At 33.6% G+C, this 72,089-nt stretch overlaps 1 long non-coding RNA gene across 1 annotated transcript; it reads left to right on the top strand.

Moving 5' to 3' along the window:
* The first annotated feature begins 38,295 nt into the window (after window positions 1-38,295).
* Window positions 38,296-39,916, top strand: LOC131060126 (uncharacterized). The gene is made up of 2 exons (XR_009110288.2): window positions 38,296-38,582; window positions 39,196-39,916. It is a non-coding gene; the product is annotated as an uncharacterized LOC131060126 (long non-coding RNA).
* The last annotated feature ends 32,173 nt before the right edge of the window (window positions 39,917-72,089 follow it).

Below are 72,089 nucleotides of genomic sequence, written 5' to 3'. Positions count from 1 at the left end.
AGTTATTGATTCATCCACATCATGAGAATTATGAATAGAATGAGGATAAATTGGGACATTTGTAGGATTGGTAGAACCACCAACATCCTCATGGAATAAGTTATTCAAATTAGGCTCCATTTCTTCGGTAATTAAACCTTGGGAAGCCTTAATTTTGGACAACTTCTTCTCACAAGGATATTATAGGTTGGACTAATTGTAGTAAAACTCATGCACTAAGGGAGGGAAATTTGAAATTTGAAATTCGAAGAGTAATTGAATAATGCAAAATTTTAGAAAAATGATTACTCAATTAAATAAGCAAATTGATGGAAAAGATAGAGAATAATTGTGAAAATTATGCAATCCCCTGGGAAATTGAAATTTATAATAAGGGCTTTGTTAAAATAACCTCTTAATTTAAAATTTAAATTACCCACTAGGAGATAGAAATTTAAATTTAAAATTAGGGCTAAAAATAACCTCTTAATTTTAAAAATTTAAATTGAAAATGATCTAAAGGAAATTTAAATTTAAAATTAGGGCCTTGTAAAAAGATCTTCTTAACTTTGAAATTTAAATTTAAAATGTGATGTTGGAATTCGGAAATTAAAATAATCAATTTAAATCTAAAAATTAGGGCTCTTTTAATTAACCACTTAATTTTAAAATTTAAATTTGAAATTATCCACAAGAAATCTAAAATTAGGGCCTTGTAAAAAGAAAATCTTAATTTAAATCTAAAAATAGATCCAAGGTTGAAATGATGAATCCAAAATTGGGAAATGCACAAAGATTAATTTAATTTAAAAATTAGGGCTTTTTTGGTTAACCACTTAATTTTAAAATTTAAATTTAAATTTGAAATTTGATCCAAGATTGCAAATTTGAATTCAGAGCCACTCTTAAGTGATAAATTCAAAAAATGAACAACCTACAAGCTCAATTTAATTTTTTTTTTAAACTAGGGGTTTTGCAATTAATCACTTAATTTCAAAATTTAAATGTGAAATTTGATTTGCAAGTGAAAATTTGAATTTTGAAATTGAATAACGCTCAGATCTGAAACAAATAACAGAAATTATGCAATTCACAAGCTCAATTTTGAAAATAAAAATTAGGGTTTTAATGAAATTAACCTTTAAATTATTCAAATTTGCAAGGAAATCAAACTAGTAAATGAAAATTTGAATTTAAAATTGCATACACACTCAAATCTGAAAACAAAAATAAGAAGTAAGCATAGGACATGTCAGGTTCACCAAAATGTAGAGGGGAAATTTTGATTTGGAAATTTGCAACATAGAAGGGAGAAATCACTAAATTAATTTTTCTTAAAAACTCTAGATTGAGTCACAAAATAGATTAAGACTAAATACTAAATGGATTGATTGATTATTGTGGGGTTTTTCCTCTCTTTTGTAAGTTGAAATGCTGAATTAGGGTAAAGTGCTGAAAAATGAAGGTAACACTAAGAAAACAGTAAGCTATAGATGCGGGATCGAGCTAGGCATGTGGAATTGAGCAGTATAAGCTAAGTCGGATCTGACCCTCAAAAAATCTCCTAAAAAAATGGGACCAAGACATGGCACCACGGTCCTCCGAACTTTCCACGTGTTGAAAAGGGTTGATTCATCTCTGTGAATGAAGCTTATTCTGAAGAGTACAACTTTGTACCTGTTTCCTCCTTGTGAAGTTTTTCTTCCCTCCACATGGAATTAGGGTTTCATGAAATAGGATGTAGATCTCCACTTCAATTCTTGAATCTTGACTTTATTGCCGCTCCAAGGCTTGAAGGAAGATTGAAAATGCTCAAATGCTCTTAAATGCTTGATTGCTTGATCTCATGAATGCTTGATAGATGTCTTGGATGATCATGGATTGATGTGATAGATGTTCAAATGAGAGGGGAAATCTTCTTTATATACTTTCCCGTTGAGAAAAATAATTAATTTTTTGACATGAGTCGACATAGAGAGGGAATTCCTGCTCAAATTTGACATGTGAAAATGGGTTTAAAGGGGCCCAAAAATTAGGGGGACCATGGCTTGGAGGCATGGTCCTATTGAGGATGCCACACCTGGTCCTGCCCTATTTTGGGGCAGGGATCAAATGCCAAATGCATAGGAAATGTAAAAATATGATGCAATATGGAAGGGGCATGAGCATAATTAGGTCTTAAGAAGGCCAAGGGGTGCAAAAGCTAAGGTAAGGACCCAATGTGATCGAAATTGCAAAGGGGTGCAATTTTAGGACACTACAATTTTCATTGAGAATTCATCTACATTTTACAATATATGAGTATAATAATAAATGATAATAGATATTATTAAGAGAAACCCACCAAGGTTTTGTAGGACCTATAGAGTAGAAGATAACAATCTTGTGATTGTTTCTTATTCATTGGCCACTGATTAAAGAACTTAAAAATTGAACTTGGATAATTCATAGATATTTTGTGGCCATAAATTGGAACATTTAATAAGTCTTATGTCATGAATCACCTAATCTAGACAATAAATGATGACTATTCATCCTTCGTAGCCAAGGATTTGCTCCTAAAAACTACTCATCTATTATTTTCCACCACCTATTTTCCGACAACTCTCCTTTGTGTCTACATGCATCCAATTTTTTTCTATTAAACCATCCTTGTAAGATTTTCACTAATCAAACATGACCATCCAAATTAGTTTTCATCTCACTACTCATATTTCTTATATCATCATTGTAAAATTATGGTACCTCTTTTCTACCTTCATATGGCTACTCGAACTCTTCCTCATCACCTTTTGTACACCTCTTCATTGATGGAGCCAACTATGTACCTTTCTAAAATCCTAAACCACACAACTAATAATATTCTATAGGAACCTAAGATTCTATTTGTAGTAGTAACAAAAGTTTAACTCTTACCACTTTTATATTTGTGGTATTCTTTGTTTGACCACTACTTTTAGGAAAATCATCCCATGATCCTTATCATATAGTAACAACCTTCCCTATCAATATTACAAGTTTTTATCTACCACAATTGAGCACTCATATTGTGCTCCTTTATTACATATTAGAATACAAAATTATTTCTTCAAGTCATGATTTTGACCACCTTCTAACCCCTCTTTGCCACAAGTGTGCCTACTCTATTAGTACCTCACCCCCTTTACTACAAAATTACCCATCACTCATAGTAAACCTGTGATTTCTATGAGTAATTCTCCTTCACTATAACTCTATATTGCTACAAGTCTAGTGGTTTCACATAGCCATCATTTCTACATGTGTATTTGATACCTATTATGTTTTATGTTATCTAGGAATAAAAGGATGGGAACTAGTTCAATTAAAAATGTCTTTAGCCTAGATTGCGCAATTGGTTCCAATATTGAATCAACAATCTAATTTTTTCTTCAATAAACTAATCAAATATTAATTGCACCAAACTCCTTAATTAAATCACACGATCTATTTTTGTATGTAGTTAATAATTTGTCTTGGTAGAAATGTTGGCTTCTAATATATTCAATATGAATCTCTTTTCACATAGAAATACTTTATTTTGATGTGTAGGGAGTATCCTCTACAAAAGGAAAATATATAATTTAATTATTTGATAGAGCTTAGTATTATTAAATAATACATGTTCACTATTATTTCCACAACAAGAAGAAAATTTATTTGATCATTGTAAATACTAATTATATTGATTTCCTAATTATAGGAAAGCTACCTCAAACCATGTATTTAAAATAAATGAACATTACCACTATTATCTCATGGATGGAGTAATCATAAATAAGCTCCCTTCTATGACTCTTTAATGAAAAGGGATAAATTCAAAAATAGCTTCGACCAAATGGATGTGTCTTAGAAGATTCAAGGAGGATTTTTGTTTCCTTTCCTAGTAATTTGAACCTCCATATCAAACTCTATAATCTTATTAATCTAGATCTGTACATTTTTTAGGTTCCTCTTATTGATTGAGGATTCCCTTCACCATTGTATGTGGGACATAAGGAAAATTCTTGTCATTGATAAGTTAAGCAAGGCAAGGTATGAAACTTTTGACTATCTTGACTAATATATAAGCATGATTCTCCATAAATGAATACTTCACCTCAACACAATGGAGAGATTTCTTAAAACATAATCAACTTCTTATATCCCTATGTCTTGTTTTGTATAATATAGCAATAATTTTATACAAGAGTTCAAAGTAAAATGACTAAAATGGTCTTTTGTAGTTAATAATTACAATCATAAGTTATTTTTTGAGAATTTTAAAAATTATTAAAAATATTTGGCTATTTTATTATCCTAATTGATTGTTGTGGGAGATATAACAATAGGCATGTTTTTATCAACTAAAATTTATTTTTTATATAATTTAGAATATATTACTCTTCAATTGCAGTTTCTTATCCATTTCAAAAGAGAGAAGAGTAAGTGCAAGAATTTAAGTCCACAACAAGGAGAAGTTTCAAACTTAAAAAAATATCAACAAAAATGAGTACCCATGTAGGTTTAGGATTCTAAACCAAAATTTGTACCCATGTGAAACAGATACCTATTTCTTTTTTTTTTGAAAATGGATACTGGCTTTAAAATAGATATTTATTTTACACTAAAATAGATACCCATTTCTTTTTTTGATTGATAATAATAAATTTTTATTAATAGAAAAAGATCAAACACATTCTATACAAAACTACATATACCAAAAAGACAAACCCTTGCGTCCAAAAAAAAACTGCCACTAATTCGATCTCCATACTATATAGCATAACATTTCTACATACCCACTGCAAAGCCCTACTACTATAGCCTTTAAAGCCTCAAAATATAGTATGCAATTATTGAAAATTTGTACAAAACTACAACTAAGCCCTACCCATCCACTAGAATATCATATATTTAACATACTCAGTACAGACAAAACTTTACACAAAGATGTACAAATTACTCATTCTTTGCACCAGGCAACAAGGGTCAATTGACCTAGTAGTCCGACAGGTTGAAAGGCATTTTTTCCTTGCCTTTTCTCCACTTCACTCTGCCTCCTCTCGTACAAGAATGCCTTCAACTCATTCCACCTGATAAAAATATCGTGAGACACTCCTCACGGTCAACCGAATCACTCTAATGTATAAAAGGTTGAAGTGACCATGGGGAATTCCCGCGCCGGATTGTGCCCTCGCCATTAAAGATGGCATACCATACAACCACTCTACATCAGACATTGCTGCATAACCCATGGCACCTCCTCCTTCTTGCCGAATTCTAGACCCCACACCATCACTATCAACACAATGTCGATGTTTGTTCGATATTGGTGCTTTGATCGTAGAAATTCTTCCCCAAGTAAAATTTTAATGACTTGCAAAAAGATGGGATCATCATACTTAAACAAGCCCTTCAAACACTTCTCTTACTATACCCAATGAGGCAAGTTGTTGTTTCCTTGGTGTGATGCGAGTAAAAGTCGCCTCCATCTAGCACTACAAATCCACTTGGCACAACACAAATCACTATCTTCACCCCGATACCATCCACCACCTAAATAACAACTCACCTCTTCAAGCCATAAATACCAACCTACAATCAAACATAAATGTCATTCTAAAAAATAATTATAAATGGATTTGGCAACATACGATGCTACTCATGTATTGAGATCCAACTCATGATAGTCCTCCCACGGACGCGTCTATTCTGGCTCTAAAATGGACCTATCGTACCAATGACATGCATCGACATACATGTCTGAGACATGCATACTATGCCAACTTGTTGCGGCACCCCAACCCACGATATGTGACGTGGAGTTGCCTGTGGAGTTTGTTGAGTTGTCGGTTTCACTCCTCAGGGCCCACGTGAAATTACGTGGACATGTCGGAGGACGTTCGCGGCTGGCTTCATGGTTACCAGCGGTTTATTGTACATAACATGCACATTAAAAGCAATTGAATGAAGAAACCACATTCAGATGGCATCCCGATGGGAAAAAGATGGCGTGGGCTCCAAAAATTGGTACGTTTGCTAGAGAAAAAACTAACATCATGGCGCGATTTGATGTACCTAACACGGGAAAAGTCAGACTAACACGCGAATGAAATGATGATAACAAGGTTGTGGCTTAATGGTCACAGGATTTCCGCGCTTCCCATAGGTGGTAAATCCATTCTGAATCACGTTGGATTGCTCGACATAGCTTTCGAAGTTTTGTATCAATTCATTGCTCTCACTGTCATAGTTTTTGAAATGATGGTCAGGAATGTTGGTCTACAAGCCGTAATTTGAGAAATCGTTGGTGCCACTGCCAAATCCACTTTCGTAAGTGGCAAAGCTCTCATTTTCTAGATTGGTATCGGGGGCATAATTTATGAAGATCTGTGACCCACTATTGGAGTTACAACCGTAGCCTCTAAAGCCATCTGCAACAACGTTTCCATTGTTAGAGTAATTTTATAACACGTGATGTATGTTGAAATCTGGCAACATAACTCGAATGTTTTTTATTTCCTATTTCGCATTGAGGTTAGTTTATCATTTGTGTGATATGGTTTGGATTTTGTGTTTAAAATCACTACAGTTTGCATTTTTAGTTTGAATCTATTACGGTTAGTTTATATTGCTTGATATAATACGACTTTGAGCTATACACACACAAGTCAGTTGATATAATATGACTATACACACAAAGGTCACGTTAGGGTTAGACACGTCGACTAGGAGCTATACACACACAGGTCAGTTGATATAATATGACTATACACACAAAGGTCACATTAGGGTTAGACACGTCAATTAGGAGCTATACACACACAAGTCTCTTGATATATTACAGCTATACACACACAAGTCACAGGATGTGTCTATTCTAGCTCCAAAAAAACTTATGGCATGACTAATACGCGATGTTAGTCCCACATTTTGAACCATAGATTTTCAATTGGATGGCTGAGATTGCACTAGGGTTAGAAGCTGCATTAGTATTAGAAGTCGCATTAGATTTTTGATTGGTCGTGTTAGGGTTAGAAGATACAAAAACAAGTCGTGTTTGATGGACTTGTAAAGCACTGAGAGGGGGGGTGAATCAGTGACACCAAAAACAATACTACTTTAAACACTGACTGGTAGATATACTTAACAAGTTTGTTAAACAATATGCATGTAATCCAAAATGATATAACAACATCCACAATTAGTAAAACATCCACCATAACACAAGTGTTTATACGTGGAAAACCCAAATAGGTAAAAACCATGGTGAGATGGGACTCACAAGTTAACTATCTATAGTAATAGATAACTGACCGGTTTTAAGGTCTACAAAGTGCTCTACTATGAGCGAATCCTGTTAAAGATCCCAAAGCTTACTTAAAAGCTATACCCTGTAAGGGTTAACCTCGGTAGAGGATTTCTAAATCCAAACTAATGGATCACCTAGTTAGAGGATTTGTACAATGAAGCTTGTTAGAGCTTACCCAGTTAGGGGATTTGACTGTTGCAGTGATTAGAAAAAAATAGGTGGTGTGATCTAGTAGTAGCACAACTTGCTTGTATAGATCCTCTTATGCACACTCAACACTTCTTTACCAATATACTCTGCAACTTAATACTTCTTCCTTCGCATCAAATCATCACATAAAATATCTCCTTCGCTCATACAAAATAATTTATTATGATGTCAATATATAGACATTTAGATTTCATGTCGGCCTCTAGAAATCATATCACAATTACCTAGGTGTAGTGTATCTGGTCAAACAATCATAACGCATCACAAAAATACCGCCAAAAATTTTCAGTAAGGATAACTCATCATGACTAGTGATAACTCATCACATAATCAATGACTATTGGTTGGAACAACAATACCGGTTGGAGTTAAACATATAAACCGTTTATCTTTAGATTCTCCTTTGATAATCTTCGTTGGATCTTCATGTTGATGTCGAGTTATGTATAACCACTGGTTGTCTCCATGTATATACCAGTTGTCACCATGTACCAGTTAGATATAAACCTCTAGTATACTGGTTGTAATATAAACAACTTTGATGTCACATCGGTAGACAATATGAACATATGTGTGTGTATGTGTTTCATCAATGATAACATATGATGAAGTTATTCATTACAATCATCATCAAGCCAGACGTGTCTATTATGGCTCCAAAACAGTAGTACGGATTGACTAACATGCATGTTAGTCTTGCATTTTACACCGTCGATTTTGCAATAAACGGTTGCGATTGACTAACATGTCGCTATCATGTTGTACGAAAGGTCCGTTTTGGAGCCATAATAGTTGCAGCCCATCAAGCCAACAACATTAGTTATAATCATCATTTCGCGGGTTAACATTTTGGGCTTAATCCACGAAGTAGCGAAATGGCGAAAGTCATAACTGACTGTGTCTATTCACGCGAAACTACGAAAGCGCTTAAAAATGCGTGTTAGTCCCATCTTTTTAACTGTAGATTTTCGATTGGACGATTGAGATTGGGTTAGAAGCCACATTAGATTTTTGATTGGTTGCGTTAGGGTTAGAAGCCGTGAAATATAGGTCACGCTAGTTATAATCGCCATTTCACAGGTTAATAGTTTGGGCTTAATCCGCGAAGTAGGGAAACAATAAAATTCGCAACTGGTTGTGTCTATTCACGCGAAACTGCGAAAGCGCTTAAAACTGCGTGTTAGTCGCAATCATCGTCTAGCGGGTGAATAGATGGTTTGACCCGTGAAGTCGCAAAATTGCAAAAGTGCATAACAACCCGTGTTACTCGCAATCATTGTTTCATGGTGGTAGAGAATGTGTTTAACATGTCAGGCACAAAACTCCAAAAGCACCTAACATGTCGTGTTAGTTGGTATCGTCGTCTCACGGGTCAACATATGGTATTGACCCTTGAAGTCACGAAATTGCGAAAGCACCTGACAGATCGTGTTAGTCACAATCATTGTTTGTCTGGTGGTAGAGAATGTGTTTAAAAGGTCATGCATGAAAATCTGACAGAACCTAACATGTTGTGTTAGTCAATAACATCGTCTCGTGGGTCAATAGATGGTATTGACTTGTGAAGTCACGAAATTGCGAAAGCGCCTGACACACTATGTTAGTTGCAATCATCATTTCGATGTAGTAGAGAGTGTGTTTAAAAGGCCATGCACGAAACTGCGAATGAGGACAACGCAGCGTGTTAGTTGCCATCATCGTCTTGTGGGTCAAAAGATGTTATTGACCCATGAAGTATAAAATTTTTGAAAGCGCACACACACCGTCTTAGTTGCAATCATTGCTTCACGGTAATAGAGAATGCATTTAACAAGTCATGCGCAAAAGTGTGAAATCACCTAACATGGTGTGTTAGTCGCAATCGTTGTCCCGTGGGTCAACAGATGGCATTGACCCGTGAAGTCACAAAATTGCGAAAGCGTATTACACGTTGTGTTAGTCTTCATCGCTGCTTCGCGGTAGTACAAAATGCATTGAAGAGGTCATGTGCGGAATTTTGAAAGCACATAACACATCGTGTTAGTCAATATCATAATCGGCTTAATGGAATTAAGTTTCCTATTAGCTGTGTGCATAGGATGAATCCAAGGTCTTTGTAGGAGAATATTATATGTGAGGGTATAGGGGACGTGGATAGGTGTAAGTAAAATATTGAGACCTACCTTAATAGGCAAGGTTATTGTACCTAGAGATTATCTACCAACATTATCAAAGCCACAAATAGATAGAGAATAAGGTTGAATAATATAAGTATCCACAATGACTTTACACTTACAGCTCGCCATATGAACAAATTCATTCATATTTTATTTTAAACTATTAGATGCAAAAACTTATTCATGTGTTTGAGAAAAAAGTCCTTTCAGAGATAATACAATATTTGAATAGGCCACTGATATTGTTACTATTTATGAAAAAAAAAAATCAAGGCACCAATAAAATTATGCTCTTTCATACATGGAAAACATTCCTCGTGCTTTTTCCCTTGTGTGACTAACATGATGTGTTATATGGTGTTTGTAACAATACTTCTACCAACCTGGGACAACACCATCTTTGCAAGTCTCTCCACTAGATCTTCTCAATTGTTGACAATCCAATGCCAACAATCTCTCCCTTTGGCATTGATGTCAACACATAGACCAAGCAGTGCTTCTCTCCCTCGTTGACAACAATGGCAAAAGGCTTGATTTCACTCTTCTCATGTGATCCAAAGAAGCAAATAGACTACTATTCTACAAAAAACATGCAAACTCCACCTATGATATTGTAGAGCTCAACAAGATGAACCATTATTACAATATAAAAAAGCAGTGCCAACACTACTTAGAAAAATTTCAGAACTCCCCCTGAGACAAACATGAGGTTCAACGAAGAAAAACAATAAAATAGTATGCTCCTTCTAAGCCATAGACATCAAAATATTGAGAGTCAATCATAAATAATAGAGGCATAACTCGCACACATTTGAATTAAGGCCCCTTTTGGAGGGATTAGGGTCTTGGGCACCCCAGTCCACTCAGACTAGGTTTTTGGGCGCCATAGTCCTCTCAAACATTGACAAGAGAAAGGGGTGGTATAGTATCAAGATCCATAACATATGATCTAGTCTCAAAATTAGTACATGACAATACTAGGATATGATAGGGCCCAAATAGTCTTAAAATGATCCAAGAGAAGGCATACTAAAGTAGGGGCCCAAGTAGAGTGTGAATCTTGTAACGGATTACAATTTACAACACTATAGAATGATAGTAACATAACATAAGAAAAGTCTAATTAAACACTCAAATCAATAATTCTAATGATAGTAACTTAGGAATTAGCTAAGAAAGAAGACACAAACAAGAGGAGGATAATGAGGACCCAAGTGAAACTTTGTTACCACAAAACTAATGCCTTATATCAAAATAATTATAAAATTTAGATATCACAATCTAATTGACTCATCAAGAACCAAGGAAAACTAGAACATTTAAATATAAGATAACATTTGACAATATATTTGAGTAGAAATAACTTGGGATTCATTGTTCTTTTTGGAAATATGGGGTGTGTATGCAAGGAACGTCATGTTTCTGTTGGCAATTGACACTCATCTGGTGGTTATCGATGCTTGATTAATGGTTTACTCTCCTTTTCTTCTCTCTCCCCTCTCTAGGTCTCTCCTATACTCTCTCTCTCACCTTCCCTCCTTATCTCCATATCTATCCTTCATTCCCCCTCCATCTCTCTTCTCCTCCTATTGTTTCTCTCCACTCTCTCTTTTTTCTCTTGATCACTACATATCCCTCCCAACATCTCTCTCCATACCTATTTTTCTCTCTTATTTTCTTCTCTCTCTCCCTCACCTATCTACCTCTTCCCTCTCTAGGTCTCTCAGTCACTCCCTACCCACCTCTCCCTCTCTTCTTAGATCTCTCTTTCTATTTATTCTTCCCTCTCTCCTCTTTTCTCTCCCTCCCCTCTCTAGGTCATCACCTCTCCCTCCCCAATATAGTATTTAGATAATAGGTTTTAGGATATAGGATTTATAATATAAGGTACAAGATTGATGGTACATAGTTTAGGGAATATAGGGTTCAGGGTAATGGTCATATTTATTCCTCCCTCTATCTATCCATGTTCCTCTCTCTCTCTCTTCTCTCTCACATCTCTCTCTCCATGAACCATGATCTCTCCCTCCCTCTCTATCTCCCCCTTCCTTACCCTTATATATATCTTCCTCCTCTACTCTCTCATACTCTCTCTCTCTCTCCCCTCTCTCCATTGTCTAGGTTGTCACTTCTTCCTCCTAGCCTCTCTCTCCCTCTCTTGCCTTTCTAGGTTTCTCCCTCCTCTCTCCACCTATATAACACTCCATCTATGTCTCATTAGGAACCTCTCTCTATGATCTTGTATGTACGTCTCCCCTCTCTCTCCCATCTAGGTATACAAGATTGATGGAACATTATTTAGGGTACATAGGGTTGAGGGTAGCACATTGGTATTGATACTTCTCTCTATCTCTTTGTCTTCCTCTCTCTTTCTTCTCTATCACCTCTCTCTCTCTCTCTCTCTCTCTCTCTCTCTCTCTCTCTCTCTCTCTCTCTCTCTCTCTCTCTCTCTCTCTCTCTCTCTCTCTCTCTCTCTCTCTTCTCTATTACCTCCCTCTCCCCTCCCTATGTCTCTCCCTCTATCTCTATCTCCTCGTTCCTTACCCTCATACATGTCTTCCTCCCCTACTCTCTCATACTCTCTCTATTTCATCTATTCTAACACATGTGTGTTGTCCCTTACAAAGATACCTAAAGGGAAAGAGAGAGGGTAGATAGCTAGATGGGAAGAGAGGGGTGAGATAGATAAAGAGGGATAGAAGAGGAAAGTTGATGAATTAGGAGAATGAGAGAGAAGGGGTGGGAGAGAGAGCAAAGAGAAAGAGAGGGCTAAGGAGGGGGAGAGGGAGAGGTATACATGGAGTCAGAGACCTAGAGAGGTAGATAGGTGAGGGAGAAAGAGAAGGAAATGATAGAGAAGTTCAAGAAGAGAGAGAGAGAGAGGTAAGAAGATAGGGAGAAAAGTGAAAAGGGAGGGAGTAAACTAGAGATGGGTTATATAGAGATATAAGATACCTAGAGGGGGAGAGAGACATGAGAGACCTAGATAGGGGGAGAGAGAGAGAGAGGGTTGAGATAGATGGAGGAGGATAGAGAGAGGTTGGTAAGGAGATATGGATGGATATGTAGAGATGTGGAGAGAGAAAGTGGAAGAAACCTAGAGAGGGGTAGAGAGGGTGTGATGGAAAGTTGATGATGTTGATGGTAAAGAGAATAAGAATTAGTAGGGGGGGAGGAGAGAGATGGGGATAAGGGGGAGGCTAGGATAGAAAGGGAGAGAGGAAGAAAAGAAGGGTGATACCTAAAAATGGGAGGGAGGGATAAGAGGAGAGATGAAAGAATAAAGAGAGAGAGGAGTATGAGGGGATTGAGGGAGTATGACCTAGATAATGAAGATATAGAATAAGAGAGGAATAAAGATGATGGGACAGTGGGGGAGGGAGATAGAGATGGAGAGGAGAATAAAGGAAGGGAGTGTTGGCAATATGTTGGATTTGGTCAAGTGTTGTTCTTGATGTCAACACTGTATCCTAGTTGGATATGGTTCTGCTATCCTGGTTGGACCTATCCCAGTTAGACTTGGTGTTTATCTTGGTTTTGGCTATGATTCTAATCCGATATGATCAGATCCTTGGTTTCGGTTTTGGATGGTTATTCAGGATGGTTATGTGCTTGTCATATTCAGTTGGTTCATGGTTTGGTGCTCAGAAAGCTATCGCTTATGTTCCCAGTTGGTTTTTCTCGGTACCAATTAGCTTTAGCGGTTAGCGATATTTGATGTTATGATTTGGTGATTTTGTTTTTGCTTATGGAAATGGTTTCTAACATGTTGAAGATCTTTCTTTATCATGTCCCAATTTTTTGGTGGCTTCACATTATCTAGCGTGCTGATATGGTGGTCCTATTTGGATCTGGTTAGATATATTATGTTATTGGACTGAGGGTTTCTACCGGTTGGTGAAACTTGTTGGAGATTGGTCTTAGCATGATTTCCGATGGATATGATTGTTTGGGAATTTTTTTTAGGTCCATGCTATGTAATGTAAATCATAATATTGATCTGGTGATATCATGTAATGTAATTTTTTTAATTATGGGTTTATGAGCTTAGGGTTTAGTTGACCTTATCATAAGGTTGATGATCTGTATTTATAGGTGAATTATTCATGTAATATGTCAGATATGGTATCGATGGTTATGTCAACATTATTAGAGCAAGGTTTATGTGCGAACAAGTGATATATCATTCGGCATAAGGTTTTTGGTGTTGCAAGGCAGACATTTGTTCTTAACTGGAACTGTATCAAGCATTAGGAGAAGCTACTTTCATAGTTCATTCTTTCTAGATTATAGTTCAATGCTTTTGTAACTCAATGAGACTTCTCTTTTGTGATGAGAAGTGAGCTCTAGGCTATTGGCCTGATTGCATGTGTAATCCCCATTGTAATTAATTCACATACTATTGCAGAAGTATTAATTAATTCATATTTTTTATATTTCATTGTGTTGGTTTCTTGGTGCTCCGGTATAAAGGTTTTAATCTGCAATAGTTCTGATTATTGTTAGAAAATTAATTCACCCCCCCCCCCCCGCCCTCTTAGTTTTCTCTTGGTATTAGATGTGTCTAATAGGGAGAGACATATAGAGGGGAGGGAGGGAGAAGAGAAGAGATAGAAGAAAAAAGAGATGAGTAAGAGGGGATGGATGGAGAGGTAGAAATAGGGGGAGTGAGAGACCTATAAAATAAGGAGATAGATCTAGGTTTGGGGAGAGAGAAGAGAGGGAGAGATTTCATAAATAGATAGGGGTAAGGGGAAGGGAGAGAAAGGTGGAGAGGGAGGGAGAGAACTAGAGGTGGACAATTAGATAAGTGAGAAAACTAGAGGGGGAGAGAGAGGTGAGTTTGCACATGTTTCAATGAAACTAAAAAAAATACCATAGAAAACTCTATCTCTCTCTTAGCTATCCAAGCATGTAATTCTTTTCACATTTTGATTTTGTTAAGGATTTCATCTATAATTTATTTTGTTAGTGTGTTCATTTTTTGTCAAAAACCAACATACACTATTTTGAGTATAGTTTTTACACATTCATTGGATTTTGAAAAAACTTACATTTTTAGAAACTAGACTCCATTCTACACAATTTAAAAAAAAAAATCATTTTGGATTAGTTTTCAATTATTTTAGGGGGGAGAACACTCAAATTTTTGTTTTTCAGGATGTGTCCACTTCGAAAATTAGTAAAAAATCATACACTCGTTAAAAAAAAAGTCGAAAAAACCGGCATAAACTACAAGGTGCTAGCTAATTTCTCACTGAAGCGATTTTAAAAATTCAAAAAAAAAAGTTTAACATTTTAGGGGGGCCACATTAGACGCTATGTTATTTTTTGCATAAAAACATGACCACTTTTTGTGGCCCCCCTTTTTGAAGCCCTTAACCTCCACCATTTCCAGAACAAATTAGTAGTTTAGAAAGTAGACTCGAAGAACTCTGACTCTTGTTCTTGTTGCATCTTCAAATTTGGAGTGTAACTATGTTCAATTTGTTGTTGAAGTTCAGACTTTGTTGATTTGAGAAAAAAAAGTGGCATCTTAAGACCCCCTTTTGGTACTACAACTTGGTGCACATACCCTTTGTGAATAAGATTTGTACTTGTAAAAACATATAAAATGTGTCTCAATGTATTATCAAGTACAAGGTTGTATTAGAAACATTCCCTATTCAAAACCTTCTTGATGGGTGTTCAGGGTAACTCTTAAGTTACCAATAAATTATAGGCCTAATAGGCAAAAATTTATTAAGATTTAACTATGAAAACCCCATTTATAAATCATCAAATAAAGTATTATAAAAACTCTTTGAGGTAAATTATACTAGCCTTAACTGAAACCACTATCCTTTGGATCTTTGTTATATTCAATAATTTGAAGACTTTAATAATGCTATAATAATTTTGGAATTAGGTAAATTTTTAATGTTGTTTTTAGAAGTGTTTGTCCCTAATTACAATTGGATGTGCTTGTCCCTAATCACATTTGTTGGGTGATAATGATTTTATATGTTTATTCTTAATCATATTTGTTGATTATGATTGGATGTGTTTGTGTCAATCATAAATACTATGAATAGAAGCATGTCCTATTCAAAAGTAATGATAGATAGAAGTGTTTGCTCACATCCAAAATTTGTGTATGACCTCAAATATATGTGTTCTCTATGCATGGTTATATAAGTATATGTGTTCTTCCCTATCCTTGGATGAATTCCAATAAGGTCAATCCTATTAAGGAAGCGTAGTGAGGGTAGATCCACTATTGCTTGTCACGAGTAGCGTATATTTTATGAGCTAATGAATGTTTCATCAAGTATTGTTAGTCCACTTATCCCCATTGGAGAATGATGTAATAAGGGAGGTATTGGGAATATCACATCATTTCCATTGGTTTGTTGATTTGTCATAAAAATATTTTTTGAGGAGTGCTTTCTTGTATTATGATTTTTAAACAGCTCATCTATTTTCCTATAGTATAGGAGATAACAATTGAATAATTGAATAGAAGTGTAGATGTATAAATCTGACCACTTTCCTAAATAAATATTTAATATTTATTTTAACCCCATTCCTCTTATTAATAAATTCTATTTAATTAATTTCTTCATTTTCATCTATTTGATTAAATAAATTACTCAATTTATTTAATTTAAATTCACCTTAACCTTTTCTAGCCTTTAATTAATTCCCCTTTCTCCCTTTTTAATTAAATTTACATTTAATTAAATTGATCCTTGCAAATAAATAAATCTAATTTATTTATTAAATCCCCCCACTTGTATTTATGCAAGTTGCATCTATTTTGGTTAGAATAAAGTAATTTTATTTTAATTAAAATCCCTTCCCCCCCCACTTGCATTTTCCTACATCTCCCACTTGCCTCCTAAACCCCTTCTAAATTCTTCTAATCACTTCCAATTTAGCCTAATTCATCTCCTAATTATTGTCACATTCCTAAGAAAAGGGAAGTCATTTCTCAAAGCCTCCAAAGTCTTCAATAACCATTAAAGGATTTGTGTCTTCAAATGGTTAACCTCTAAAGTCTTCCAAACAATTAAAGGCTTTTACATAACCATTTATGGTTAACTCATCTTTGACCTTTGGTTAGAGACTTTCCTCTAACCTAACCATCATTTTGACTCAAGGGTCTCATCAAGCATTCATGGCTTTAACCTTGGTTATCCTATTAACCCTTGCACAAGAGTTTACCTCTTGGGTAAAATCTTTATCCAATGGATGACCCTAACCTAACCTTAACCCTTACCTCCTAGGGTAACCTTAATGTCTTCTCAAGCATTTAATGCTTCTTGCATCTCCTCTCAAGCAACCTCTTGTTGACAATTGTCACCATTTCATTGGTGAGAATTGTAAACATGGATTGATTAAATTTCAATCCCAGCTCTTGTTAACATTATGCAATCTTAACCATCCATTTCTCTATTTTCCCTATAAATAGAGCTCTCATTCCTCATTTTCATATCAATCTTCCATGTGTCTACATTATAGTCTAATTTACTAAGCATTTTAGCCTCTCTTTGTTAAATCATCATAATAGCATTTAGAAACATTTTTCATATCACAGAATATTCATGCTAGACTAGTATATTATTGCTAGGATAATTTGATCTTTTATCATATCATCATCTTCATACTAGCTTAATCATTATAGTTCTAAACATCATATATATCTTAGAATGCATTCATGCATATAAATAAAACATCACTTGTTCTTGGAGTTGTCATTCCTAAGTCACTTTTCTCAGTGATCTCAGAGCAAAACATTGACTTTAGGGATCCTGTGAGATAGAGAATAGTGGGACACCCCTTGGGAAGTTGAACTAATTAGATTAGTTCATATACTTACACCAAGAGTCTCATTGGTGTGTGGGTCTTTTGAATTTGAGTTATTTGTTTTCATCATAGTTATCCATATCATATCCCACCATGGCTTGGTGATCAACGTATATATCCATATCAACAAATATCCATGACCGGGGACAACATTCCTCTCACTTTAGCATTCAGGCAACAAACAAGGATTGCAGCATACTAGGGAACCATTGTCAAAACTGCTCATTAGGCTAGAAAATGGGATCATTATCCAACTACAACTTCAACACACACACAATGGATGATTTTTTTGAATTATGATTTGTTTATATTTGGCATGAATTTTTGACTATTTGTATCTTGATTTCTGAATCATTAGATCTCTCGAGCTACTCAAGGATGCACTGAGCTAGAGAAGCAACGAAGGAATATGACATTTTCTTTGGTTTTCTATCTGTGAGGCGATCATTCGTATGGTGCAAATTTGTCTGGAGACATGATTGAAAATATATCATTGAAGACATTTTCCACTTTGCACATGCAAATGGTTAACTCTTGTTTGTTTTACGCAAGCAACACTCAGGCTGTCTTGGTTCAACTATACCTCAACGCTAGTTCGGCCTTGCAATATCAAAAATCCATGTAACTTTTACTCAGGTCGTTATGGTTCAATTATACCATGATGCTTGTTTTAAACTTTCAACATATCAAAATCTCAATGATGACAAAAAGAGCACAAACAAGTGACTAAACTGGAATGTCAATGACAAGATTACAGTAATCATTTAGTTGCATATCATTCTTTAATCTTGCATTTACTTGCATATCATATTAAACTTACATTCAGTTGCATATCATTTTACACTTGCATTTAGTTTCATATCATTTTAAACTTGTCTTTTGTTGCATATCATGTTTAATCTTGCATTAGATACATCATTATCATTATCCCAAATCATCATCATTATCAATCCATCTTATTTTCAAGATACATCTCACATCATACATCTCATTTTCAAGATGCATCTCATTATCATCATCTAGTCACATTCATCATTGCATCTATCATATGCATATCTGTCGCATCATCATGGAATCTTTCTTCACTTTCATATCTTCATCATTCATCCAACTCGCATCTATCATGTCTTCTATAGGATGTATCTTTCCCAAAACCAGACGTTTTGATAATGTCTTATACATGATATATTGTTCTTGAAACCAAACGCTTTGATCATCTTTGTCTTATACAAGAGGTGTCATTCTTGAAACCAGACTTGATCTCAATCTTATCAATTCTATCATGTCTTATACAAGATGTATATTTCCTAAAACCAAACATTTTGATCATGTCTTATATAGGATATATCATTCCTGAAACCAGACACTTTGATCATCTTTGTCTTATATAGGAGGTGTCATTCTTGAAACCAGACTTGATCTCAATCTTATCAATTCTAATCAATCTTATCAATCTAATCAATCTTGTCAAAGCCATGCATGTCATCAACTATCCACTCTTCTATCTTTCAAATATATTTCTTCTTCTCTCGAGAGATCATTCATGCCTTTAGTGCACGAACGATCTCCCAACGGGGCATTATCATATCGAATCTTGACATCAATTTCATATCAGTTTCATATCGACACCAGCTTCATATCGACTTTTTCATATTGAATCAAATCTACATCTGGAGCATCATATCGACAACTTTGGCAACAACATCATATCGATCAAATTTTGGTGGCATATCTAGCAATTTTTCTTTGAATCAACATGTGCACACATGTCACTTCAAAGAGGGGAAAAATGTAGACGTATAAATCTGACCACTTTCCTAAGTAAATATTTAATATTTATTTTAACCCCATTCCTCTTATTAATTAAATTCTATTTAGTTAATTTCTTCATTTTCATCTATTTGATTAAATAAATTGCTCAATTTATTTAATTAAATTCACCTTAACCTTTTCTAGCCTTTAATTAATTCCCCTTTCCCCCCTTTTAATTAAATTTACATAAATAATTAAATTGATCCTTGCAAATAAATAAATCTAATTTATTTATTAAATCCCCCCACTTGTATTTATGCAAGTTGCATCTATTTTGGTTAAAATAAAGTAATTTTAGTTTAATTAAAATCCTTTTCCCCCCCCACTTGCATTTTCCTACATCTCCCACTTGCCTCCTAAACCCCTTATAAATTATTCTAATCACTTCCAATTTAGCCTAATTCATCTCCTAATTATTGTCGCATTCCTAAGAAAAGGGAAGTCACTTCTCAAAGCCTCCAAAGTCTTCAATAACCATTAGAGGCTTTGTGTCTTCAAATGGTTAACCTCTAAAGTCTTCCAAACCATTAAAGGCTCTTACATAACCATTTATGGTTAACTCATCTTTGACCTTTGGTTAGAGACTTTCCTCTAACTTAACCATCATTTTGACTCAAGGGTCTCATCAAGCATTCATGACTTTAACCTTGGTTATCCTATTAACCCTTGCACAAGAGTTTACCTCTTGGGTAAAAGCTTTATCCAATGGATGACCCTAACCTAACATTAACCCTTACATCCTAGGGTAACCTTCATGTCTTCTCAAGCATTTAATGCTTCTTGCATCTCCTCTCAAGCAACCTCTTGTTGACAATTGTCACCATTTCAATGGTGAGAATTGTAAACATGGATTGATTAACTTTCAATCCTAGCCCTTGTTAATATTATTCAATCTTAACCATCCATTGCCCTATTTTCCCTATAAATAGAGCTCTCATTCTTCATATTCATATCAACAATATTTCATGCATATACATTATAGTCTAATTTAAAAAGCATTTTAGCCACTCTTTGTTAAATCATCATAATAGCATTTAGAAGCATTTTTATATCATAGAATATTCATGCTAAACTAGTCACTTTCATACTATCTTAATCATCATAGTTCTAAACATCATATATATCTTAGAATGAATTCATGCATATAAATCAAACATCACTCGTTCTTGGAGTTGTCATTCCTAAGTCACTTTGCTCAATGATTTGAGAGAAAAACATAATTGACTTTAGGGATCCTTTGAGATAGAGAACAATGGGACACCCCTTGGGAAGTTGAACTAATTGGCTTAGTTCATATACTTGCACCAAGAGTCTCATTGGTGTGTGGGTCTTTTAGATTCAAGCTATTCTTTTTTGTCACCGCATTTTCTTGCATACAAGAAGTACAAGATTGTTTTATGTATAATTTTTTTTTTGACTTCTATAAACTCAGCCCAAAATCTTAAACAAACTTGGGATTCATCATTCTTTTTGGAAATATGGGGTGTGTATGCAAGGAACGCCATGTTTCTAGCTAGCTGTGTAAGATTTTAGTGAGGAAAATGAATAACATAATCTCACATTATTAGGATGGTATATTATCTTTCCAAGTAGGTTTAGATGTTTATTTTGAGTAGTATATGGTGAGTTTCAAAAGTGAATAGAATAATATTGTGGTAAAAATCAGTCATTGCATTATTCAAAATAGTGCAGAAGGCATATAGACATTGATTAGAAAACTTAAGGAACTAGAGGAGGAGCATGTTGTGGAGTTCAGCCTTGCTAGAAAAATAAAAAGGATAATAACATTAAGTAAAAGGGTAAACGAGTGCGATAAACTAAACAAAAAGGGTCAAGTTCTTAGACTAGAGGCTACAAGAAGAAGAATTTTGATGAGGAGAAAAATGATCAATTAGGCTTGGCAAATATTCCTAAAAAAACTTGTCAATAGGAATTAGAGTAGAAATCTTCAAGAAATGTAGTAGGGCTTCTTTTTTGTTTTTCCTTAGGTTATTTAGTCTCTTTTTTTTTTCTATAGTTTAGTTACTATTTGGTTGTTCCTTTTCTTTTGGTAGCATTTTGTAAAAAGGGTTTCAAGTCCCTTCAAAACTAGTTTTACCATTAAATAAAAAATGCACAATCACATATTTTTCAAAAATATTTTAATTTCTTTTTAGCTATTTGATATCATATAAACCACCTAGCAGAGGGTATCTTACTAAACTATTGGTTTTCATACATTATCCATGATTGTCCTACAACACAACTTGCAACAATCATGGTCTAATCAAAATAATTATATGATCTCTAGCATATAACACAACTTTCTAACCATACCTACCTTATCAAAAACCATCTTTTAATCTTTAATCTTTTTTCACATCTACTTACTACATGCTATCTCTTCCTAACATGTTTATCTACAACTATCATGTTTCTAGTGAAATTCATAGCATAAAATATCAGTTTATGCATAATATCTCAGCTGTTTTGTAGATCTTCTCCCTAGGGACATCTCCACATGGATAGGAGCATTTTCTCCCTCTACAATATCCTTAGATAAAAATTTAAATGTCAAGTTAGTTTACTTTAGCTGAAATATCCAATAAGATGCATATGCTCACTAAAGTGTGGGTAAAATGTAGTGTCAAAATTACACACCCCTACAATTTCACATGACACAAAATCTCCTATTTAGCTTGAAAAAAAAATAATATTGCATTTGTGCTATGATAACATGAAAATGATAATTTGGTAAAAAAATATTCTCAATATGTAGTTTTTGAGTCTCATTTTCCTAGATGAAAGCACCATGCGCTTATGTATATGTGTCACACTAGCATCCCATAAAATGTGTGACTCAATTGACATATGTGTAGCACACTAGTGTCCCATAAAAATAGAAATATTGTATAAATTGATATTTTAATTATAAGTCTTTAAATGGGAGATAAAGCAGATTGTTGGGTAATACTTTATTTGTTGAGCATGTAGCAAGAAGTTAAACCCCCATAGAAGAGACTAATTTTCTTCACTATGCTTAGATACAATGACATATTATAATGCTCAATGTTTGTCTTTTGTTTATACAAACAAGGATCAAAGGGGTGTTACACCCTTCTTTAGTCATTCTTTAACTTCCTAATATTAGTTCACAATTTTAAGTTGAATTTTTTAGCACCAAAATGACTTGGCATGTATTTGGCCCTCTTGTTAAAACAATATATTTCTCCTGAATCTCAAGTAAATCACCTTCTAATTAATCACCATTCATCATTTGTCATGTTGAATAATTTTAAATGTGTTTAAGGTCAAGTATAAGGGAACATCAAGGTTAAGCTCAAGACAATCACACCTTATTCCACCCATCATCTACATATTTGTTTAGAGGTCAAAGTTTAGTTTCTACAATTTAAAGATCATTTCAACACAAAAATCATTTAAGAGAAAATTTGATACAATTTTAAATTATATTAATTAAATCATATTAGTTCTAGCATTTATACAATATAATTTTAGTAAAGACATTAAATAAAATCATTTTGTTTTTTTATTCAAATTAAACTTTCTCTAAATTTCCTCATACAAAATATATTTTATTTGTTATAAAGTTTTTAAAATATATTCTAGTTGTTATAAATATTTAAAATTTATTAAAACACTCAAATTTCTTTAATCTAATTTTAGACTTTCACAAAATTTAACAAATAAAATATATTATTCTTTTTAAAAAGTTATTTATAAAATGAAGTAAGTTGTTTAATTTCATAACAATTGTTGTAACTGTTGGAATTACAGTAAGAAAGATTGTTGGCATTTCAATATCAGGAGATTGTTGATATTCAGTAAGGATATTGAGAAGGTTGTTGAAGATTATTGATATAACCGAAGAAGGATGATAATTATCCTTATAACATTAGTTTGTCATTGATGTCAAGAGATTGATTATCTGATTCAGTATGATGTTGTCATATCTTGAGAAGATTGATTTGAAGAGAATTAAGATGTCGGTAAAAGACACAGAAAGAATATGATGAATAAGGGGAGAAATAAGTTATTCAATGGGAAACTATTACTGAGTTAGATAATGACAAGATCATGATGTTTAGATTGTTTTGATGTCCTACATATGTTGTTGATTGTAAGGTTAATACTATACTATGTCACCGAGTAAAGAACCTAGTCGATAAACCCTAAGGAACCTAGTCGGTAAACCCTAAGGTTATTGATATCGGTTAATGAAGGTGAAATGTCTATCAAGTAAAGTTTAGTATTTACCGAGTTGCAACCAAGTTATGATAGTGTGCATGGGATGGATAAAAGCATTATTTAATGAGGGACAATGATTAGTTGGAGATGTGTAAATGATTGGTATGCCATGCATGAAGTTTGTTAAGGATTTATGGCAAAAGAAAATCGACAGGAAGATCTACAATGCAGATTGAACCGCAATAACCTTGTGCAAGTTCCAAGAAAGGAATGCAAGTCCCGAGGTAAGGTAAAACATTTTCAGATCAAAAGGATACATTGATCCTAGTCAAGTTTGAAGATCTGATGGCTAAGATTGATCATGGGAAATGTGATCGAGGAGATTAAGCAGTTAGCAATTGTTTATAAATAAGAAATTGTTGATAAACAATGTATGCGAGCAAGTGTATGCACAGGGATGCTACATAGTGATTACCGAGCATAAAAGCTTGAAGACCTATTTGAATAACAGAGTAGAGAGCCCAGCAGAGGGACAAGATAAGTCTTATGACTAGATTATTTTGAGCAAATAAGAATCTGCTTTAGCATTTTAGATGTGAAGTTGCAGATAGATTTGTATTACTGTTATTTTGTAAGTGACAAAAAATCTCTTAACCGAGTGGACTTAACAGTCTTATATGTAAACCCTCTAGCAAGGTAACATTCTAGTTGAGTGTTTGAAATCCTTTTACAAGGTCACTTCTAACAAAGTGAAGATCCTAGCAAATCTGAGGGAAATCCCTTAACCGGGTCACATCTAGCAACATGTTTGTAATCTTTAACAGGATTTGCTTTTGACCGAGCATACTCTAGAAGAGTATATTTCTTAGTCAGTTCGAAATCCCATAGTGGTTTTTCCCTATTTGGGTTTCCACATTAAATTTGGTGTTATGTGTGTTATGATGATTATATGCATATGAGTTTGCATGTTTAGCAGTTTTGGTTATATTGCTGAAGTATAAGTTACCGAGGTTGAATTTGTTGTTTTATGTAAGATTAAGTTTGTATGATTCACCCTCCCTCTCATCTTGTTAGCTATTGGCATATGTACTTACATTAAGTATCAGAACTATCAATTGGTATCAGAGCATTGGACTCTGAAAGAAAAAGTTTAAAGGTACTTGAGGCAAAGATCCGAAGATGTATAAAAGGGATGCACCAAAGTTGAACAAGTCAAGTTTCTCCACATGGTAGAAAAGGATGAAGCTACATTTATCAGGAATTGGAGAATATGCAACATATTATCTGGAGAATGATTACATTGCATCGAGCACCAACCCTATGACCTTGGAAGAGATAAAGGCAAAGCAAGAACATATTCAAGCTATGATTGAAATAACATCAGCATTGACCGACTCAGAGTTTAATGATCTAGAAGGTTGTAATGATGCAAAAGCAATGTGGACTAAGCTCATATCTGTGTATGGAGGTGATGAACATTTTCAAAGAGCAAACGTAGATAGTCTAAGAGGATAGCTTGAATCCATGAGGATGAATGAAGGTGAAAACATAACCCAATACAGTACAAGACTAAAGGAGATTGTCAATCAAATTAAAGGAGAAGGTAGAACTATTGAAGAAAAGGATATAACAAGTAAGTTGTTGAGAACCCTTCTACCAGCCTATGTTATTTGAGTCTCTGCAATCAATGAATTGAGGTCTGTACCTAACATGCCAGTTTCTTTAGATGCTACTATTGGTAAGCTACATGCATTTGAGTTAAGTAATTTTCATAACAATGGGTCTTTGGAAAATAAAGTTGAATCTACATTCAGTTCTTTTCATATTAGTGAATCTGATGATTACAATGATAGAACGAGTAAGTACTCTGAAGGGAATCACAGTGGAGCAAGTGAAAGATTTCGTAAGAACATGGAAGAAGTGCACAAACTATATGAGGAAATCAAGAAGCAAGAAGAGTTTGAAGCATTATTAGCTAGAAGGTTACTGAGAGGAAAAGGTAAGTATAAAGGGAAGCTACCTTTAAAATGTTTCAATTGTGATAAGATAGGACATATGGCTTCTAACTACCCTGACAAAGAATCTAGTGAAAAGAGAGAATACTGAGATAACAGGCAGAAAGACAACCAATACAGAGGACACTAAGACTTCAGAAGGAGAGATAGAAAGACATGTCTAGTAGCTGATGAAGAATCCAACGATGACAAATTTGATGAAACTGATACTGAGGAGGTTGTTTATGTGGCTATTAAGGATGGATCTGATGAAGAAAGGTATGAAGAAAAAGCTCTAATATCTCACATTAATAATAATGATTCTTGGATCATAGATAGTGGATGCTCACATCATATGACAGGTGATAAACACAAGTTTGTTAAATTAGAAGACTATGATGGAGGCTATGTAAGATTTGGTAATGATGCACCATATCCGGTGAAAGGTAAAGGATCTATAACACTTCTTGACAATGCTAAATGTGATGATGTATACTGGGTTGAAGGTTTGAAATACAATTTGTTGAGTGTAGCACAGCTAAACAATATAGGATACTAAATAGAATTTTAGAAAGGAATTGTCAAAGTTCATGACAAGCATGGAAATTTAGCTGCTACCGGGACACAAACAAAAGGTAATACATTTCATCTTGACTCAACTCAGAACAAGTGTCTTTATGCAAAGATAGATGATACCTGTTTATGGCATAAAAGGCTTTGTCATGTAAATTTTGATAATCTGATCAAAATAAGTAAGAAGCACCGAGTAAGAGGTCTACCAAGTCTTGAAAAACCTAAGAATGCTATGTGCCGAGGATGCCAGATGGGTAAGATGACAAGATCAAGCTTTACAAGTAAGTCCTACACTTCTAAAGGAATTTTAGATCTAGTACACACTGATCTTTGTGGTCCTATGAAAGTTCAAAGTTATTATGGTGATAAATATTTCATATTATTTGTGGATGATTACTCAAGGATGATGTCAGTCATGTTTTTAAAAGAAAAATCAGAAGCTTTTCAAATGTTTAAATGGTACAAGGCAAGAGTTGAAAATGAAACAGGAAGATGACTGAAATGTCTTAGATCTGATAGAGGAGGAGAATTCAATTATGATGAATTTCACTTATTCTGCAATGATCATGGTATGAAGAGGCAAGTGTCTGCACTGAGAACACCTCAGCAAAATGGGATGGTCGAGAGAAGAAACATATCAATTGTGTATTGTGCAAGAACCTTGATGATAGAAAAGAGGGTACCTCAAACATTTTGGAGAGAAGCAATCAGCACTACAGTTTACACCCTGAACCGAGTTCAATTGAAGAAAGGAACTATGAAGACACCTTATGAGATCTGGTATGACAAGAAACCTAATGTAAGTTACTTTAAAATCTTTGGAAGTAGATGCTATGTTCACAAGGATGACAGAAATGGAAAGTTTGATCAGAAAAGTGAAGAAGGAACATTTCTTGGTTATTCTTCTAGAAGTAAAGCATTTAAATGTCTGATTAAATCATCTAACAAAATAGTAGAAAGTGCAAATGTGAAAATTGATGAATTTGCAGAAAGAAATGATGAAGGAAATTCCAAAGAACCAGAAGAATATGAAGAATTCGTTTATGTTCAACCGAGAAGTCCTATCGAGAAACCTACTGAAGAAAATGAAATAATGTCTAGTTACCGAGTGATGAAGAAGATCATACAGAACCTACTGAGCCTATATTAGCCAAATATGTCAAAAGAAATCATGCATCAAGTCAAATTATAGGATATAAGGATGATCCAATGATGACAAGGAACAAACTGAGACAGAACACATGTCTAATATCTGAATTTGAACTAAGAATAGTGAAAGAGGCATTTAATAGTGAAGATTGGGTAAATGCTATGATAGAAGAGATTGATCAAATCAAGAAGAATGACACATGGACACTGATCCCAAGACCTAAGGACAAAAATGTAATCGGTACTAAGTGGATTTTTAGAAACAAGCTAAATGAGAAAGGTGAAGTCATTCGCAACAAAGCAAGGCTAGTTTGCAAAGGTTATGCTCAAGAAGAAGGAATAGATTATGGTGAGACTTTTGCACCTGTGGCTAGACTTGAGGGAGTAAGAACATTGTTAGCATATGCTGCTTTCAAAAATTTCAAGGTATATCAAATGGATGTTAAATATGCATTTTTGAATGGTATACTAGAAGAAGAAGTTTACATTGAACAACCTGAAGGATTTGTTGAACACAAGAGTAAAGATCAGGTATGCAAACTGAACAAAGCTTTATATGGTCTGAAACAAGCACCTAGAGCATGGTATGAAAGACTGCACTCTTATTTAATCAAGATTAGTTTTATAAGGACAAGTGAAAACAACAATATGTACATGAAGAAAGATGAGGACAATGGAATACTGATCTCAGCCATATTTGTTGATGATATCATATTTTGTGGAAATGACTCCTTATGCAAGAACTTTGGAAATGAAATGTGCAAAGAATTTGAGATGTCACTAATTGGTGAGATAAAGTATTTTATAGGTTTACAAATATTGCAAATGAAAGATGAGATTTTCATTACTCAATCCAAGTACATAAAGGAAATCTTGAAGAAATTTGGAATGGAGAATTCTAAACTAGTAAGTACTCCTTTGACTACTAACTGTAAATTATCAAAGAATGATGAATCTGCATCTGTTGATGAGATACTTTACCAATCTATGATTGGAAAATTGCAATATGTTGTGCATAGTAGACCGGATATAGAACATGTAGTAGGTATTATAACAAGATTCTCTGCAGATCCCAAGGAAGCACATATGATAGCAATCAAGAGAATTTTCAGATACCTGAGAGGCATTGAGGATTATGGCTTAATATATGAAAAGAGGAATAATTTTGATATAAAAGTTCATACTGATGTTGATTGGGTAGACAACATTGATGACAGGAAAAGCACAAGTGGTGGAGCTTTCTTTTTAGGAGAAAGACTAGTGAGTTGGCTTAGCAAGAAACAAGTATGTATCTCATAGTCAACAACAAAAGCTGAATATGTTGCTGCAGCATTGAACTATACCAATATAGCATGGATCAAACAACTGTTGGAAGGTATAAATGAGAAAGTTACCGAGCCAGTAACTATATTCTGTGATAATACTAGTGCCTTTAACATTCAAAGAATACAGTGATGCACTCTAAGACAAAGCATATATCTATAAAGTATCACTATCTTAGAGAAGAAGTTCAAGAGAAGAAAGTTGTGCTGGAATATATCAATTCAAAGGAGCAATTAGTAGATATCTTCACAAAGCCATTGCTAAGGGACACTTTTGAGTATCTCAGAAGCAAGTTAGGGGTCCTACCCCTATCTTCTACTCACTGATAGGGTTCGGTGAAAGCATCAATTCGATGAATCTACAAAATATTATGTGTGGATTGATGCTGATTTACACACTTTAGGAGGTCACCTAAAGTTGTGCAAGAAAAAGTGAATAGAGTTAAGTTACTCTGATCGAGACTAAGATGATACACAGTAAGGCAAATCACTTCATAGAGGAAGCAATCATGATTTAGTTCTTTTACTTTTTGGCACTGTTGTCAAAGGGGGAGAAGACTATAAATGGTTTGGTTAGAAGGCTAAATGGTTGACTGAATAACAAAAACCCTGAATGATGAATAACAGAAGACTAATGACAGGGGGAGAAGATTGCAAACATGGAGAAGACTAAATGCAAGACAACAACTCAGTAGCCTAATGAAAAGGAAGAAGACTTCAGAAGATTTTAACAGCTCAAGGATAACAAGAGAAGTCTAACAACAATCTAAATCCGAATCAATTTGAATATCTTGTTGGTATTACCATTTACTTATTGGTTTTTCCATCAATGCCAAAGGGGGAGATTGTTGGCATTACAGTAAGAAAGATTTTTGGCATTTCAATATCAGGAGATTGTTGATATTCAGTAAGGATATTGACAAGGTTGTTGAAGATTATTGATATAACTGAAGAAGGATGATAACTATCTTTATAACATTATTTTGTCATTCATGTCAAGAGATTGATTATCTAATTCCGTATGATGTTGCCATATCTTGAGAAGATTGATTTGAAGAGAATTAAGATGTTGGTAAAAGACATAGAAAGAATGTGATGAATAAGGGGAGAAATAAGTTATTCAATGGGCAACTATTACCGAGTTAGACAATGATGAGATCATGATGTTTAGATTGTTTTAATGTCCTACATATGTTGTTGATTGTAAGGTTAATACTATACTATGTCACCGAGCAAAGAACCTAGTCAGTAAACCCTAAGGAACCTAGTCGGTAAACCCTAAGGTTATCGATATCGGTTAATAAAGGCAAAATGTCTACCGAGTAAAGTTTAGTATTTACCAAGTTGCTACTGAGTTATGACAATGCGCATGGGATGGATAAAAGCATTATTTAATGAAGGACAATGATTAGCTAGAGATGTATAAATGATTGGTATGCCATGCATGAAGTTTGTTAAGGATCTATGACAAAAGAAAATCGACAGGAAGATCTATAGCACAGATTGAAATGCAATAACCTTGTGCAAGTTCCAAGAAAGGAATGCAAGTCCTGAGGTAAGGTAAAACATTTTCAGATCGAAAGGATACATTGAACCTAGTCAAGTTTGAAGATCTGATGGCTAAGATTAATCATGGGAAATGTGATCAAGGATATTAAGCGGTTAGCAATTGTTTATAAATAAGAAATTGTTGATAAACAATGTATGCAGGCAAGTGTATGCACAAGGATGCTACACAGTGATTACTGAGCACATAAGCTTGAAGACCTATTTGAATAACAGAGTAGAGAGCCCAGTAGAGGGACAAGATAAGTCTTATGACTAGATTGTTTTAAGCAAATAAGAATCTTCTTTAGCATTTTAGATGTGAAGTTACACATAGATTTGTATTACTATTATTTTGTAAGTGACAGAAAATCTTTTAACCGAGTGGAATTAACAGTCTTATATGTAAACCCTCTAGCAAAACAACATTCTAGTTGAGTGTTTGAAATCCTTTTACAAGGTCACTTCTAACAAAGTGAAGATCCTAGCAGATTTGAGGGAAATCCCTTAACTGGGTCACATCTAGCAATGTGTTTGTAATCTTTAACAAGATTTGCTTTTAACCGAGCATACTCTAGAAGAGTATATTTCTTAGTGGGTCCAAAATCACATAGTGGTTTTTCCCTATTTGGGTTTCCATGTTAAATCTGGTGTTATGTGTGTTATGATGATTATATGCTTATGAGTTTGCATGTTTAGCAGTTTTGGCTATATTGCTGAAGTATAAGTTGCTGCAGTTGAATCTATTGTTTTTATGGAAGATTAAGTTTGTATGATTCGCCCCCTCCTCTCATCTTGTTAGCTATTGGCATCTGTACTTACATTAAGTATCAGAACTATCAGTAACATTTTTGCAAACATTCAAAAGAAAAAGAAATCAAAAAAATTAAGATAAATATATAAAACACATTATCAAAGATGTTATCACTATCTTTAAAAAGAAAGCCTCTTCAAATTTCTATACGATATATTTATTATGTAATTTTTTTAATTACATTTACACTAAAATTATAACAACAACTAAATTATTATTAAAAAAAACCTAATTCCCTAATCTTATATACATATTTCATATAATATAGCAACTAATATACATCGATATTTTCAAATATTTTTAAGGCCTATAATTTTCATAATTTAAATACTTTATATTTCATCAAAATAGCTCTTTTCATCAGAAATTTGTAGTGATTTGATTTTATTACACTGACAATAAATTATTCAAACTGAAATGGCAAGAAGAGAAGGTGAGTAAAAGGGTGTTGTAATTTTAAGGGAAGGAAAATTAACAAAGCAAACAAACATTAAAGATGAGATAATTATAAACAACTAATGATTTGAGAAGCCAATACGTCGTCCCTATAATTCTAAGTGAATGAGTCGCGAAAAAGGACTTGTGTTTTTTTGTGTTAGTGAAAACGAGCAAAGTCGTAAAACAAACGTTATTCATGGTATAATCCAATAGACTTTGAACAAGTGCGGAAATTCGCAGAACTTTAATAAACACCACAAATTTGCATAACTTCATTAAACGATATTCATTGTATTATCCGATAGACTTTGAACAAGTGCGGGAATTTGGAGAGATTTAATAAACGGTATTTTTTGTACTATCCAATAGACTTTGAACAAGAATGGAAATTTACAGAACTTTAATAAACATCACACATTTACATAACTTCATTAAATGCCACAAATTCAAAGTAGTGTGGAAAATTGAATGGATGAGATTTCACCCCACTTTTGTCGGTAGAATAAATGTAGAATAAGTTTCAAGTCTTGGGATTAATAATATTATAAATCAATTTTATTTTGCTCCTCTTCTTTAGTGCGTTCTCTGCTTATCTACAAAATTCTTTTGTTTTCCACCTCTATCTTTACCTACTCTTTCTTCAAACCTGATAATTAATAAAAAAAGGTTAAACCCTATCAACACAAATGCAAGTGCAATGGCTAAAATATAAGACTACAAATAAAGATCGAGGAAAATCTCCTAACGAAATCGCTACCTAAAATTCAAAAGTTGGTGAATGTTGCAAGCATATCCCTTAAGATTTGAATATAATTATTGAGCCACCAAGCCCCCACTTCCCCTTTGATAAATGCATTGATAATAACTTGAAAGTCATCCTCTAGGTGAAGGTTAGAAACATTCATTTTTTTTTCCATTACCACTACCAACAATGTAGCTTGAACCTCTATCACATTATTTGTTCCTTCCCCCAATCAAATGAGTACTAATTTCTAATTACATCACATTCTCACTTATTTTTAGCAAGGTTATGTGCTTTGGAGTGGGTACATGTTTCATAAAATTTGAAGTTTAAAACCCATATCTTTGCCTTTGTTTTAGGCCTCTAGAAACCCAACCCTTAAGCCTTGGACATGCAAATATAATGTCATTAAAACACCAATAGAAAAATCAACTTTGGCAATATGGTTGACAACTTTTTTTAAGAATTTTTTTATGAAATTAAAACCCATTATAGATGACGATGTCTAGTTTTCAAATTGCAAAATAAATTATAATTAAATTTTTATTAGTTTTTAATTAATGTCTAATTAAACTAGTCTATAAACTTGAAATGATAAGTGTTTATATTCTTTTAATAACTTTTTTTTAAAAGAAATTGTGTAAAAAAATGTATGACATCAATCTACAAGCAACTATTTACAAAATAAATTTTTTTTTTTAAATGGATTAGTTTAGCTCAAATTATGGTGGATGTATACAAGGGGTTTTCAAAAATAGTAATTAGGGTGGCAATAAAAATAATAAACAACATTTTTAAAAAAATATAAAAAATCTTCATCAATTTTTAGTATGATACACATCTTTTCCTTATAGGAATTAGAAAATTAATTTTATTTAGGTCAAATTATGATGGTCATACACATGCATGGTATAGTCTTGAAAAAATGACTTTTAAAAAGTGGTTTTTATACATGCCTATTAAAAATCAATTTGTATCATTCAGGTATTAAAAAAAATTACATATTTGAAAACTAGGCCTAGTATACTACATTGTATAGCCTTTTTTTAAGATTCTACATGTAAGTGCTTCAAATTTTAGTTCAATTGTGACAAAGTTTGAAAATTAAGAATGTTTTTTTCAATTTTCTTCCACCTTTTAGACTTTTTGTGGAACCAACTTCTTGCACCTACAAATAGAAAAACAAAGAAAACACTTCTAGAATACATAGTCATTTTGAAGGTTATAGAAAATGTTTCTAACTTGCAACAACATATTTATTGGCTATACATGCAAAAATATTTTGTGAAATATATTAATAGGTATAATTTATGCAATATAAGCATGGCCAAGAACTAGAAATTGGGCCATATAAACCTCTTCTAGCACCAACTTATCTACGAGAGAGAATTTCAACATATTTTATTGGGTTGTTTAGGACATATAAATGACATAATTATTTATTTATTATTTTTTCAAAATTCTAGAAAAGTATGCATGGTTTAATTCCATGTAAGCAAACATTATTAGGGAAGGATGTAATTGAACTCTTCTTTTATTAATGTTTGGACTCATTTTTATTAAAAATCATGTTTGCCAATAAGAGGTTATGTATATTGGTATTTTTTGGTGTAAATTTTTTGATAAAATGGACATTCTAATTGAAGAGAAGCACAATATTTCTTCTACAAATAGATGGATGAAAAAATGGTTAATAGGACATTGGCTGAAATCATTAGTGAATATAATTTGAAGCATATAAATCTACATGGAATAAGAGTATAATTTAGCTAAAACATTCCCACAACCAAGTAGTGCATTCTTCTACAAATCATTTACTATTTGAAATATGTTATAGATTCACAATTGCCAGCCCACTAGATGTATTAGTGGGATAACCATATGAGACAGGTAAAAATGTTGTTGTAGAGGTGAATATATAGTTGAAATGTTATATTATACAAATGAAACTCTAACACCTAGAGGCTTAAGGATAACTAATAGAACAATAAGATCTGACATGATCAACGCTACATTGAATATAATATCAAGGTAAGTGATTGGGTTGGTTTTATTTGTGTAAGGATAGACTTTGGGGAGAAATAAGGAAAATGACATATTTGAGGTATGAATTTTTTTTAATTCTAAAATTAGTAAAAATGTCTTTTGGCTTATTTTTCACCTACATAAAGTTGTATTTAATGTTTAGTACATAAAATCTAATTATATTTAATATTTTGATGTTCCTTGAGGAAGAAGAGTTAATGTTACCACCCCTAACCAACCTTATCACAAGGATGTTGAATAGGATATGGTGCATGCAAATGGTTACAAGAAAAGTTGGCTGGTTAGGTTGAAGGGGTGAATCCCAACAAAATATAATTGATATTCTAACAATGATGTGTAAAGTACATTTCAAATAAATTATATGATTCCTTGAGCTTTGGGGGCCCAAATCCCTCCTAATTGCAGATATGGGTAAAAACAATTAGGTAATGGCCATGATCATGAGGTCAAGCGATGCAAGATTTCTCCTTAGATACTCTGATACTATGCTAACACTTTCTACACTTAGCTAACCTACAAATTAGTTCAGAACCCCATGGGTAGCTATGTAGAAGAAAATCAAGGTTATACCCTTTAATTGTAGGCCAACATAGAGTAAATGATAACTAGTCTTGAGACCTACCACCCTACCTATAACAAGCATAGATTTTACCCTTGTTCTAACATAGTTATGGAGACTTAGCCTACATTTACTCAAACACACCCATTGAACACATTTGAATGTTTAAGTACACAAATAGTTTCTTTAATGTATAAAATGTCTTATTTTTCTACATGAAAGGACCTATACTTGCTCTTCACATGCTCTTATACATGTAGATGAAGCTCCTTGGTTGTACACACATTCTTATCCTCTCTCTATTTCTCTCTCTCTTGTTACTTATATGAAATTTTTCTCACACACAACTTCTCCTCCTCTTGTCACACTACCTACTTTGTTTGGCACATAATCTTTACCTCTTCTAACCTCACTACCTAGTCACACACATGTGGGCTCTTAACATCTTCTAGTCATACTATAAAATCACTCAATCTCATAGGTAATATATTTATTTTATATATTTCTTATTATCCAATTTCTTCCTATATGGCTCCTTTGCTTAGCCCCTCACTAGATAGGCATATTGCCTATTTAGTCTTACATGTGCTCTCTATATTCACTAGCTTTCATATAATTTCTACTTCATTGATTTCTCCTCTACTTAGCTCATTGTGGAAATGTTATACACAGTAAGTTATCTATGCAAACTATACATGGTACACACCTTTGATCTCTCTCAACTCCTTCACCTAATTCGTTATGATTTTTTATGCTTCTTCCTTCACTAAACTAGCATTCTCCTTAGACGATCTCTTCTTTATTGGGATCCCTTCCTTTCTTGTTCATCTAAATTTTCCTCTCATCTTACTCATAGCCAAGTTGAGTTCTTTCACATGATGTGAAGTGATGTATGATTCCATTTTGGATGCTCTAATATCATGCTAGCATGTGATACACTCAACCAACGAGTGGGTTGGTTGAGAACCCCATGGTAGCTATGAATAAACAAACCAAAGTTGTCTTCTTTGGTTAGAAACTAACTTATAGTAGTTGAAAAGTATTCCTAAGACCTACCACACTACCTATAATAACCATATACAACACTCTTCCTCTTACACAACTATGAAGAGTTATCTTACACTCACCCTAACACACCCATTAGACACAAATGATTTATTGCATAAAATATTTACTTTCTAATATGCATGTCCATGAACCCATAAGTCCCCTTCTATGCTCTCATACATGCATAGTTATCTCCTTTCGTATACACTCATTCTTAGACCCCCGCCTCTCTCTCTCTCTCTCTCTCTCTCTCTCTCTCTCTCTCTCTCTCTCTCTCTCTCTCTCTCTCTCTCTCTCTCTCTCTCTCTCTCTCTCTCTCTCTCTCTCTCTCTCTCTCTCTCTCTCTCTCTCTCTCTCTCTCTCTCTCTCGCTTCTCCCCCCTTGTTTGATGTTTCTCTCAAACACAATTTATTTTCCTTTGCCACACTATCTATTTAGTCCAACACACAATCTTGGCCTCTTCTAACCCCACTACTGAGTCACTCTCATGTAGGCTATTCACCTCTTCTAGTCATACTACTTGGTGAGTATCACATATGCCCTCTATATTTGATACCTTTCACACAATACCTTCTTGCTTGAAGTCTTCTCTACTTAGCTCCTTGTGGGAATGCTTTGTACCCTACTTTTTACAAAAATACCATAGCACCTAAGTTGATCTCTCTCAGCTCCTTTACCTCACTCATTGTTCTTCTCTATTCCCCTTTCTTCACTCAACTAGCCTTATACTTCTCTAATACCTTCTTCATTGCTTTCACTTCCTTTCTTCCTTACTAAACTTTTCCACTTCATCCAACCTTAAAATTCCTTTCCAAATTCCTTGTATCAAAACTCTTACGGTGGAATGTTGTTTTCTTGCATATATGTGAATTGTGTCTTGTGATAGTAAGTATTGTATCATGTCATTTTCTTTCAATTGGAGGTGGTTTCAAATGGATAGAATATGAAATTTATAACAAGTATTATCGTCTTATTCTAACTAGAAATAGATTTAGCATGACCAATGGGAATTTCCATCCTTCCCCAAGATGCGGAGAAGGTTCATAATAACTTTCCCTAACTTCCCGAAGGTTAGAAATAATAGATCAAATAACAATTTAAAAGAGAAAACATTCATCATTACAAAAATCAACTCTCTACACAAATAAAATCATTCACAACATTGTCAATACAAATTCTCTCTTTAGTGTCATGTCTTAAACTTTTCCAATAAACTCTACTTAACATGTTTTCAATTCTATTGCATTATCCATAAGATTTTTTTAATATCAAGAAAGTCGTACGATTTCCTCTACCTATTTATACATAAACAAGTACAAAGAAACATAGCAATGAATGCCATAGTCACAACACATACTAAAAATAATTTTTATTTGCCTTTTAGCATTTATATCACTGTATCCCAAGTACTCAAAATCTTTATTTATTAGTTCAAGATCAAGGTGTATTCTAGATCTTTGTCTAGAAGATCTAAATCTATAAAAAAAAATTAATGTGCATTTAAATTGTAACTTTTAAGGGTTTAATAATTTTTGTATTCACTCTTCTTATTTGATTAGTGTTGGAAGCATTTTTTGTACCTCAACTTCCTTTCAAATTCGTTATACCTTGGTTCTTAATGTCAGGTACATATCAAATGGATATTTCTTATATCACTACAAAATGACTAGATCATCATCTATCCTTCCTCTCTATCTATCTCTCCATCATCCCTAGCTCCTTCCATCTATTTTTTCCTCTATTCTTTTCTCCTTCATTGTGTAATGATCCCATTATTTTGAGAGAACACCTATACTCTTCAAGACTACCTATCTTCTTGATGGGGAATACTAAAATACCTTCTTGTCATCCTTCCAGTGATTGGAGTATCATGCCACTAGTCCTCATCCATTCCTACCCCCTTTGTTTTTTGTTTTTTTGATGCAACATCATTTCTTATAGTTGTGACACTATATCAAAGAGTGGCAAACTATAGACATCTAATTTTATCTATATACCTAACCATATTTTATGTTATCCTATTCTAACCATTAATTAATTCATCCTTTACTTTTATCTCACCCTTAATTAAAGAAATTTAATTAAGTTTAACCTTAATCCCCAAATCTTCCCACTAAATCGATTAATTAATGCCTACTTAATTAATCGATTATAATAATTAATATTAATTAACATTTCCTCTAATATTTAATTCTACAATATCCTTCAATCTACTAAATTTTAATCCTATCCATCAAATTTATTTGTATGTATTAAATTCTAAACTCACAATTATCTAACATGCGTCCAAACTCATCTTAATGCTCACACATTTGTGAGATGCTTATTCACCTCATTTGTGTGAGCATGCAAACTTGTAAGCTCAAAATGCTTTGAAGCCTCCACCTCATTTTTGTCCTATTTACCTAGGCACATTACTATGCTCACACATGCATATTTCTAAAACATGTGTACCACCCCACCTCTTACACATGTCCCAGTGGCCACAAATGTGTGAGCACACCTACTCTTATACCTCATGAGACAATTGTCACGTGACTACAACCCCAATCCATGCTTCCATTCCCCTTAAATCCTAGCTCTCCATTAATATTGCATCTTGGCCTTTGATTTCCTCATTGTATTTGACATCTATTTATATCCTTACTACATGTCCCACTTTCTAATAAGCCACTTTCATCATATCCTTATTCTGCCTTTTTTTAATCCGATATCCAAATCCTACCATCATGTTGTTAGTTTATTGAGCAACCACATTCTACCATAAATAGGCCATAAAGAGGACATCAATTGGAGTTATCAAGTGCACTCCACTTCTACTCAAATAGAAGAGCAAAGAAGAAACAAGGTAAAAGGTTCAATTTATTGCACTTGAATCTTTTATGTTTAATCACTTGTTTTTTCTCGTCTTTGCTATGAAAGAAGTCAAAGGTATTTCCTCTATTTATGGAAGACCCTCAAATGTGTCTTTTAGTATGATCAATTTGTTAAACATAGATACGATAAAAAAAATAATTGAATAATTGAAATATTGATAAAAAAAATGTTAATAATTATGATTTATGATCAGAAATGACAGTTTCAACAATCTTTCTGAAAATTACAGACTATAATTATTATCACGTTTTATCTCTATTTCAATTACTCCCATATCTATTTACATTAATCTCTATATCTCCTAAAAATACTCCTTATTTTCCTATCCATTTTTATCTCTCTTATAATCAATTAAAACTGAAGTATTAGTTAATACTCTTTGTTCAAGGTAGTGGTGTTACTATCGTAAAAGAAAGAAAGGGCAGGCAATTATTTATTGATTACGATAAATATACTTTCCCTTGTAAATTAACAAATTCATTTAAAACTGAAAGCGGTTAATAATCTTAATCTTTGAATGTTTGCACAATTCCCCTAGTGGGTAGTCGGTTCAAACAACTCACAATGCTATTTTGTACGATCAGACTGCAACAAATTGTACTGGGCGAATTGAAAGCTTGAATATTGTGTTTGGAAGCAAATCAGAGAAAAATAATTGTAACTGTATTGTACGCCTTTTGAGCTCGATTCAAGCTCGCCTGTGCGAAATGACTATCCAGCCAACAAAATAGTCTATTTGGCATTTGTTTGCAACTGATCTTTTACTAAAAGTGCCATTTGTGCTGCTGCATGAGCCATTCTTTGGAGCAAATGGCACTTTAATAAAAGACGAAATAGAATATCAGGTCACTGAATAGCCATTTCGTTTCATGAAGGAGAGCTGAATCGAGTTCGAGAAGCGTACAGTGCAGTTTGAAAGCAGTCCCTCCAAAGTTGAAGAAGCGTACAGCGCCAGTTTGAAAGTAGTTCCTCCAGAAAATGCAGTCTCCACAACGCATAGCTTCTGAAGATTGTGTTTATCTGTTCAAAGAAGCTTTGGATCATATCAATGGTAGAAATCTGAGGCTTGGATCTGAGTCCCTCCAAAGCCCAAGCAAGCAACGTCAAGACAGGGCTAAGCCTTGCTCTCACAGACTTTCAGACATTCAGAGTTCAGTTCTCCCCAATTTAGAGTTCACTTCTTTTTTTTGTATTTATTGTGCTGGATTACACAGCTTTCAGTTCATTGTATTCTGACATTCAAGATCATCTCAAACATTCTGAGTAGCAAAAAGAGAAGAATATATTATATTTTGTTGTATTCCATTATGCTGAACTTGCTACATGACTGGGTGCACATAAAATATGTAAGGGAAGATTGATTAGCTAGATCTATTAAAGAAAGGAGGATAAAACTGACTGAAAAGAAAAATTAGCACCAGGAAATATTGTTAATTTCTGATAACCCAGCTACAGATTATTCTTATAACTCAGCTATAGATTAATTGTACAATAAATTCACAGAATAGAAATTCTATCTGATTTATAACAATCAATGCTCTGGGTTAATTAACAGCAAATAATAGCCAAAGCAAAATAAATAAATAAATAAGAAAAGACAATAAGACAGATATACCAGAAACCAGTGTGGGGAAAAACTTGCAAATTTTGGATCTTCTATTCAGTCTAACAGAAAACTTTCTCTTCAAAAATACAATATAAGTTTGCTAAACAATCTTACATATTTGAAACTCAGCTGCTTTACTTAGCTTGCAAGAAAAGAATCTTTTTTTATTTTCTTTCGCTTTAAATCATATATAAAATCACTCTTGGTTTTAAAAAATAAAGCTGTTGATTTTAAAATATAAATCTGTTGCTAAATATAAGCAACTCCACTCCACCTTCCGAGCTAAACAAAAATCAACAAATATTAGTAAGGGTTTTGTTTGATTTTAATTTTAATTTCTAAAACAGGGGATGAGCACTTTTTGTATAATCTCTGTTAAGTTGTTAACAGTCTTTTTGTTTCTCATCCCTCTAAATTATCAATTTAAAGATGATAAATTATTCCTGTCACAATATTTTCCCCAATTTAACTCGATTCTCTCTATGATTGTTTAGCTTTAACATTGGGCAATACTTATTAAGATTAATGTGGGTTTGAATTTTTATCTTAATTTGTATTATTTATGTTCGATTTACAAGTTTTCTCAATTATGATTTGAGATTTGAAGTGGTTAAATTTGTTTCTGAGTAGTGTAAGAAGAGAGTTTCGTTGTTTACCATTCCTTTCAAATATACTTATATGCGAGATTATGGATGATAGCTTTGTTTTCACATAATAAATTATGATAACAATTTTAATAGATTGCACAGTTTGGGATTTTCAAGAAGTTCCTTTCTAAAAGCCGGGATTCTCTTGTCTTCTTTCCTATTTCAGATGTCGATATGTTCTCTCAAGCCTGTTACTTGTTTGATTTGATGTAGATCTTAGTCAAATTTGCTGGCTCTTTTATGTATTAAGAAATTGCTTCCAAGACATGGTTTTAAAAATCTGAAAACCCTAGTTTGTTTCTTCTGGTTAATTCTTTTTGCTCAAGACAAATAGGTACTAACAAGATTTATTCTGATGGTAAATGCAGTGCATTGGGCAAAAGATTTATTGCCCGAGATATTATATTTGCCAACATTGCAGGGGTGGACAATCAGCAAGCTATAGCTCTATGTGTGGGGGCTGATATGTCAGCCTTGTACCATTGTAACTTTATCGGCTTCCAAGACACCTTAAATACATGTTCACTCCTTCCGCCAGTTTTACAGAGACTGAAATATCACTGCTCAGGGCAGAAGTGATCCCTTCCAGAATACCCGAATTTCAATTCAAATCTACACCATTGTGGCCTCGACAGATCTTGCTCCAGTTAGATCCTCCTTCCCCACTTATCTCAGAAAGCCATGGAAATTGTTTCTGCAGTCAGATCCTCCTTCCCCACTTATTTCAGAAAGCCATGGAAATTTTTCTCACGGACTGTGGTCAGCAGAGCTTCTTAACCGAATGTGGCTCAAAGGTGGACCGGCAAGTTGTATGGAGAATATATGAAGTTCCGACCTGACTCAAGGTTAGGGGTTAGTTAAGGAAGAGTTAAGAGAAGAGTATGAGTAGTCGCATGAATTGTTGTGAGAGTTGTTGATATTTTTTGTTGCAATAATAGTACAAATAAAAAATTATTGTCTGAAATATAAAATATTACTTTTTGTGTGTTTATATATAATAATTATAATATATTGTATCAATAGTTGTGACTTTAAAGTTGTTATTGATATGAAATGTATCATTAGTTGTAAAAAGTAATCAATCATGTGATGCCACATCAGCAGCACAAGTATAGGGGTTTTTTTTGCATTGTCTATTGGTTTCACTATTTTTGGGGCTGTTTTGGATACCTTGGCAAAAAGCATTCTGATGTGGCATCATACTTGATGATGTGGCCTTTAAACCTTACTTATAAGCAGGGGACTTGCCAAGTAAGCTGCTGTAAAAAAATTGAGAGTGATTTGAAATTTCTACGTAAGATTTTGAAAAGCGCAAAATTATGATGCACAACTGCAAAATCCTTAATGAATTTAATTGATTGCCATCTAGTAGAATCCTTTTTTGATAAAAAATTGAACATGAAGATCTGAATTCTGTTGTCTTCATGCAAGTGGAATATGAATAACGAGTGATACTATGGAATTTCAGCTGTCTATGGAATCCCACCCAGTGCCTGCTTCTGCAAGTCTTACATTCAAAGGAATGTTTGAGGGCCTTAAAAAATAACTGTTTTTAAATTTTGTAAAGGGTGCTGATTTTGTATGCCCTATACTCTTATTCTTTGTTCTCCAACCTTTTCTTCGTTCTTCATACTGCTGTAGATTTATAAAAGCAGTTCCATTTATCCTTCAGGTTGTTTCCTTGATGTTTTAAGTAAAAGATTATTGATTTGTTATTGAAATGCTAAAAATGCACACTTTTATTCTTTCTTTTCCAATCCAGGAACTAAGATTATATTCCAGGAACTAAGATTGTATATATATTATAGATTAAATGTACTATAAATTGTATCTTTAAGAAATCAATTTTTTTAAAAGAAATATATATATATATATATATATATATATATATATATATATATATATATGTATATCAATGGGATATTAAAGATGGCTACTATTCTCTAAGATCTCTATTTAAGGGGATGCATAGATCAAAGAATACATATAGAGATATCTAACTTCATAAAAAAATTAAATATAGACGAATCTCATGAAATCAAAATTTTCTTTCAATATTTGATATTTTAGACATTTATTTCACATGTTTAAATAAGCAATAGGCCATTAGAATACATGAAATTGTTTATAAGCTTTTCATTTTATAAACCTAAGATGTCATGGATTTTAGAACTTGCCACCACATAGGATGTACTTGTCAAATTATTATACTTTTAAGATTATTTTATTATAGCATTAACTAAAAACTAACATTTGAGAAGAGACAAATTAATTTAAAAGTTTGAAATTATTTCATAAAGTATTGAATGACCCCACTACAAACTCAACCATATTTCAGCTAATGAAACAACAAATATATAACAAGAATATGAGTAGGTGAAAATTTTGGTATCCATCATAGGATGTAGATCTAGATCAATAAAATATGCACTTTACTTTAACAATAGTATGTGTTGTAGTAATATGAGCACACTACCAACTCAACCATATTTTACCTAATAGAACAACAAATATATATAAAAAGAATATTCAAGTAGGGCAAAATTTTGATATCCATCATAGGATGTAGATCTAGATCAATGAAATGTGAAATTTACTTTAACATTAGTATGCGTTGGAGTAATTATGAGCCCACTACCAATTCAACCATATTTGACCTCATGGAAAAACATATATATAACAAGTGTTGAAAAGCAACAAAGTTCTTGTCAAGGAATGCAAGGATGGTTTTGTTTTTGTTTTTATTTTCATATGTGTTTGTTTTGTGTGTTTTGTAATTGTTATGCTTCTTTTAAGTTGTATAATGTAATTGTCCTTTGTTGAATAAAAGGTAATCCTCTCTTGAATAATATGGAATCTATAGATTGATGAGGGTGTAGAATGAAAAGGCTACAAATCTCTTCTTAGTCATTATGTACATTATCCAGTCATAATATCTTTAAAAGATACCACAATGAGTTCCAAACGAGAAAATATGTTGTGTGTGTAGTTATCACTGCTTGGGGACATTATTTCATCACCCTACATATATGATTGACACATGTTTATTAGAAACATTTTGATATAATGCTAGATTATCCTATTTTGAAAATACACCAACCTTTGCAATATTTCTCAATAAAATTGTAGTGTAAATGGTTTGCAAATGCAAATCCTAAATGAGGTCTCTTAGCACTATCTGAGGTCATGAAACAACACCATCAAACCAATATGCAGATAAATCAAAGTAACTACTTATCATCTTGATTAGATCATATAGACTTATTTATTTTCTAACAAAAGGATTTTTTTTCTAAGTACAAAGGCATTTGGCCATTAATATGGCTTGAATACAAGCTCTTTTACACTCACATTTTAAAATGCAACTCCGACAAAATGGTTATCTTCCCACTCAACCTCTATAATGTCATAGTCTATTCTTGGGACTATCAGTTCAAAGGGGTAAACTAAAGGTAATTTGGGTGTAATAATTGTTTGAAAAATAAAACTTAATAGATGTGTTTATCCTATGTCATATATTTGAAAGCCATGAGTACAAGGAAAGAAAAGTAAAACCTAGAATTTGTATGGTGTATTAGAAAAGGAAAGGATCGAGCAAAAATGAAATAAAGCACATAATCAATATATAATTTCTTCTATAAGTTTTTGGAAAATTTTCCAACCTTGCACTATTAAGAAAGACAATTTCTTTAATTGTCATATCTATAAAAAATGAGCTATATGTTTGTAATCCTTTTGCTTCTAAACAAAATTCTTGAACATTAATCTATGACACAAATCTCTATAATACTTTTCGAGTGGAAAGGTATTCCAACTCCCTTTGGGTTCTAGGAGTTGTACTGGCATACCTTATCAAATGTCATCTATGTAACAATTGGCCTTGTGAAAGCATTCATTGGCAATGCATGAAATAGTAGTAAATAATATTGAACATATAGAATACTGAGAAGGGAGGGGTGAATCAGTATTTTCTTGAATTTGTTAAAACTTTTAATCAACCATCCACATAATATAACTTAATTGCAAAATTGAAATGAATAATAAGCAAAAACACTGTAAACCACATAATACCAAAATTTAACTGTGGAAAACTCAAGATGGAAAAAACCACGAAGAGGGTCAACTCTCAATATTATGTAGCCAGTTACATAATATAGGGTGGGCCATTACCTAAAATATAATGGCTCGATGTTGGAGGATGGCTTACAACCAATATTACAAAATTTGAAATGTTAAGATTGCATCTGTCACATGCATGAGATACAGTTCCATTGAGGTGCATAATCACTTCCACAATCATTGTACATATCACTTTCACATTCACTATACATAATCACTTTCACATTCACATACATCTATGATATGATAAATTATCATAATATCTATCCTTCTCTAAGCAACTGTATATATATACCAAACTGATTCTACATCAAGTTGGCTCAGCCGAAGGAAGGGTTACCCAAAAAACTTTACACATTGTTGTTCAAATATTCTTACCATACTGGAGAAGTTGGCCAAAATAGATTATAACTTCTTCACAATCCAAGGAGTAGATGGAATCACCGAAACCAACATACTATCATTGTTTCTAGAGAAGACTAGACCAAAACCTTCACACTGCACTATGTCGGTAAGCAAGCCATACAATTATTAGACCCATAATTGTGATGCAACAATACATTATCCTTTGAAATCTCGAATATAGATGTTAGACTGAAATCAAAACATGTTTTCAAATCTTACAAGAGTATCTGGTAGAGAAGATCAATGTGGACCAAAAAGGTATATGTCAGACCCAAATGTATACCGGAGCTTACAGTCGCACTTGTACTGGAGTATATCGAACTCATGTTGTCGGATCAGAAAAGCACCTTTGACATCAATGACAACATTCTAACAATCTCTCCCTTTGTCATTGATGGCAACATGACATATAACAACTAACCACATAACATATACATATTTGTTCATATAAATAAAATTGTGCTTCCATACATATTTATCTACTTATATACATAGCTACTCATTCTCTCTTTGACATCAATGGCAAAGGGTACAAACAAAAATGCTATTCACCAATTCTGTCTAAGAAAAACCTTGTACTAACTTTAGGACTGTTTGATTTTTTGAAAATGCCTAGTCCAACCACTTGTATTATTGTCCCAATGTTGAATGGCATATGTTAGAAGCTCTTTCTACACTTGGAGGGATACACATATATTCTTTACTTATTCTATTGAGTTCAGTTCTAAGAGAGTAAATTATTGTGCCTTGGATAGGGCACGACTCATCAATTAAATATTGTCACTACACATATCTCTGAAATGTCCTAAAGGAAGGATAATATTATCCCTATGTTGTTGAAGCTCAATTTTTTTTTATGTAGTTCCTCAATAGCTAGCCTTCTAGAGTCGATGAGATCCTAAGAGAGATAAAAATTGTGATAGCCCTGATTGATTTTTTACTCAATGGAGTCAATTTCATCCCTAATACTCTTGGTGGCCTTTGGCTACTATAGGCTATACAAATATAATGCATTACTTCTAATAAGACAATCCTTTCCTCGAGCTACAAGTTGAGAGAGATGTTTGTATGTATTTACACACTTGCCTTTCAAGTCTTGTAGGAGCTTTTCTTTCTCTGCTTCCTTCTCTTTTGCAAATTTTGCTTCCAAAGAAGTTGAATAATTCTTCAATAAATTTATTAAAGCTTTACATGTTTCCAAGGTAGAGCCAAATGGATAAACTAAGCTTTCTGGAATGGCACCCTGTAGTGTAACTATTGCCTCTTTAATCGCCTTATTCTTTTCTTGCAGATCCTCTAAGAGATCTTTCTATGTTGAAGTCTGAATGACTTCTCCAATCTTAAACTTATGAACCAAATCAACTTTGGCAAAATCAACAATCAACCAAGAGGAAGTAATTGGTTGGAAACTTAGAGGGGCAACAAGTAAATTCTTCAATGAATCATCAAAGGTACTAGAGCTGGTACCTACATCTTATTTTTCCTTAGTGTCATCCAATGTGACATTTTTCATAAAATATCTTCTCCTCTTCTTTCTTTTCTTCCTTTCTATCCTCCTCTTCTTTAGAGTTGTTTGAAGGGACATCAACAACTTTAGGTGCATCCACTAGAGGACCTTCATACATAACAACATTATCTATAGAAACATTATTTGTGATGACTTTTGTTGAAATAATATTAGATGTATTTGTCCATGGACCGATATCATCAACTCACAACATTCCAAGTTTGGTAGCCATGGTCTTGAGCATATCTCTAGTTTCTACTTTCAATTTTTCTACAGCGTTTTGCTTATCTTGTATAAGGACATCTAATCTTTTCTTAGTCTAAAATTTAGTTTTACAATATTGTTCAAAGGAGGTTTTGTTTGCCTCAAAAAGTGCATTACCAATATCCTCCAAAGCATATCTCTTAATTTCTTAATCTTCTCTTATGGCATTCTGCCTAAGCTCATCTAATGTTATCCAAAGATCTTGTGGAATATCATTTTTAAAATATTCTAAAATTGCATCTAACCTAACACAATATTGTATAAAGGATTTTATTATTGTTTCCTTGTCTTAATCATTACCATTAACATACAGATTACCTGCCTCTTTTAAATTGCTTTAATTGTGCTATGAAATTGAATAATGTGTCCACATCCAGAGGTTCCTTGATCACTTTCTTCCCTTTACTCATTTTGACCTCAATTCTATACTTTTCTGGTTCCTCTTCCTCTAACTCTTCCTCTTCCTTTGACTCTACATCAATGATTTTCCTCTTGACCTCTTTTGATTTTCCCTTTTTAATTGTGTATATGAGGGAGTCTCCTTCTTCCTCTTTGTCAATTTCTCCTTTATTTCTTCTAGTGATGCCTTCTCTTTGATAGGGGTTTTGGATGAAGCAATGATCCTGCCAAATCTCTTAAGCTTCTCAACATCTTCAGTTGTAATACCAACTTCCTTTAAAGATTCATCAATAACCTTTTGTACCTTCTTATTTCTTTCTTTCTTGGTCAATTCCAAGTGTACTTCCATGGACTTCTCCTGTGCAATCCCAAACCTTTTCCAAGTTTCATCAGCTAGACTTTCTAATAGAAGTTTGACTAGACAATTTAAAATATCCTCAAAAACTTCATAAACCAAAGCAAGAATCCACTTGGTTCTTGGTACAATAGCCTCCATGATACACTTGTTTGTTGTGATCACAAATGTTATGTCATTTTTGTATTTTTCCATAATTGACTTAGGGATCCTTTCCCTATTGTGCATCTAATACTGAAGAACAAAGAAAACTAAGATAAATGCAATATCATGTGCAGTATTATCTAGAAAAATCCTTAAACATTATGCGATCTGATGTGCAACTAGTATGTTAGGTGCCCAAAATACCTTGCCATGTCCTAGAATCTCTTGCATAAAATAGGACAAAATACACAACAAGTGCTAGGGTTCCATACTTGAACGTGTGCTTCCTTTCCTTGCACTAACTCAAATTCTCAAGGAATCACAATCTCAAAAACTCACATAGATCAAAGTCAACATTCTTCTCCACCATCTCATAGGCCATGTTATCTGTTGTGGCTAAAATTGTGTTGTCTCGGTTAGTAAAGTAAATCTTGTTATCGATCATCTTTGATGTGTATTTTATGGTAGGGTTTTCAACAGTACTAATGAACATAGAACTCCCGTCAAAGGTTGCCTTGGTCAATTTTTCAACATCTTTGTTCTTTACAAACATAGGTGTCAGAAGAGCCCTAGAGGAGCCCTAGAGTCATTCAATCTAGTAATAACCTTAATTACATTCTTGGTTATTTAGTATGATTATTCAAGCCAAACAAACTCATCATAAAATCTACTCATTGCCATTTTGACCCATTTGTCATCAAAACAAAAATTGGGGAAATTGCTCCACACATTCAACTTGTTTTCAACTAGGGGTCAAAATTTTGGCTTTACCTCAAAATCATCTCTTGTCAGCTTATCTGTGCATAAACTTACCATCTTACCATGGTCATATTCTTCCAACTTTATATGTACATAAGCCCTAATGTCTTTTGTCGGTGAAACTCCAAAGGAAATGCTACAGAGAGCACCCATCAGATCATTCTCAACTGATTTATTTGGATATCTTTTCAAATTTAGTTGGGACTAAGTGTTGATGTCAACAACAATAGGAGTGGCCATAGATGCAGATGCTAAAATAACAAAATATACAAGAAAAGTACCTTTCATAGTTTGTCGAGAAACCCTAACTCTTGAATTGTCTTTTCACTCCTTTAGTTCTCTTTCGCTACGAGTGAGAACAATGACAACAAATTATTCACCATTACATGTATATCAACATGTTGAAACCCTAACACTTGAATTTCCTTGTCACTCCTTTAGTTCTCTTTCATTTGAGTGAGAATAATTTGACAACAAATTATTCACCATTATGTGTGTATCAACATATTAGTATCAACATATATTGTAATACAACCTCATGCTCTTTAGCAAGGAAAAGACATTTCTTGATTTTATCCCCCTAAGACAAAGCCTCTTGATCTTAATTGTCAAATCAAATGTCTGCACTGGAGCCAAGTAAAACCTTGACTTCTTTCTTTCTTTAAATATTCTTCATCTTAGCCTTCACATCTTTCTTTTTTATTCTATTTACATGTTCACTTGTCATAGCTTCTCATCTTTTGCAACATCTTGAAATATGTCCAGGCTTGTTACAGTTGTAGCATCTATCATTTCCTTGACCTTGGCTTGACCTGTACTAGTTAGCCTTATGTCCAAACATTTTGCAAGTATACCAACGACCTTCAAAATAGTTATTTTTATTTTGATCTGTTACAACCTTGTTTTTACACTAACTAACTTTATGAACATAACTGTTACAAGTGTAACATATGTACCGAAGAAAGATTTGGCATTTTGATTCATTCTATTTTTACATTCAAATGCTTTGTGACCTAGTTTATTACAATTAAAACAATAGCCATTGAAAGAAGTGTTTCTTTTACTTACATGTTGCTCGATGAGGGACTTACCTTTGTCATCCTTAGCAGTCTTATTAGGTTTTGCTTCTTCTACTAGAGGTGGTCCTTGCTTTCTTTCTGTCTTACATTGTGAAATTTCACCAGTTTCAAATCCTAAGCCATTTTTGTTTTTCGGATACCTTTGCACAACTAACATCTTAAATCAATCTTATCTAAACTCATTTTAAATTTTTCCTCTTGTTTCTTTGATTTTTCCAGATCTGATTTTAGAGTTATGACTTCTTGTTCAAGCTTCTTACATTCTTTTGATTTGCATTTAACCATGTTGTTTAAATACTCCTTAGTTATTTCATCTTCTTCACTCTTGGTCCTTAGATCTAGAATAGTGTTGCTTGCTTTCTTAATCTCTTCACTAACTTTCTTATGTATCTCTCTTAATTTTTTGACTTGTTCTCTTAATTTTTGGATGCATTATTTGCCAACTGGACAATTTCCATTAGATCTTTGTTTCACTTTCAACATTCTCAAGGCCTTCAAGAGTAGCTATAAGTTCTCCATTTACATTGAAGTATCTTTCCTACTCCAAAGTACATCTAGGTGCCATGTGTTGAACTTTCCAGATCTCCTTCAAGATATTAGACTTTTCTGAAGGACCTCACTCTGATATCAATTGTTAAACATCCAAAATACCGAGAGGGGAGGGGTGAATTAGTATTCCCTTAAATTTTTTAAAGCTTTTAATCAACCATCCACATAACATTACTTAATTGCATAATTGAAATGAACAATAAGAAAAAGCATAGTACACCACATAACACCAAAATGCATACATGGAAAACCCAAGACAAGAAAAACCATAGAGAGGATCACCTCTAAATATTATGTAACCATTTACAAAATACAAGGTGACTCACTTTCGGAGGGCTCACTACCCAAAATATAATGGCTCACTGTTGGAGGATGGCTCACAAACAATATTAAACAAAATTTGAACTATTTAGATTGCATCTGTCACATGCATGAGATATAGTTACACTGAGGTGCATGATCACTTCCACAATAACTGTACATAATCAATTTCACATACACTATATATAATCACTATAATTCACATACATCTATGATATGATCAATGATCATAATATCAATCCTTCACTAAGAAATTGTGTGTGTGTGTGTGTGTCTATATATATATATATACCAAATTGAGCTCGACCAGAGGAAGGGTTAGCCCAGAAACCTTTACATGCTAATGCTCAAATGTTCTTACCATACTAGGGAAGTGAGCCAAAATAGAAAAGAACTTCTTCACAATCCAAGGAGTAGATGGAATCACTGAAACCAACATACTACCATTGTTTACGAAGAAGACCAGACCAAAATCTTCACACTATAGTATGTCGATAAGCAGGACATACAATTACTGGACCCATAATTGTGTTGCAACAATACGTTATCCTTTGAAATCCCAAATATAGACGTTTGACTAATATCAAAACATGTTTTCAAAATCTTACAAGAGTATTTGGTAGAGCGGATCAATATAGACAAAAAAAGTATATGTTGGACCCAAATGTATACTAGAGCTTGTCGGGCTTATACCGGAGTATATCGGACTCATGTTGTTAGATCAAAAAAACATCAATGACAACGTTCTAACAAATAAGTTTATATGATCTCATATACTATCATGTGTTTGTTTCAACCAGAGGCCATAAATATCTTGATGCACTATATAAAGCTCTTTGAATTATGCAACCTATCAATTCTTTGTTGTTTATTAGAAGAAAAACTTATATGGGTTCAAAAAGGAGTAATTCATTAAATGATCGCATTTGAAACCAATTGATAATTACATTCCTTCATGAACACTCATTTTATTTTCATCATTTTTATGATATGATGAAGGTCATCAACTATCTAATTTCTTAAACAAATTTTTATATATTTAAAATTATATAGATAAGTAGTATCTTTTTAAACAATGAAAATAATGGAAAGTGCTAGTTTAGCCAAATTGTATCTTGAAATTACTCAAGGTAGTTCCTTCTATCTCTCCATCGGCCCTAGCTCCTTCCATCTATTTTTTCCTCTATTCTTTTATCCTTCATTTTGTAACTCTCCCATCATTTTGAGAGAACACCTATGTTCTTCAAACCTACCTATCTTCTTGAGAGGGAATACTAAAATTCCTTCTTGTCATCCTTCCAATGATTGGAGTATCATGACACTAGTCCTCATACATCCCTACCCCCTTTGTTTTATTCCTTTTTGATACAATATATTTTCTTATAGTTGTGACACTATATCAAAGAGTGACAAACTATAGACATCTATTTTTTTTATCTATATACCTACCGTATTTTACCTTATCATCTTCTAACCATTAATTAATTAATTAGTTAATTAGTTAACCTATCCTTTACTTTTATCATTCACCTAAGTTTAACCTTAATCCCCAAATCTTCTCACTAAATCAATTAACTAATACCTGCTTAATTAATTGATTGTGATAATCAATATTCATTAATATTTTCTCTAATATTTAATTCTATAGTATTCTTCAATCTACTAAATTTTATTTTTATCTATTAAATTCATTTACATATATTAAATTATGAACTCACAATTATATAGCATGCGTCCAAATTCATCTTAATGCTCACATGTGTGAGATGCTTATATGCCTCATTTGTGTGAGCATGCAAACTTGTAAACTCAAAACGCTTTGAAGCCTCCACCTCATTTTTGTCCTATTTACCTAGGCCCATTACTTTGCTCACACATGTGTGAGCATATTTCTCAAGCATGTGTACCACCCTACCTCTTACACATGTCATAGTGGTCACAAATGTGTGAGCACACCTACTCTTATACCTCATGGAACACTTGTCACATGACTACAACCTCATTACATGCCTCCATTCCCCTTAAATCCTAGCTCTCCATTGATATTGCATCTTGGCCCTTGATTTTCTCATAAAAAATCTATAAATTTGAGACCCTTCATTGTATATGACATCTATTCAAATAGAAAAGCAAAGAAATAACAAAGTAAAAGGTTCCATTTATTGCACTTGAATCTTGTATGTTTAATCACTTGTTTTTTCTTGTCTTTGCTATGAAAGAAGTCAAAGATATTTCCCCTATTTATAAATGGCCCCCAAATGTGTTTTTTAGCGTGATCAATTTGTTAAACATAGACACAATAGAGAGATAATTGAATAATCAAAATAGAGATTAAAATTGCTAGTAATATTATTTATGATCAGAAATTACATTTTGAACAAACTTTTTTAAAATTACAAACTATAATTATCATCAATTTTTTATCTCTATTTTCATTAATCAATATAGCTACTAAAAATACTCTTTATTTTCCTATCAACATTTTTATCTCTTATAATCAATAAAATCTGAAGTATCAGTTAACTCGACTCAAGGTCAGGGAAGATTCTAGATCTCTGTCTAGGGTGGTGTTACTGTCAGGCAATTATTTATTGATTACGATAAAACTGAAAGCCGTTTAAAATCTTTATCTTTGAATGTTTGCACAATTCTTCATATAAATTAGTGCGCAGTCGGTTCAAACAACTCACAATGCTATTTTGTATGATCAGACTGCAACAAATTGTACTGGGCGAATTGTATTATTGAATATTGTTTTTCAGAATAGAAGCAGATCGGAGAAAAATAATTGTAATTGTACTGTACGGCTCTTGGGCTCCATTCAAGCTCCCCTTGACTGTGTGAAATGTATTCAGCTAACAAAATAGTCTATTTGATCTTATATTAAAAGTGCCATTTGCTCTTTGTAGCAGCCATTCTCTGAATTGCAATTGCAGCCAACAGAATAGGTGCTAAAAACAACAAATAGCACTTTTAATAAAAGACCAATTTTGTGGACTCAGTAACCATTTCAGTGAAGGAGAGCTGAATCGAGTTCAAGAAGCGTACAGCGCCAATTTGAAAGCAGTCCCTCCAGAGAAAATGTGGAGACTCCAGAACGCATGGCTTCTGAAGATTGTGTTTATCTCTTCTTTTTTGTATTTATTGTGCTCGATTACACAGCTTTCAGTTTATTGGTATTCTGACATTCAAGATCATCTCAAACATCCTCAGTAGCAAAAAGTGAAGAATATATTATATTTGTTGTATTCCATTATGCTGAATTTTCTCCAAGATTGTGTGCACAAAAATGCACACATGTAATGGAAAATTGATTAGCTAGAGCCATTACAGAAAAGAGGAAAACTGATTGAAAGAAAAATTAGCATTAGGAAATATTATTGAGGGTTTTATTTGATTTTTATTTTTATTTTTATTTCTAGCATTGTAATTAAAACAGGGGATGAGCACTTTCTGTATAATCTCTAACAGTCTTTTTGTTTCTCATCTTGTTTAACTTTTTGTTTCTCTTATCTTATTTAACTATGAATTTAAAGATGATAATGTTGTTCCCGTCACACTATTTTCTCCAATTTAACTCGATTCTCTCTAAGATTGTTTAGCTGCAATATTGTGCAGTACGTATTAAGATTATTGTGGGTTTGTATTTTTATCTTAATTTGTATTCTTTATATTCGATTTACAAGTTTTCTCAATTATGCTTTGAGATTTGAAGTGTTTAAACTTGTTTACGAAGAGAGTTTCGCTGTTTACCATTTCTTTCAAATATACTCTTTCACATGATAAATTATGGAAATAGGTTTGTTTTCACATGATAAATTATGATGACAATTTTTTATGAAAATAAAAGAATAGATTACACAGTTTGAAATTTTCAAGAAATTTTTTCCTCTACAGCTGAGATTCTCTTTGTCTTCTTTCCTATTTCAGATGTGGATCTGTTCTCTCGAGCCTGTTACTTGTTTGATTTGAAGTAGATCTTAGTCAAATTTGTTGGCTCTGTTATGTATTATGAAATTGTTTCCAAAATAGGGTTATAAAATCTGAAAATCTTGGTCAGTTTCTTCTGGTTAATTCTTTTTGCTCAAGACAAATAGGTACTAACAAGATCTATTCTGATGGTAAATGCACTGCATTGGAGTCGTCCAGATATCAATCAATATCAATGGCACAAAGACTGCAATATCTATGGCACTGTAGACTAAAAGGCGTGTATTATGGAGAATATGTGAACACCGGACCTGTCTCAAAGGTGGACGGGTGAGTCAAAGGAAGAGCTATAAAACAGCGAAGCAGGCCAATTTTTTCACAGTTGGTAATTTTTTTACTAGATCTGATTGGTTGCCATCTACAAGAATCCCTTTTGATAAAAACATGACCATGGAGGTCTGAAATTCTGTTGTCTTCATTCAAGTGGAATATCTAAACGTTCTTGTAGATGTTCTTAAACAGATATATTATTACCTAGTAATTAATTTGTAAACTCTTTGTCAGTTTCTCTCCTACATTCCAAAGTGGTAAACATAAGAACACAGATGAATGAATTGAGTTTTTTAGACACGTGATTTTTTTTAATTTAGCATGCTGGACAAAGTGGTCAGGAGAAAACCAATCTGCCTCGGGTAATACGGTCGAGCTTCCATAATTAAGTACATGAGTATGATAATCACTTTGCAAAGTGGTGAGGAAAAAAATAAAACCTTAATCTAAACTGGTGATAGGGTGAAAGGGTCAAACTTGCATAAAGTACACATGTATTTTAATTGTTTTGCCTTCCAAGCATGGTTCAAGACATAAAGTATACATGTATGATAATTATTTTGTCTATCAAGTATTTGTTTCTAGATTTGATTGTGTGTCTTTTTTTGCATCAATGTTTCGGATCACATTCTGTGATTTATCATCACGATGCCATCAGCGGGATGTAAGAGAGTGCTAGGAGATGTAAGAAAGTCCATACTTCTCTTGGCACTCTCCTACAATGATGGATCGCAAAGTGTGTGATCCAAAACATTGATGCAAAAAAAGACACAATCAAATCCAAAAGCAAATACTTGATAAACTTATCAATTGTGGAAATCTGTTGAAATCAATTACTTTTTCTTCCAAGCACAACATGATTGAAGAAAAAAATGAGAAACTAAGATTGCATATATATTTATTTTATATTAAATGTATTATAAATTGAGTATTCTAAGAGATCAAATTTTTTAACAATTCATAAGTTTATATACAAGTTCGACATGTATTATAAAATAGAGTGCTTAAAAATATATCATAAATGTGTATTGTGATTTTTACTCAAATCAATTAATTATAGTTTATTTACATATTTATAAGTGAGATATTAAAGATGGCTACTATTCCCTGAGATATGCCTACTTAAGGAGATGCATAGATCAAAGAATATATATAGATGAATCTTGGGAAATTAAAATTTTCCTTAAATATTTGATATTTTAGACAATTATTTTGCGTGTTTAAATGATCAACAAACCATTAGATTACAAGAAATTGTTTATAAGCTTTTCAAAATTATAAACCTAAGATATCATGGATTTTATAACTTGCCACCACATGAGATGCACTTGTCAAATTATTACACTTTTAAGATCATTTTTATTGTAGCATTAATCAAAAACTCTCATTTGAGAAGAGACAAATTGGTTTAAAAGTTTGAAATTATTTCATAAAGTATTGTATGATCCCACTACTAACTCAACAATATTTTAGCTAATGGAACACCAAATATATAACAAGAATATGAGCAAGCAAAAATTTTGGTATCAATCATAGGATGTAGATCTAGGTTAATGAAATATGCACTTTACTTTAAAAATAGTATGTGTTGAATTAATATGAGCCCACTACCAACTCAACAATATTTGATCTAATAGAACAACATATATATAACAAGAATATTCAAGTAGGCCAAAATTTTGATATCCATCATAAGATGTAGATCTAGATCAATGAAATGTGAACTTTACTTTCTTTCTTTTTTAAGATAAGTGCTACCAAAAAGGGGGCATAGCCCCCCATACATTTAGTATGACTAGTCGAGTGCCAAGGTAACAAAAAGGCAACTCAGGCATGTAAGTCCAAGCCCCAACTCAAATGCCTTAGTAATACATCTAGAGTATATTGTAAATGCTACACACTGCTAAGCCAAGCTACACAGTTAACCCCAAAGGAAATTGTGGATTATGCGAAGAATCCAGTGTGAGCTTTACTTTAACAATAGTATGTGTTGGAGTAATTATGAGCCCACTACCAGCTCAACCAAATTTGACCTCATGGAACAATAAATATATAACAAGTTATGAATTTTTTATGCTTCTTTCAAGTTGTATAATGCAGTTGTGCTTTGTTGAATAATAGATAATCTTCTCTTGAATAATATGGAAGCTATAGATTTGTGAAGGAGTAGAATGAAAAGGCTACAAAGCTCTTCTTAGTCATCATTTACATTGGTTTAAAAGTTTAAAATTATTTCATAAAGTATTGTATGATCCCACTACTAACTCAAAAACATTTTAGCTAATGGAACACCAAATATATAACAAGAATATGAGTAGGCCAAAATTTTGGTATCCATCATAGGATGTAGATCTAGGTTAATGAAATATGCACTTTACTTTAAAAATAGTATGTGTTGAAGTAATATGAGCCCACTACCAACTCAATCATATTTGACCTCATGAAACAACAAATATATAACAAGTTATGAATTTTTATGCTTCTTTCAAGTTGTATAATGCAATTGTCCTTTTTTTGAATAAAAGATAATCCTCTCTTGAATAATATGGAAGCTATATATTGATGAAGGAGTAGAACGAAAAAGGCTACAAAGCTCTTCTCAGTCATCATGTACATTATCCAATCATAAGATCTTTACAAGTTACCACGGTGAGTTCCGAATGAAAAAAATATGTTATGTGTACACTTATCATTGCTTGCTGACATTATTTGTCACCCTACATATATGATTGACACATGTTTGTTAGAAACATTTTGATATAATGTTATATTATCTTGTTTTGAAAGTACACCAACCTTTGCAATATTCCTTAATAGAATTGTAGTGTAATTGGTTCGAGGATGCAAAGCCTAAATGAGGTCTCTCATCACTATCTAAGGTTTTGAAACAACACTGGATCAAACCAATTTGTAGATAAATCAAATTAACCGCTTATCATCTTGATTAGATCTTATAATATTATTTATCTTGCAATAAAAGGAATTGTTTCTAGGTACAAAAGCACTTGACTATTAATATGTCTTGAATACAAGCACTATTACACTCAAATTTAAAAATGAAACTATGACATAATTGTTATCTTCCCACTCAACCTAGATACAATATCATAGTCTAGTCTTGGGACTATCATTTCTGAGGGCTAAACTAGAGGTAAATTGGGTGTCATAATTACTTAAAAAATAAAACCTAATAGATTTGTTTACCCTATTTCATAGATTTGAAAGCCACACGATTACAGGGAAAGAAAAGAAAAACCTACAACTTGTATGTTGTATTAGAAAAGGAAAGTATCCAGCAAAAATGAAACAAAACACACAATCAATATATAATTTATTTTGTGTGGTTTTGGAAAATTTTCCAGCCTTCTACTATTAAGAAATGCAATTTCTTTAAATAACTATCATATTTGAAATTCTTTTGCTTCTAAATAGATTTCTTGAACATTAATCTATGGTACAAGCCTTTGTAATAATTTTGGAGTGGAAAGGTACTCCAACTCCCTTTGGATTCTAGGAGCTCAAATGGCATACCTTGTCAAATGTCATCTATGTAATAATTGGCCTTGTGAAAGCATTGATTACCAATGCATGAAATAGCAGTCAATAAGTATATGATCTCATATATACTATGATGTGTTTGTTTCATCCGGAAGCTAGAAATATCTTGATGCACTTAATAAATCTCTTTGAATTGTGTAACCTATCAGTTCTTTTTTTTTTATTAGAAGAAAAATTTATGGGTTCAAAAAGGAGCTATTCAATAAATGTTCACATTTGAAACCAATTGACAATTGCATTCCTTTGTGAACACTCATTTTATTTTCCTCATTTTTATGATATGATGAAGGACATCAACTATCTAATTTCTTAATAAAAAATTTATATATTTAAAATTACATAGAAAGTATCTTTTTGAACAAATAAAATAATGGAAAATGCCAATTTAACCAAATTGTACTTTGAAATTACTCAAGGTAGCTCCTTCCATCTCTCCACCATCCCTAGCTCCTTCCATCTATTTTTTCCTCTATTCATTTATCCTTCATTATGTAACTCTCCCATAATTTTGAGAGAACAACTATGCTCTTCAAACCTACCTATCTTCTTGAGGGGGGATACTAAAATCCCTTCTTGTCATCCTTCTAGTGATTGGAGTATCATGCCACTAGTCCTCATCCATTCCTACCCTCTTTGTTTTATTCTTTTTTGATACAATATCATTTCTTATAGTTGTGACACTATATCAAAGAGTGACAAAATATAGATATATAATTTTATCTATATACTTGACCATATTTTACCTTATCCTCTTCTAACCATTAGTTAATTAATTGATTCATCCTTTACGTTTATTGCTCACCCTTAATTAAATAAATTTAATTAAGTTTAATCTTAATCCCGAAATCTTCCTACTAAATTAATTAATAAATACTTACTTAATTATTTGATTATGATATTTTATAACTGTTGTTGAGTTTTAGATCCATTATCTAATTGGAGTTAATGTCCCGGGCAAGGCCAGAGGTTTTCTCCTCTCCGCTCTTTCCTACCAACACCCGCACTAAGCGGAGAATGTAATCTTGTTTATAATTTAATAAAATAATTTGGCTTCGGCCTTTTACCGATCAAAAAAAAAATGATTATGACAATTAATATTCATTAACTTTTCTGGCAATATTTAATTCTACATCTTTCAATCTACTAAATTTTAATCTTATCCATTAAATGTATTTACATGTATTAAATTTTAAACTCACAATTATCTAGCATGCATCCAAATTCATCTTAATGCTCACACATGTGTGAGATGCTTACTCACTTCATTTGTGTGAGCATGCAAACTTGTAAGCTCAAAACACTTTGAAGTCTGCACCTCATTTTTGTCCTATCTACCTAGGTCGTTACTTTGCTCACACATGTGTGAGCATATTTCTCAAACATGTGTACCACCCTACCTCTTACACATGTCATAGTGATCACAAATGTGTGAGCACGCATACTCTTATACCTCATGGGACACTTATCACATGACTACAATCTCAGTCCATGCCTGCATTCCCCTTAAATCCTAGCCCTCCATTAATATTGCATCTTGGCCCTTGATTTACTCATAAAAAATCTATAAATCATCATATTTGACATCTATTTATATCCTTATTGCATGTCCTGCTTTCTAATAATCCACTTTCATCATATCCTTATGCTACCCTTTTTTTATCGGATATCCCAATCCTACCATCATGTTGTTAGTTTACAAAGTAGCTGCATTCTACCATCAACACACCATTAAAAGCACATCAAGTGGAGTTGTCAAGTGCACTCCACTTGTACTCAAATAGAAGAGCAAAGAAAAAACAAGGCAAAAAGTTCCATTTATTGCACTTGAATCTTTTATGTTTAATCACTTGTTTTTTCTTTTGTCAAGTCAAAGGTATTTCCTCTATTTATAGGAGGCCCCCAAATGTGTCTTTTAGCATGATCAATTTGTTAAACATAGATACAATAAAGAGATAATTGAATAATTAAAATAGAGAAAAAAAATGTTGATAATCATGATTTATGATTAAAAAAAAATTACAGTTTCAATTATATTTTTAAAATTACAGACTATAATTATCATAATTTTGATATCTATTTCAATTAGTGGAATCTCTATTTACATTAATCAATATACTTGCTAAAAATACTCTTTATTTAACTTTCAACATTTTATCTCTCTTATAAGCAATTAAATCTGAAGTATTAGTTAACTCGATTCAATGTCAACGAAGATTCTAGAAAGGGCAGGCAATTACTTATTGGTTACGATAAATATACTTTCCCTTATAAACTCGCAAATTCATTTAAAACTGAAAGCAGTTAATAATCTTAATCCTGAATATTTGCACAATTCCCCATATAAATTAGTGCGCAGTCGGTTCAAACGACTCACAATGCTTTTTTGTACGATCAAACTGCAACAAATTGTACTCTGGCAAACTGTAATCTTGAATATTGTGTTTCAAATGGAATCAACTCAGAAAATTAATTGTATTGTACGCTTCTTAACTCGATTCAGGCTCTCTTTCAATAGTGACGGAGAGCCATGTTAAAGCTGGCACATATGATGAAAATGTGCTTCTGTCCAAGGATAAGACTACTCGCAGAAATGTCAAAGACGGTCTACAACCTGCCACTCTACAACATTCTGTACCATCTCTTTCATATTTATGAATTATACTGATTATTGAGGGTTTCTGTTTGAATTTGAATTTTTATTTCTGGCGTTATTAAATCAGGGGAGGAGCACTTTTTTTTGTATAATCTCTGTTAACAGTCTTTTTGTATCTCTGATCTGAATTATGGACTCCGACGACAACACCTAAGTGAGAACCTGCGGTATTGTGGATGAACAAGATAGTACAGAATTGAAGCAAGACAAAAACTGATCTATTCCATTCGAAAATCCAACATATAGTAGTTCATGAGATTCCAAGGGTCACAAAAACCCCTTAAAAATCGAAGCCCAACAGTCACATTTGTTTATTACATAATAAAATCTAAAACTACGAAAATTTCAAAAAATTATATGAAATTTTGTCATAACTTTAACTAGGCATAACTTTCTGCTTGGGACTCGAAATTACGAATCGTTTAACTCGTTGGAAAGGTCTCCAAGAGTTAGGAGTGAAGTCCTAAAAGAAACTTGCCTATGGCAATGTTTTAAAGGATAGGCCAAACTTTCAAGGGTTGAAAATGCCTCAAAGGCCTTCAAAAATGACAATTACTAACATATAGAAAAACTAAATATATATATATATATATATAAATATTTCAAATTTTCTTCTGATCATTACTCCCCCCTTGAAGAGCAATGGGATCCATTGCATCAATACTCTCAATGAGATGAGGGAAACAGAGTTGAAGCTACTCCTTGGTAAACCACTTTCCTTGTTGAACGATATGCCCCGCTCGAACCACTTTGTACGGATAGATTTGTTGTTGTTTGAGTGTTTTTACCATGGTGTCCACAATCTAATCACATTGGAATGGAGACTCTGCACCTGGATTCAATTTTGTAGTGGAAATTGTTTCTGCCACATCTGCAACATCTAATAGTGGAGGAAAATATGGCTTCAAGAGTTCCACATTGAAGACTAGATGAAGACCCAGAAATGGAGGTAAATTAAGCTCAAAAACATTATCACCAGCTTGCTTGATGATTGTGTATGGCCCATAACGCAGAGGGCAAAGATTCCTATTGGCACCCTGCAATTGTTCCTTCTGAATATGTAGCCAGCCTTATCCCCGACTTGAAAATTATGAGGAGTATGATGCTCATCATGTCTCTCCTTATATTTCTTATTGGCATGCTCCAAGATTTCATGGACTTGTTGTTGCAGATGATGAATTCTATCAATGAACTGGGCTACCTTATCTTCCTCCTTACCAACACGTGGAACTAGATCGGGTTGAATAAGTGTTATGGCAACATCCATGGGTGCAAGTGGCAGATAACCAAGATAGAACTCAAATGGACTGTGACCAATGGAACTGTGAATTGCCCTGTTGTAGCTATGTTGAATGTATGGAAGACTTTCATCCCATGTGCGAGGATGTTTTGAGTGATACATGTGTAGGATGTGAATGATCATCTGGTTCACTACCTCTATCTAGCCATCTGTTTGAGGATGGAAAGCAGTAGACTTTGTTAATTTTGTGTCCATCTTTTCCCATAATGTGGATCAAAACTTACTAAGAAACCTGTTGTCCCTATCTGAAATGATGGTATTCGACAAAACAAAATGAACCCAAATGTGTTCAAAGAAAAGTTTTACAGTGTCCTCTACAAAAATTATTTTTGTACAAGCCATTATTACTGCCATTTTTGAGAACCTATCTACCACAACATACACACCATCGTGGCCTCTTTTGGTGGTAGGAAGATCAGACACAAAGTCCATAGAAGCTGAATGCCAAGGTTTTTTAGGAACAGGAAGTGGTGAATACAATCCAAGTTTACGATTGGAAGAATTAGAAATAGCACATGCAGTACAAGCTTGAATATATGAAATGACATCATTTCTCAACTTTGGCCAATAAAAATACCTCTAAAGTATAGCAGTAGTCTTACCTATGTGAAAGTGACCAACAACCTTACTATAGTGAGCTTCCCATATCAGCTTTTTGCGTTCTGCATTGGGCACACAGATTTGGCCAAGGTGACAAAGCATTCCATCCTACAAATAGAAATCATTCACTTGATGTCCCTTCACCAATTGATTATAAAAATCTGCAAATTCAACATCATTCTCATACAAGCAAGCCCAAGATTCAATTTGATGACCACATGAGTCCAATACCATACTGATAGTTGCAATCGAATTGCTTGCTCAAACAGTCTATTACTTTGTTAGTGCTTCCCTTCTTGTGGCAAATATTGAGATGAAATTGTTGAAGATAGGCTAACCATGATTGATGTCGATCATTCTGCAACTTCCCTTGTGTTCACAAGAATTGAAGAAGTTTGTGATCTGTGTAGATGACAGTCTCCTTACCTAAAATATAATGTTTCCACTGCTTACAGGCTTGAACAATAGCATACAGTTCCTTGTCGTAAGTGGCATATCAATGCACTGTATCAAAAAAAGTCTGACTATGATATGCAACTGGGTGACCATGATGCATAACGACAGCTCCAAAGGCATACTCTGATGCATCAGTTTGTATTTCAAGAAGAGATAAAACTGGTGCAGAACATAATCTTCATTTTAACTCCTCGAATGCTTCCTATTGAGCACTTGTCCATTTAAACTTTGTCTGTGTTCCTCCCCACAATGACTGATTTAGAGGCCAAGACATGGGAAAATCCTAACACAAATCTACGATAAAAGTTTGCAAATCCAAGGAAACTTCGTAACTCAGTGAGATTTCTAGGAGATGGTGTGTCCTTAATTACTTGTATCTTCTCCGGGTCAACATGGACACCCTCACTGTCAATAACATATCCTAAGTATCTAATACTCTGCATACCAAAGGAGCACTTTTCTTTGTTTGCATAAAACCCATGATCTTGTAAAGCTGAGAGAATTTTTTCCACATGTTTCAAATGTTCATCCCAAGTTTTGCTGAAGATGAGTATGTCATCCAGATATACCACACAAAAGAATCAGTGAATGGCCTGAGTACATCATTCATCATTCTCATGAATATCGTTGTGGCGTTTGTTAGACCGAAAGGCATCACTAGCCACTCAAACAATCCCTCTTTAGATTTGAAAGTTGTCTTCCACACATCAGCTGAGTCAATAGGTACTTGATGGTATCCCGATTTCAAATCAATTTTTGTGAAGAATTGAGCCCCTCTTAGCTGGTCCAAGAGGTCATTTATCTAGGGAAGTGGATACCTATTTTTGATAGAATTTTTGTTCAAGGCCCTATAGTCAATACAAAGTCTCCAAGTTACATCATTTTTCTTTGCTAGAACAATGGGACTACCACAGGGTGATGCCTTGGATGAATATGTCCTTTCTCAATCAATTCTTGTATTTGCCTCTTAATTTCATCATTTTCTAATGCTGATCTACGATGGACTGGTTCATGAGGCAATGGAGTTCCTTGTATCAAATTAATAGTGTCTTACTTGGCAGTGTGTAGGTACCCAGTTGGCAACTTAAACAAATTCTCATACTTTATCAAAATTTGGTCCATTGATCTTTTATGTTGTGTTGTGGTGTTTGTGATGGCATTGGAATTATATACATACTTCCTTTCTTCTTCAAAATGAATCATTAATAATATGAATGTTCCTATTTTGGCAACCAACCTCCTACATTGCTTAGCACTAATCAAAGAGGTAGTGTATGTAGGGCTTACCTCTGGTATTCAGTATTTCTGCTCACCTAATCTAATTGTCACGTATATGGTTGTCCCAACAAAACATCACAAACATCTAAAGGAGCCACATCACAGATTACTTCAACTTTGAAAGGCTTTATATAGTAGGAAATGCGACACTGCTGGTGCACTTTGATATCTCTCCCTTGAATTACCCATCCCATAGAATAGGGTTGCAGATGTGCTGTTGTTTTCAGATTCAATCTTTTCATGGTCTCTACTGATATTAGGTTCTTTTGACTTCCACTATCAACAATAAAGTGTAGGGCTTTTCCTCCGACCCACATCTGTGAGTGAAACAATCTCTCCTCATCCTCTCGGGGCAATATCTTTATAGTAGCTACCGTTGCATATGGATCAACCTCAATGACCTATTCATGACTTTCTTTTGGGCAAGATTCTGCCACCTGAGGTTCTTCCTTGTCCTCATGTCTCTCCATCATTATACTTTTTATGGTTCTGCAATCTTTTGTGTTGTGAGAGGGACTCTTATGGAATTCACACCACATATTGTTCTCTTGTATCTTCTTCATACCCCATGCCTTTTTCATTGGTGAATTGGGAGAAGATTCCTTGGAGGTTTGTTTCCACGTAGTTTTGCTACCTTCACTCTTCACTCTGTTATTTGCAAAGTTATCCCTCCTTCCTTTCTGTTTGAATTTCTCCTCAATTTTTGTAGCAAATTTATATGCACTAGGTAAAGTCTCTATGTTCAGGAATTCCATTTCGGTTTGAATATACCTATGGAGTCCACTCTGATATTTTAAAACTTGGTGCTTCTCACAATCTTTGATGCCAAGTTTTACTATTAAAGCATGAAATAGATTAGTCTATTCTTGAACAGTTTGGTCCTTCTTCTGTTGAAGCAATTGCCACTTCATATATTTCCATTCATATGTATCTACAGGAAAATATTCTTCCTTTATGTGCTCCATGAATTCTCCCGATGTGAATTTTTGATCAAAGATTAACGTAGTGCTAGCATCTGCCGCCTTGGTTGCTAACTTCACTTCCCAAGTATGTTTCACATGATTTTCAGCTTTGAGAAGAGCGAAAGTTATTTTCTCTTCATCTGAGAACTGGTTGACAGAGAAATGCCTTTCTAGTTTTGAAACGCAGTCATCAATGACATCTGCATCAATCTTTCCTTGAAATGTGAGTATATCAAAATTCACTTGCACCTTGAATGGTGTATACCCTGTGAATGGTGGGTTTGCAGGTGACCCATGACTTTCCAGCATTTGCTTGAACTACTCCATCATTTCTTCTCATTGTTTTGTTAATGCATCTACAACCAACACTTTAATGTAATCGTCGGTCTGCAACTTAGCCATCTACGATCTTGTGCGTCTCAAAGGAAGATAGTCTGAAGGATTCCTTGTTTCCAACCCCAATCTTTGATATGTTGATCGTGTGTGATGTGACATATAGGAGAAAACTTTCTCTGATACCATTGATCCGAATTATGGGTTCAGACGACAACACCTAAGTGAGAACCTGCGATATTGTGGATGAACAAGATAGCACAGAATTGAAGCAAGCCAAAAAGTGATCTATTCCATTCGAAAATCCAACATATAGTAGTTCATGAGATTCCAAGGGTCACAAAAACCCCTTGAGAATCGAAGCCCAACAGTCACATTTGTTTATTACATAATAAAATCTAAAACTACGAAAATTTCAAAAAAATATATGAAATTTTGTCTTAACTTTAACTAGGCATAACTTTCTGTTCGGGACTCGAAATTACGAATCGTTTAACTCGTTGGAAAATGCCCCAAAGACCTTCAAAAATAACAATTACTAACATATAGAAAAACTTTAAAAAATATATAAAAAATATTTCAAATTTTCTTCTGATCAATCTCATCTTTTTAATTATAATCAATCTCATCTTTTTAATTATGAATTTAAAGTTGATAAAATTATTCCCGCTCCAATATTTTTCCCCAATTTAAGAGTTCAATTCTCTTTTGTATTTATTGGATTACACAGTTATATTTTGTTGTATTCCAGTGTGCTAGATTTTTCCATTTTTCTCATGATTGTGTGCACATAAAATATGTAATGAAAGATTGATTAGCTAGATCCATTAAAGAAAAGAGGGAAGAAAAATTAACACTAGGAAATATTATTGAAGGTCTCTGTATGATAAAATTATTCCGTCACAATATTTTTCCCTAATTTAGAGTTCAGTTCTGCTCAATTTTTTCCATGATTGTTTAGCTCCAATATTGTGCAGTACGTATTCGTAAGATTACCGCGGGTTTGTATTTTGATCTTAATTTGTAATCTTTATTTTCGACTTACAAGTTTGCTCAATTATGCTTTGAGATTTGAAATGGTTAAACTTGTTTATGAGGAGTGTAAGAAGAGAGTTTTGCTGTTTACATTTCTTTCAAATATACTTACACTTATACGCAAGATTTCAGGAAATTTCTTTCAATACAGCTGGGATTCTATTGTCTTCTTTCCTATTTCAGATGTGAATATGTTCTCTCCAACCTATTACTTATTTAATTTGATGTGTCTAAACAAATTTGACTAAATTTTAGTCAAATTTGTTGACTTCTCTATCTCACGCATTCATTTTTTTTTTTGATGTATTATGAAATTGCTTCCAAAATATTGCTATAAAAAATTTGGAAACCCTAGTCAGTTTCTTCTAGTTAATTATTTTTATTCAAGGCAAATAGGTACTATTATTCTGATGGTAAATGCAGTTGCATTGGGCAAAGGATTTATTGGTCGAGATATGACATTTACCAACATTGTAGGGCCACACAAGCCGCAAGTTGTAGCTCTATGTGTGGGGGCAGATATGTCAGCCTTTTACCACTGTAACTTTATCGATTTCCAAGACATCTTATATGTTCACTCCCTTGACCGGTTCTACAGAGTGTCTACAACACTGTAGACTTCATCTTGGGCAACACAGCTACAGTTTTTCAAAATTGCGATATTGTTGTGAGAACACCCATGCCCAATCAGATCAACACCATCACTCCTTAGGGCAGAAGTGATCTCTTTCAGAACACCAAAATTTCAATTCAAAACTGCATCATCGTGGCCTCCAGAAATCTTGCTCGAGTCAGATCCTCCTTCCCCACTTATCTCAGAAAGCCATGGAAATTGTTCCCAAGGACTGTTGTTGTCAGCCGGAGCTTCTTAGACAATGTAATCAACCCTATTCTCGGGAGATTATGGACCAGAAGGCATGTATTTTGGAGAATATATGAACACTGGACTTGGCTCAAAGCTGGACGGGTGAGTTGAAGGGAGAGTTATAGAACAACAAAGCAAACCAATTCTTTCACAGTTGATATTTTCATTTCTGGATTTGATTGTTTGCCATCTACTAAAATCCCTTTTGATAACTTGACAATAGAGGTCTGAAATTCTGTTCTTTTCATTCAAGTGGAATATGAATAACGAGTGGTATTAGGGAATTGCAGCTGTTTATGGAATTCCACTCACTGCCTTCTGCAAGTCGTAAATTCAAAGGAATGTTTGAGGACCTTAAAAAACAAGAGCTGTGATATAGCTGGAGTCCCTGTTATTTGCTAAAAGTTACAATTTTGTTCCAATGTTGGAGTAGAGGAGCAAGAAAATTTGCAGGAGTTTTAGATATAGCTTGAGAAAGGTAATGGTAATGGTAGGAGTATAGGTTGAACAACAAACAAGTCAAAATTAAGATATCAATGAAACTGTGTAGCACAAACTGGATCATTATAAATTGTTCTTATACTAGAGAGTGAACTATATATATAAAATTAAAGTTATTTTTGTAGAAAATAGATTGTATAAAGAAGCTAGTATAGATAAGAGCAAGTTAAATCATAGAAACGGGACTCGCCCGGACTCGGCGAGTTCGAGTACGAGTCGTGCTCGGCGACTCGGACTCGTCCGACTTTGGCGAGTAAAATCGCCAGACTTGCCGAGTTGGTGAGTTTGGCTCAAACTCGCCAAACTCGGCAAGTCCCGAGCCCCAGAGCATCAAGCCAAAAGTAAAACACAAAAAAAAATTACTTTGCAATGTTTTTTTAATTCCGTTTTTTTAAGTTAATTATCTCTTATCCCTAAAAGTGACTTTCATTTCATTCACTTGCAAAAAAAGGAGGAGTAAAGTGAGTTGGGAAGGAAAACAAGGGTGCATAGAAGAAAAAATAGCAAGGAGGAAGCTCAAGTTTTCTTCAATTTGTCACATTGGAGCTGCATTGTGTTTGGATTTGGTGTATCAAGAGTTGGATAGGAAGACCTTGCAACTCATTTCAAGCTTGTTGTAAGAGGTAAGATTGTTTTTTTCAAGATTAGTTTGTTTCTTGTATGCAAAAATTCCATTTTCTAATCATTTATTTTGAAAGTTTTACATTTTCTTTCAAATCCTTGTGTATGTTTGTATGTAGCATGTAGTATGTAGGTGCAGTGTTGTACTATGTAGGGTTTGTAAATTTCTTTTTTTTTAAAGTAGGGTTTGACAAACCCTACTTTAGTTTTTTTGAATGTATGTAATATGTATTAATTTTATTTTGTATTTGTAATGTTTTATTGTAGTAAACTTCACTTTATTATTTGCCTCAACTTCAAGTTTCACAAAACTATCCTAAAATGTCTACTTCAGCTTCTAGACCCCCCATTAGAAAGGACCTTGCTTGGAAATATCATGAGGCTTTTCCAGGGCAAGGGAAGTTTGCAAAACAATATTCCATGGAGGTATATATAGGCTGAAATACCATATTGTTGGTGTGCGTGGACATGATGTCGAACCATGCCTAAAAGAAGTCCCTGAGGTCGTATGTGAATGTTATGTAATGGTTGAGGAAATTGAAAAGAAAAAGAAACAAAAGGAGGACCGAGCGGGTATTGGGAGAGAGACGGTTTTAGGAAGAGGGACACAGTTAGGTTGCATTGGAGGCCCTTCTTCCTTACCTCCATATCGTCCCACTCAGTTTGCTACTGCTGGTGCTTCTGCTTCTGCTTCTGCTTCTATAAGTGGCAGTGCCACTGCCACTTCTCATGCTCCTAGCACTAGTAGTTGTAGTGGGAGTGTTAGCATTGGACCTAGGATTCATAAATCTAGGTTGGATTCCTTCTTTGTGCCTCGCACTACTCCTGGGTCCCAACCGTCGCTTGAGGGCATGGGTTGGAACAAGGAGGTCCATGATGATGCTAAAATGGCAGTTGGCAGGTTTTGGAGCTACAACTATATTCCATTCTTTGTAGTGAGGTGAATGTTTTACTAACTTTTATGTTTGATAACTTTGATTGTTTTATTTTTTATACTTAACTTATCTCATTGAATTTTTATACTTAACTTATCTTATTGAGTTTCTTTGCGACAGGTCTCCTTATTGGCAAGAAATGGTTGATGCCCTTACCATATGCAAGGCGGGGTTCAAAGCTCCTAGTGAGAGTGATTTGAGGGGACCCAATTTGTCTCAAATGGTGGATGATGTGAAGAAGGATTTAGATGAACAACGCCAGATATGGAGCACTAAAGGTTGCACCATCATGATTGATGGTTGGACAGATAGGAGAAATGGAACTCTCCTTAATTTTCTTGTTTCTACTGCAGGTGATTGATTAATTATTAGTTTCATATAGTCTTTAATTTTTATTTTTTTTATCTAATGGTTTATTGAATGATCATTGACCTAGCTTTATTTTTTTATTTCAGGGGGCATCATTTTCATTAAGTCCATTGATGCCTCTGCCCATTGCAAGAATGTCAACTACCTATGTGAGTAGATAGAGGAGGTGATTGAAGATGTTGGTGAGGAGAACGTGGTATAGGTGGTGACCTACAATGCAGCAAATTATGTTGCTGCAGGTAAACTTTTGATTACAAACTAATTTTGTTTGCAAATTAATTACTATCTTGTAGTTTGTACCTCCATTAATTACAATTTACAATGCAACAAATTATGTTGTTGTAGGTAGACTATTGATGGAGAGGCACTCATCTATAGTTTAGACTCCATGTGTTGCTCATTACATTGACCTCATGTTGGAGGATATTGGAAAAATACCATGGGTCAAGAGATGTGTAGAAAGGGCAAGAAATGTCTGCAAATTTGTATATAATCATTCATGGGTGCTGGCTCTTATGAGACAATACACAGAACAGAAGGAGTTAGCTCGTCCAGGAATCACAAGATTTGCCACAAACTTCCTCACATTGCAGTCCATGCTTAGGTCTAAGTCTGCCTTGAGACGTATGATTGTTGGTGAGGAGAGGTCTTCCTCATCCTATGCTACCACCCCTACAGGGAAAGATATGGCAGACTGTATTTTTTATGAGCAAGGCTTTTGGGTCCCTTGTGATGAGATAGTGAAGGTAATTTTTTTATAAATTCTACAATTTAACTTCATGTTTTATAACTTATTATATGTATTCTCTTATTTCCTCATTTTTCTAAATTACACAATATTTTTAATTTTGTAGTTTGTTAAGCCCTTGATGGTTTTGTTGCGAGTTATAGATGGAGATAAGCTCACAATGGACTATATATATGAGGGCATGGATAGGGTGAAGGAGGCCATCAGATTCGTCTATGGAGGAGATGAGAGAAAGTATGGTCCCATTTGGGAGATCATTGATAGGATATGACATCAGCTTCATAGGCTCATCCATGCGGCAGCCTATTATTTGAATCTGCTATTCCATTTTATCACTTCTTTCAAGGTTGATGTGGAGGTCCTTAATGGGTTATACGCAATCATGAAGAAGATGGGACCTACTGGTACTTCTTAGATAGACCTTTTTCAAGAGCTACAGTTGTTCTTAGATGCACAAGGGGAGACCTTCTCTCGTCCTATCGCCAAAGATGGTAGGACAACTATGATGCCAAGTAAAAATAAATTGTAAGGCTAAATTTTAGTTTTATTCAATACTATATTGTAACTTGTTAAATGAGTTAATGAGTGAGGCTGATTTTATTTATTTTTATCATTTCAAACTCAGATCATTGGTGGAGCTTTTTTGGCCTAGAGACACCAAATATTCAGAAGTTGGCCATTCGCATCTTGAGCCAACCATGCAACACATCAGGTTGTGAGCGCAATTGGAATATGTTTGAGCACATACACTCCAAGAGGCGTAATAGATTATCTGTGGAGAAGATGAATGATCTCATCTTTGTTCACTACAACCTCCGCCTGAGAATGAGAAAGAATGCATTGGTTGACA

Source organism: Cryptomeria japonica, chromosome 3 (genome assembly GCF_030272615.1).
Source record: "Cryptomeria japonica chromosome 3, Sugi_1.0, whole genome shotgun sequence".
In the NCBI taxonomy this organism is placed as follows: Eukaryota; Viridiplantae; Streptophyta; class Pinopsida; order Cupressales; family Cupressaceae; genus Cryptomeria; species Cryptomeria japonica.
Note: the sequence above shows the minus strand (reverse complement) of the source record. Positions and strands in the feature narration are given on the sequence as shown.